Source organism: Patagioenas fasciata, chromosome 2 (assembly GCF_037038585.1).
Source record: "Patagioenas fasciata isolate bPatFas1 chromosome 2, bPatFas1.hap1, whole genome shotgun sequence".
NCBI classification, from domain to species: Eukaryota; Metazoa; Chordata; class Aves; order Columbiformes; family Columbidae; genus Patagioenas; species Patagioenas fasciata.
The window spans coordinates 134,579,911-134,640,444 of record NC_092521.1 but is presented as its reverse complement, the minus strand read 5'-3'; the positions used below and the strand labels follow the sequence as shown (position 1 = coordinate 134,640,444).

The window sequence follows — 60,534 nt, the reverse complement described above, 5'->3', positions numbered from 1 at the left end:
GCTGATACAAAAGCACCACAAAACACACCTGTTAGTGGGAGGGGAACACTGGCACTCTTAACCTTGAAAGAAGGCACGTGAACCAGAGTAATGCAATATAAAAGGTAAACAATGGTCTGGTTCAAAATACTGCAGGTATTCTAAATATTTGTGCATGTGAAGGGCCAGTTACAGATGTGATAAAAAGACCTAATACTGAAACTCATCAATATTAAGAAGTCTGCAAACTGTTAAAATGTGTGCAATTAAAAACAATTTATCAGGAATACAATCGATTTACAATACAATAAAATTGATTAGTGTGTAGCCAAGTCACAGTAATACTTATTTCTCGAATAAATTGCCTCCGTCTAACTGTAACATGCCTTTGAGTGGCTAAGTCCAAGTCCTTTCTGTGGTGTGAAGAACTGGAGATTTGCAATGACATCTTACATCTTACTGGGCATTAAGCTCATCCAGATAATAAGCACTAGTCTTGTATTAGCAATCTGCTTCTCCTTTTTCCTCTGTCTCCACAATAAATTCTAGACAACTCTTTCTGATGGTCAGATATGTGCTTCATGAGCATGTTAAGCTGTCCACGTGGACATAACCTTTTGCCACTGTTTTCAACGAAGTCTTGTAAGCAGGGCTGAGAAAAGTCAGAGATCTCTAGTTCCTTGGTTACAAAGAGGCACTTTCTTTGGCAGCACAATACCTTGTGGCAGCTCAGGGCAAGCATTTTTTTCTGACAACGTTCCAGTAATGTAATCATAAAAGCTGCAAACAATTATCTTCTCAGAGAGTTTCTGAAACTTACTGATGAGGGGAGCTAGACGAAGTAGCAAGGACTGTGGCTGTGGTGTAACATTTGGAAGAAAACGAGGCTGTCACTGGTTTGGCAAGTCATTTCCATTTCACTTTTTACAGCTATTTCTTCCCAGTCCTAGATTAGGACAATAATAAATTATGGTCTTATTATTTTCTGCAGAGTAAACTTGTGCTTTTCGTTGATGTTGTTTTGGATTGTTTTTGCAGACTGTGTCTACGAAGAATATTGTTGCAATGTCTTTCAGCTTGGCGAAATTAATATTAGGCAAAGTCTCTGGTTTGCTCTCTGAAAACAGGCTTTCCAGCTGCCATTTGCTACCTGACAACACACAGTGCTTCCTTTTTCAGGTGATTGTGAAGTTTCAGAATACTTTACATCATATTCCATACATTAAGAGTAATGTGGATCCTGGAAGTCTGGTGGTAATTACTCCAAGACTTTTCACACCACTTTCTTGGAGGCTCACAGAAATATTATTGCTGTTGCCATTTGCCTTAGAAGTTCAGTAAAGCTCAAGTCATGTAAGAACATAACACTGAACTGCAAAAGGGTGACACAGTTACCTTGACAAAGGGAACGTGATCAGATCCATTGCAAATGCTATTCCTGGAAGTAGGTAACAGATGTAGATTTAGTCTCTGGTTGGTACGAACTCTGAACTAGGCATACCGACAAGTCAAAAAAACCTCAATTCACCAAGAAAGTGGCAAATCACTCTGTGGTGGGCGGCCAGTGACTTTTACACAAGCACTGTACAAGCAGAACCTTGTTTCTTGCATAACAGCAGCTCTTTCAAGGTCACAGCTTGATAAGGCCTATTTGCATTTGCAGAACACCCACACTAATCACATTGGAAAGCCAGAAGTAGAAGAAGGTGCTAAACACTACACTTCAGGCAAGCTCTGCTCATGTGAGCTGGCTCTGTAGTGACTTCTGCCTCTAATTTATGCAGATCACTGCACTGAAAGAGAGAACCGCTGCTCACACACATACACACACACACAACTGCCTCAGACCTGTGGCTCTTCCATTTGCTTACTGCGGTTATCAGGGAGCTGTTCCCTAGCTAGGAAAGACGATTTTTTGCCATGCTAACATTTGAAGCAGCTGTGGAAGTTTGTGTCTGCCTCTCTAGTCATTGTTGATGAGGGAGTCGATACAAAACCAAAGCCATGGCAATTGGGACTAAAGAGGGAAATAACTTACTGCATTAGCAGTAAAACAAATTAAGCCTGGCATCTTATAAATGTATTTTCTATGTCTTGAGTACTAATCCATATATGTAGTCTAACTCTCAACTATTTTTCTTGCGACTCTGCCATCATCATGGCCCCAATCTTTGTCTCTCCTAAATCTTCCCTCTGCCTCAAGCTCCTCTCACAGTCCCTTGATCTGTTCATACAACAGCCAAAGATCTACTTATGTCCCTTGTTGACTGTCTTCAGGCTTCCTGCTGAGCACAAGCGAGCTACAGGCACAATTGCTAGTTAGCCAGATGCTGTCAGAGAGAAATCTCAGCAGAGCTCCACCTGCTGCTCCCTCTTTCTTGCCCCCTACCTGTCACTTGTCAGATCTTCATACCTGTAAGATCTTCATGCCTCTGCGATCTCTGCTCAGCCATCCCTTTTGCTGAAATTGGCCAACATGTTCAAAGCTCTTTGACAATGACTCTATGTCCTTAAGACAGGAAAGTGAAAAACAACCAACCAACCAAAGAAACCTGCTCTTTCTTTCTCTTTCTAAGAAAAATAACCCACTAAGAAGCATGTGCACACTTAGCATCGTTATACACTGGACGGTGAGAACCTGCAGAAGTGAGAACTTGGTGAACTGAAGGTGTGTGGGTCTCCAAATAACAGAAGAACCACCAAAAATCCAGGGGAAAAAACCCTCAGATTCAGCTCTGTATTTCTCCTTAGCCAAGACCAAAGTGTCACTTATGCCCAGAGGTTGGTCTGAGAAGCAAACCATGAGTGGGACGGGATTCCCACTGCCACCCTGAATTCCAGGGGGTGACCGTGACTCTGCTGCAGCAGCACCACGGCTCTGCAGAGAGAGATGTGTGGGGTGACATCCAAAGCATTACTCATGTCCTTCTGTTTGCAGATGAGTGATGATGGCAGTCCCTGGCAGCTCTCCCTGGGCACTGAGCCCAGAAGGCCCATCACGTCAGAGGGAGGAGGCACCGTGCAAGTTCTCAGACTCTTAATTCTGACTCTTCCCTGACCAGCATCCCCTGAGCTGCAGGTGTTGTCTGACAGGCCACAGGCATCTCAACGGTATCAACATTAACAATTCTGAGCAAATTCAGGTCCTCTAGTGTTCCTGTGGTCTACCTCTGCGTGATCAGTGGCAATGCAGGTTGGATCATTCATTGTAGGGAATCTGAGTTAGGTTCCCTACACAAAATAGCCTTGTCCTTCATTCAATAATAAATGAAAAATGAGTCTTGCTTCCCAACACTATCCTAATAATAGCCCTTACACTAACAGCTCGGTAGAGGTCTGCACATATACAGAGGATGAAAGTCCTCTGAATTCCAGTACAGGAGTAATATAAGTGTGGAACTCAGCTGATAACTGTGAAAACCAAGTACTGATCCCAAACCCAGCCATCAGACATACGTCAAGGGCTGGAACAGCACACACAACCTCATTTCTTGGAGAGATCACGAGCCCCACTGCTAGCATCAGGGAGGAAGAAAACGCAATGAAGATGATTCATACTTATATTTCCCATGTAAGTATGTGGGAGTGCTCTTAGCCTTTTACCATAACCTAAATTTAAGTAAAAGCAACAACTTGTTTCCGATTCAATCACAGAAGCATATGACATTTTATATTAGCCTGAGAAATGAGGAAGGACATAGTACGATATAATTTTCTTCTTTGTTGCTCCATATTCTGCAAATTCATGATATTTACATGCTATATTAAGCCATTTGAAGAGCTGCTGTCAGCCAGAAGCAGCAAATAAATGAGTGGAAGAATATATTTGAAGAGTCATAAGGAGAAAATGCCACATCTTATCAGGCTTCTGACTAAAAAATATAGCACAGTTATGATGGGATCTTTCTAAGCTGTCATAATATCTTTTGACTTACAGAAAAACAGAAAAGACGAACAAAATTCTCAAGCAAAGATTGATATGAATAACTGGATTTAATGACCTTACTTCCTTAAACAGCAGCACGCAAGTAGATAAGCTTTTGTTTCAAGACACATTTCTATCCATAGATGCTACACCGGGAAGCTGGGCCACAGAGATCTGCTTTTCTCCTCTTAGTGCAGACGAAATGATAGCTAAAGCAGATTTTAGGTGCCTGGTTCTTTATTGAGCACTGACAATGATCTCCTGGAAGATGCCAAGGGAGCCCAACCAATTTACACAGACCAGGAATCTGCCTGTGAGAAACTATAAACAGAAGCTGTGGTGTAGGAGACTCGTGATACAAAGTTAGTGATGACTGGCAGGATGAGATTACAACTTCCAATGGCACCTTGAATTTGGAACCTGTATCCTGATTTTTCTAAAGACATGTTGGCATTTTTAAAAGCAGTACTCCAGAATTTAACCCAGGAAAAGAAGCAGCTGTGCTCACAAGAAGGGGAAAAAAAATCAAAGGAATTTTTCAATACTCCTCTCTGCTGCTCAATGGCATAAAATTACAAATCATAACATGTCCATCTGAGCCATCATGTATTTCCTGGTCACTCAGATCATTGCAATATGGAGAAAACTCTTCATTTACCTCCCATATGTCTCCAGTAATTCTAGCTGTCACAGGGACCCCCTCATTCTGCACGGTTCCCCTGCTGTAACTCCATGTGAGCTACAGCCAAGAGCGCAACTACAGAAACCTAAGTTTAGCATGTTTGTTTCTGAAGCTGTGCTGCTGCCAGCAGAACTCCACTGAAATAACAGCTTAGAAGGACATAATTCTCCTTATACTATGTATTTTTATAATTTTGTAGCTTATTGCCAAATGTGAGAGTTCAAGCTATTGTAGCTCTAGCAAGCTGATGGAGTTGAGCCAATTTTTACTGCCCAGAATCCTGGCTCTCTTTCCACATTCGTGTCCACCCACTTGTTCTGTATTGTTCCACAAAACCACCTCATGGCTGGGCTATTTATTTTCAAATGTGTTACATTTCTCTCTAATTACAGTGAGAGAGTAGATGGACTTGCTAGTTCTATGTGAAATATACTAATTGTAGCATCATCTAAATGATTTCTGAAAAAAAGATCAGCTCTGAAAAAAGGAACGCAGTGAATGAGGGAGTAAAACACAACCGTATGCAGTAATTTAAAGGCCTGAAGTAGTCCTGATAACTCAGGAATGTGAGTCAAGTGTTTCAGAAAGTTTGAAGATTTGGGAAAATTTGTTTCTGGCACTGCACAGAAAAAAAACCAAAAACCAAACACCTCTCCAGGCTGCTTGCTAATACAGTTCAATGCAATTTGCTTCTTTCTATAGCTTGCAGCATACAAAACTTTGCAAAGAGAGTTAAGAGTTGATGAAAGGGATGAGTCAGTGACGTAGAGAAGGAAAGATTTTAGACACGTGGGGTAGCAGGCATGACACAGCAGTCCTTTGCTGTAGGACACCGCCAAAGTGCACGGAAAGGAGAATTGGGGTTTGTCTGCAAGGGGGCACTTGATAAATTAAGCCAATTCATCCAACTATGGGAAGTCAACATGCATTAAAGCCCCAAATGGATGTCGTCATTTAGGATTAAAGTGACCCTAATGTGACTAAAGTGGTCCTTAATCCTCAGGAATTTAGTCCTTGGTGAAAGAGTGCTCTGAATCAAATCAAAGGCATTTTGTAGGTTGAAATCTTCAACATGCAGGTTCCTCCCTTGTTAAGTTACGCCAACTGACTTGATACTTCTTGACTCACCATGATGTTGCTGGTTTTCCCCAAGAAACACAGCCTTAATTTGAAATAAGAGCTATCAGAGTGACAGGTCGGAACAAATCTTGGGCAAACTGCAGCCAAGCACTGCACTGAGAGCACTGGGGATCGCTTAATGTAATTCAGAGAACAGTTCAAACCAGAGCAACAGCACTAACCAAACTTGCCCTGAGATAAAATTTTCCAGGCAAAAGCCCAGAGGTGGCCGCCCTAGACCAACAGCACACAGGATGCTGTTTCCAAGGCAAACCACCTTTGCTCACATAGGAATCACGTTGTGCTTTAGCTGCGGTAAAAACTTCCAGCCAGGGCTGATTTGCCTTTGTTCAAGAAACTCTGCCATGCACTTTGGGGTGGAAAGTGGGGGGTGGAAGGTAGTTAGGTTTTTCCAAATATAAGCTCAGCTATATGTCCGTAGCTCAGGGTTAGTTATAAAGCAGTTGTGATGGTGCTCTGGGGGAGAAAGCAATACCTGCCATGGCCACTTCCCCATCTCATGATATAAGATACACTATGGTACTTACAGATGAGGAGAATTACACTCCTCCTGAGTTCCCCCTGTAAATCCATCTCTGCAAGGCCTAAGAAGATAAACCCTGAGGAAGGCAGGACGTACTGATCTCCAGGGCATATCCAGCTTTCAGCCTTCTGCACTCAGCTTCAAGACGGGATGTCAGCACTGAATGCGTCAGCTTGTACAGAGCAGCACCCGTCTGCTAGAGCCGGGGCATGGCTTAGGTTAATTTTACACAGCCCCAGCAGCTGTTCCAGGCTAGCTACTTCCCTATGAACAGCCTGCAAATTAAAATGTACATAATTAAAGGTGGAACATGTCAATCCCATCTCATCTCATCTCATCTCAAAAGGACACCTGACACTTGCACACCTGCTTCAGTCTTGTTTTAAAATCTTCCATTGAAGAATATGTAAAACCACTTATTTTCTAATGAGGAAAGCCAAAACTGTTACACTGACAGGAACCATACAGATTGTGTCAGTCTTTGAGTCTTTTGACATGCTTACCTAATCTGGTAACATGCACTTACCCTCACTTTGGGATTGTCTATACTTCTGCTATCAGTTACAGCAAATGCTTTCTGCATTCTGACTTCTCTATGAGCTGAAGTGTCGGGAGACGTTTCCATCTCAGCTTCACTCATGTTGAAGAATTAGACCGCAGGCTCTGCAGATCAGCTCTGCTGGCCTCCTCAAACAGATATGTAGAGAAGAGTCCTAAAAATGCTCTTATATTCCTATACAATGACCTCTAAGGGAAAGGTTCTCCTGTGGCTAGCACTGGGCTGATTTTGGTGGGGAAACACACCAGGTGAATTAGCAGGGCTAGCGCAATCATCTCCCTGTATGACACTAAATATTTAAATGTAGTTTGGAGTGATGAGTCCAGCTACCACTGTCTTCTGAGTCCTGGAAAAGATAGTGAGACAATTCACGCCGAACATTGAAGAACACATTCATTACAGGTAAGGGAATACAACGTCTGCTGATATTCCTAATGCACAGTGCGGCTTATCAGCCACAAATGGCAGATGGTGGGGGATGCTTTGGATAGTGGATCTCTTTCATGTTGTGGGATGTCACTGGACAAACCTAATCATACAGGAATTGAAGATTCCTTCCATCATACCATAGCTTGCTGGTGTGACAATCAGGTCCAGAGTGATGGGAAACGACAGGTAGCAAGCTACATGTGTGTACGTGTCTGTATGTGTAAGTCACATGGAGGGAAAGAAAACAAACTTGATTTTCTCTCTATCAGAAAAATTTGTCTGGTCTGGCAGCAGTGAGACAGGAATCCTTATTGATGCACTTATCTGATCATCCCAGTGGCTGAAGCACATCTGAAGAGAGTCTCTAGAAAAGAACAACAGACAACATGGTCTTTCCCTGGGGAGTTGTTGAGAAATTCACTGTGTTTCTGCAAAGACAAAATGAAGTGGACACAGCGAGGAGACACAGGAGACACAGGTGAGGCTTGTGCTGCTGCAGCATTCCCTGCATCCTTGCAGCTAGGTTAAATCCACAGCCCATGAAATCTGGTGAGCTGGCATTAGCATTCAGCCTCTTTAAGGCACAGCTTTCTAATCCAGGTGTCACGGAGGGGTGCAATCTAACCTGCTCAAGGAGAGGGAGAGTGAGGAGGGTGAAGACAAGAAATGAACATGGGATGTGAGGAAGGAGAATACAGAAAGGACAGGCTGGAGCAAGAACAGTAAGTTTCAAGTATTAGCTAAAGCTAATGATGATGATGATGATATGATGATGTTTCCTTTGAGCCTTTCTTCTTCTTAGCAGAATTAGGATGACAAAAGCACATCTCTTAGGGAAAAGGAAATGAGAGCCCTGTTATGTTACAGAGCATTTCAGCAAAAGGTAGAAGTAGTGTCATGTTTGTAAGGCACTTTCAGCATCAGTACCAAAGTACAAACCCAAAGGGTGCTAGCTAAAATGGCTCATCTCTTTTATTTTTTTTCAGCAATGAAGTCTGATTTCAGATATATTGGAGGAATCACTTTGATTTCTTGTTAAAGCACTGTTTAACAAACATGATTTCAACACTGGTTTTATAAAGAATATTCTTTACAGACTAAATACTTTTTTTTCCTTTAGCTTTTTCTGACTTAAAACCAAAACCAAACAAACAAAATAAACCCAAAACAAATCAAAACCCAACCAGCCAAACCTCACAGAGGAAGAAAAGTTTGACTTTTGATGCTTAAGACACCTTGGAGGGTATAAACCCAAAACAAACCAAAACCCAACCAGCCAAACCTCACAGAGGAAGAAAAGTTTGACTTTTGATGCTTAAGACACCTTGGAGGGTAGTCCATGAACACACCACCCACTCTGCCCTTTTCAAGGGCATTGTGCGCAGAGTGCAGTGCAAAACCGCCCTAAGGAGGGCTGAATCTGGGTCAGAATCTTGCAACAAACAGCTTCAAGAATAAATCACAACCATTTTCATCTCATTACATTTTTGATCGTCCTTTAAGAAGCTAATGTCCAGAACACTTGAAGTAAGTTCTGCAGAGGACATTAGTGAAGGTTAAGAAGAGCTATGTACATTCTGAACGATGAGTTTATGAGACACAGGGATGAAGACATTACTCTCTTTTGAACTGCCCATTATACCCCTGTGTCTAAACAGTAATTGCTGTTGTCTAGAGGAAAGTGATTTATCTTAAGGTAAGTGTTATGGTCTGTGATCAGCAAGCTATTGCTTAGTGCTCAATTAGATTTTCAAGTTTATTTCTGCTCCACAAAACTTGCAGCATCACAGTCATGCAATGCCAAAAAGGGTTTCTTGTCATTTGGCTAAAGGAAAGTGAGTGTTCCGCAGTAAACAGCTTTGTTACTGAGTCCACTGAAAGTACATCCAACACATGGGCCTTGTGCTGTTTGAATTGTTCCTCATACATAGTTAAATACACAGCATTGCTCATTCAGCCTTCTCTTATTTGCCTGTAGTTCTAATAAGCTAAGCATTAACGCTGATTTACAGAACTGCACTCACTCAGTATGAAATTTGGCACAATACTCCTACTCTCTCAGGACAGGCAGAGCCTGGCATAATAACATTATTTCCAGCAATCACAGAGAAACATTATATATTGTCCTACTGCACTAGGCCCAGCTAATCCCACGGGCTTTCTGAACAATATGTGGAGATGCAGTGGATCTTCCACTGACATTTTTCTAATGTACCTTTTACAAGAACTGAGTCTTGACTCAGCTTGATGACAAGAGAATGGAGCAAAATCGATAGCACTGCTCCTCGTGCTGGTTGAAGCATTGGCTGTAATGACTGCAGAGCCTCCCCAGACGTTTCCACCAGCACTTGACCCATGTCACTGTGCTTCAGGCCCCCCCACAGCCGATTCCCTTCGAAAGGAGGGGCAGGATGCTGCTCTTCTCAGGCTGGAGAAAGAAACAATACCCAGATCGATGTTTCTAGTCAGTCGCTGCCACTCACCTTCCTCTCTTCTCATGGAGGAGGTTGGTCAGGAGCCAAAGATGCAAAGGTTCACTTGTGGCTGACCACATCATTTGGAAAGCCATGGGACACCACACGCAGATTGCTAACAGGCAGGTCTGCCTGGTGAATCACCTGGGGAAGCAGTCAGTGCTCTTCCCCTCAGAAACATTGCCCAGGATGTGGTCCCTGGCTGAGACATCTGACCTAGTGCTAAGTGACCAGAGGCATCCAAGCTAGTTTCTCATTGGGAAAACTTGGCTCTTGTGCAATTGCTCTGCTAATGCAGCTCTTATCTCTTGGATAGCAATGCTAACTCAGGAAGAACTAGTCTGGAAATCTTTATATCGTGTTGCATCGTGCAGCACAGGTATACCCAACCATTAGAGTTAAAAGTCAGAGCAAGCCTAGAGCAGAAAAATGGAAGCTCCCATTTCTGCTGGCACCGTGCAGTTTGGAAACATTGCTTCCAAAAGAATTTTTTACTTGGTTGCTGAAACATCCATTTAACCAGATCTTTTCCTAAGCGCAAATTTGAGAGCAAGCTGATCGGAAATGAAAATACTATTGTCAGAAAACTAGTAATGTACCTGCCCTGTGAGGCATGAGAACCTCTTTAAAACACCATCTTCAGTTGAAATTAAACCTCTGCTTCAGATGTTCCTAGACATTTAATTATTACCAGAGGAGAGAAACTTTATATATATTTACATATAAGCAACATTTTGGTTATTACTGACCTGTAGGTCAATATTATTAAAAGGAATACAAACTGAGCTTGGCTGGTAATTTTCCCCACTCCATATTTCTAAAGCAGCTTTAATCAGAAGATGACACTATAGGACTCTCCATTTCAGCAATGAGAGTTGCTTCCAGGAATTGCTGTCATTTTATGACTATGCAAATAAGGCTTAGCTCAATGAGTTATTTAGTGCTACCAGGGATACTCTTTGCTCTGAAATTCCTCCAAAGAAAATGGGATCATGGGTTTTCTCTTTCTTCTGCATGAGAACAAACAAAAGAAATTAGAGGATTCACATCTTTATGAAGAAGTAAGATAGAAAGCTCAAAACCATATGAAAGAGAGCATATTTTCTTGGGCATTTTGGCAAAGTGTGGTTTCAACTGAATAATTTATGGTTTTTTTCCATGTGTGTATATGTCCTCCTGTTATAGGTGTTCTAATTACTAATGAAGTAAATTCATAATTCATAATATGAAGCTTCTCTATAGATTTTGGTTTTTACCTCTTGATTATAGAATGAGACCATAGGCATGTGAAAATGAGCAGCTGAAGGGCTGATCAGAGTGAAAATGATACCCTGTTCCTGGAGCTGCTGCCTGCAGAGGCACAGCGCTTCAGTATTGTAATATTGGTTTTTGCTGTAAAATTGCTTTTATGAATTTTTATGGACTTTTAGCTGTATAAGCGCAAGATCAGTCAGCTTTTCAGAATGAAAAAAAAAAAAAAGAGGCTGGTGTAGACTGTATTCAGAGGACCAGAATCTAGAGAAGGCAACAAGCGATTACTCACTCACTCACTCACAGGGCAGAATGCTGGATGGGCCAAACACTCAATAATTTGGACCAAATAACATCCCGGTTCTGCTCTGATTCTTACTTTCTGCTTCTCCAGCATCATATTTTTATGTCTGGGTGAATTTTCTGTAGTATTTTTCATTTTTCACACTTTGCATGGAAATTCTTCGGTCCTTTGCAATTGCATTTTCTTTGTTCCTTCCTAAAGCCTTCTGCTTTCCTTATGCCTTTGTTTCCCAGTAAACATTACCAGATCTGCCTCCCAACTTCCATTTGATCACCAGTTTTCCATCCCCTAGACTATCTCCAGTCCTTTTTATTCCCTTCTTCCTAAGGAATAGTTGTCTTGAGGACCTTCTTTCCCCCAGGAAGTCTCTTCCCCTTCCCTTCAGCCCATTCCATATTTCCTTACTCCTTTCCAACACTTGAATTTTCATCCTTTTATGTCACTGTGTGTGCATTTCTCCATGTAGGTGTTGGACATGGAACACAGCAGCTGCTCCCACCATCCGTACTTTCTTTCCTCCCCATGGTGTTTTCCAAATGTGAATTATGTAGCTGATTTTTCAGTGACTCAAGGAAACTTTGCTTTATTTTTGGTGACATTCCAGCTTGGTCAGAGGTGCCAAAGCCCCTGTTCAGTAACTGGCAGCAAGGACAGATGCACGCATACAGTGCTGGCAGGTGACAAGAGGGATCAACACCTTGCATTGCACGAGCAGTTCTTTGGTCCCACAGGGTGGTCTGTAAAGACTGAAGAAGAGAATACTATTTCCAAAGTAGAAGCTTTTGTGTATATATGTGGTGTGGTTTAATGGCCATTATTGTTGAAAACATTGGTAGAAAATTAGGTGTGAGCAACAAGGTGAATATTTGATGCACAAACATAATGTATTTCCATTTTCCACTGTTAACTGATGTGGCACCCTTCTCCTTTGCCCATGGACTTGCTTATTTCTTGTCCCCACTCTTTTCACTGTAATGAGCTGAAGAGCATCCTTGATTTTTGCGTAAATTTATTTACTTCCCTGCTTTTTTCTCACATTACGTTAAACTTCATTTTTCATTCCTGTTAGTATGACAGCGACAGCACTCAGCTCTGTTACAGAAGAGGCTATTGGCTCTGTTAGGATGTGGTGACAGCAAAACAGGCTTTGCATGACTTCTCTAACTGTATAGGAGAGAATTCTGCTTTATGCCAGCTGCTCCCAAGCCTGGGCACAGCAAAGGCAGGTCCTGGTGGATTTGCAGCACCTCAGGCATTGCAGCTGCTGAGAGGCTCTCCTGGTTTCCACACCTCCCCTGGGTACTCTGAGCTATGGTGAGGCGTGCTTGGTCTCTGCAGCCACCCAGGACCAGTTATTAACAGGACATGGGAACAGCCTCTCTGCCTTTCCTCTCCTTTCCCAGTCCCTGAAGGAGGAGGGAAAGCTCTTATTACATAGTTATATTCCCTTTCTGTCTGCCAGGTACCTTACCTGTAGGCCTTCTTCTTTGAAGAGACAGACCTGAAAACGTATAATTGTGTCATGACTGGGCAGGTGCATCAAACCAGCTGCCTCTTGTGCTTTTCTGCAGGATTTGAGTTCAGATTCCTGATGCGCCTTGGATTCATGGACCTTTTACCTTTGCACCCTCTGCTTTGAAGATGATGAGATCTACCCACATCTAAATACTCTCCACTTTGACCAATCCTAGGCCCAAATTCCTTCCTCTCCACTCCTGATTTTACACCACTGTACATTTACGTTGTGTCTTACATTTATGCCCAACTTATATCACTTTGAAAGAGCAGAGAATCAAGCCTTACAATTGTAAGCAATAAATCTCAAGACACAATAGCATTCCTACCCACTTCATTTTTTTCCCTCTAAGTAAAAGATAACTGGAAAAGCCTAATTGAAATTGATCTTGATTTTCTGAAACATTGACTTCTGCTATACTAAATCAAAATTATGGCAACCATTCAGGTAACAATCACAAGACTGAAGATAAAACAAAAATTTTCAAAACAGCTGAGAAAAATTACCAGTATTGTTTTGCTGTTGCAGGAAACAACAGCAGTCTTTGAGCTGCAGAGTGGTATATTCTTGTTCAGCTAGGTTTCTTGTAGAAATCCAAGAAATCTGTCCAGCTGTTCCCAGAACAGATAATGTCACAAAAGCTAAATCTCAGTGTGGTACTAGCAGTAACAACAACCTAGGAGAGGACTCACTACTGGCCAGATAGAAATAAGGAATTATCAACAAATCCAGACAGGGCTGCAGAAAGGACTGATGAGAATTATGTAGGTTTTTTGTATAGAAGTGAAGATGGAGGAGAAGGAGAAGGAAGCAATCCAACCCCCAAGTCCAAAAACTGAGTCAGCTCTAAACAAAACTGTAAAATCCATGAAGGAGCAAAATTTAGGACATGTTTCTTTTTCTACTATATAGAAAAGAAGAAAAGTATAAAAGAATATTTTTAGAAATATGCTGGGCAACATGATTAGCTAGGAGACATGCCTGTGTTTTTAATTATATATGAACATTAGAATACACTAACCATTCTGCAAAATTTCTTATTGAAATGAAAAAAAATAAAAAAGTGCAATAACAATTCTTCATATTATTCTAAAGAAGACTGCTGCAATCTCAAATGCTTTTAGATCTGCTGCCCCAAACAAGCTATCAATGCATGTTAGTTGAAATATTCAAAACGTTGTTGTCATTCACTGAAATATGGGCCAAAGTAGAGCTTGCTTTCCTGTAAATGATAACTTTTAATGCTGTTAATGAAATCATGTTTGCTAATGCATTCAATATTTTTCTTGGAGCAAGAACCACAGCTTTCTGGATTTCAGTCTACAATTGTGGTGCCATCCTTTTTGATTTTCATAGTTGCTTCTAAGTTTTAGAGTAGCCATTAAACTTAAGAGCAATGACAGCTTTGGAAAATAGTAATACTGTACACTGGAGATGATTACAAAAGCCTTTATTACTTGAGTGCTTAGAAACAGAGCAGCACTGTAATGTCTAAATCCCACAAAAGCTGATTATTTTCCTCCTGAGCTTCAGACACAGATTGAGAAAATGTGTATGAATAATAGGAAAGAAGCTGCAAAAACAGGATTGCTGAAAATATTGTCCTGGATTAGATATTTTATCTGACACCCTGTTTATCAGTTCTGAAATGTTAGGGACCATTACTTAAAAAAATAAAATCACTCAGTGCACTAAGTCTGTAATTATTATTGTAGTAACTTATACGGTGCAGACTTCAGACTTCTAATCTCTAGTTATCTGTACATGTACTGTGAAGCAGTGAGAGAATATGACACATATTTGAGATAGTAATTAATGAGTAAACAGTAGCGCAATACCAACACAAGACTTTGTTCAGAGAGAACAGAGAAACCACAACTTTTTCAAAAGGAGCCTTGGGGGGAGGTTTGTTATCCATTCACTGTAGACAAGCTCTTTTCAAATAGACTATTTAATGCTGGATGAATGAAGGATGAAGAGTTGATCCATCCAGGACATAAAGCTGGGATTCCAGGTGTAGGATGTCTTTTTAACCAAAGTTGTTGCTTCAGTCGTTAAATTAGCTTTTCTTGCTGTAAGAGATTCAAGGCAAAAGCAGCAAGACATTCACTTCTTTTTAAGTACTGGACTGCCTCCTCTATGTCTTCCATAAAATGGAATTCAAACTAAGAATGCATATATTGGCCTCTGAGCTCTTCTGAGGCAAACAATGAGGCTTAAAAGAAATAATCCAGGAAAGTCCACACCAGGAAGAAACAATCAAAGCTGAAAAACAAAACCCCGAAGTTGAAAACCAATAACTTCCAGGCCTCATATAATATTTGTAGATCCGTGTGACAGGAAAGACACAATGGCTCTACAGAGAGATTTGGACTGGATGAGTCGTTGGGCTGAGGCCAATTGTATGAGGTTCAGTAAGGCCAAGTGCTGGGTCCTGCACTTGGGTCACAACAACCCCAGGCAGCGCTGCAGGCTTGGGGAAGAGTGGCTGGAAAGTGCCTGGTAAAGAGGGTTCTGGGAGTGTTGACTGACAGCCGGCTGAACAGGAGCCAGCAGTGTGACCAGGTGGCCAAGGAAGCCAAGAGCATCCTGGCTTCTATCAGGAATAGTGTGTCCAGCAGGACTGAAGGAGTGATTGTGCCACTGTACTTGACACTGGTGAGGCCCCACCTTGAATCCTGTGTTCAGTTTTGGGCCCCTCACTACAAGAACGACATTGAGGTGCTGGAGAGAGTTCAGAGGAGGGCGATGAAGCTGGTGAGGGGCCTGGAGCACAAGTTTGATGAGGAGCAGCTGAGGGAACTGAGGTTATCTAGCCTGGAGAAAAGGAGGCTGAGACCTTATCGCTGTCTACAACTACCTGAAAGGAGGTTGTAAGCATGGAGGATGTTGGTCTCTTCTCCCAATTGGTGAGTGATGGGACGAGAGGAAATGGCCTCAAGTTGCACCAGGGGAGGTTTAGATTGGATATTAGGAAAATGTTATTCACAGAAAGGGTTGTGAAGCACTGAAACAGACTGCTCAGGGAAGTGGTTGAGTCACCATCCCTGGAGGTTTCTTAAAGATGTGTAGATGTGGTGTTTAGGGACATGGTTTAGTGGTGGACTTGGCAGTGCTACATTAACAGTTGGACTTGATGATCTTAAAGGCCCTTTCCAACCTAAATAATTCTCTGATTCTATGATTGTATATATACACAAGACCCTACTGAGTGCTTTAATATAGTGGTGTACACCAAACTTTCCCAGCCAATACAATGCCTAGAAGAGGTTTGTCGTTTTGGTCATGGTGATAGGGAACTAAAACCAAGAGCAGTATGGAAAGTAAATCTTCTTCAATTAAGTTTGGATGTAGGAGACGAACCTTACACAGACACGTGTGAATCATATGGCCACAGTAATTTCTAGTTGACACCTGTAACTTTTTAATACCTTGAATTTCTTGTGACTGACAAAAATAAACAGTTAAGTTCACAACTCTGGCACACTTTGTACACATTATGTGAACTTACAGGCACTTGCATTTTCTATGATTAAATACATATTGGTAGGTTCACAGCTTCCATTAAAGCATAAGAGAAAAAGCCTGGTATTTTTGAACTAAGCAAAGTCTGTTTAATACTTACAAATTGCTTGTAGCACTATGTGATTGATATAAAGCTCAGTAAGGCAGAAAAATTCCACCTACTTGCAAATTTTAAACAAGTGCATATTTGCCCACAGTTAGAAAGTTTGAAGCATATAATTTTACACCTGTAAGTGGATACCACTCCTGAGAGTAGTGAAAACTCCCCTCCTGTTCATCAAGTAAACCCCCACGCACTGCTTATAAACTTGAAACAGATCCAGAGACAGGCACAAGAATGTACAGACCGAGACTGGTTCCACCTACTGAAGTACACATTTATTTGAAAGGATGAGCTTAGGTAACAAAAAGCCAGGACTTCCTTCAAAAGGTGGTTTTACAAAAGGCAGAAAGTCTCCTCCTCTGTGGCTAGGAAGAAAGAGGACCCAGGAGCAAGTCACAGGAAAACCAAGTCCCCCAAATATGAAGTGCACACACATATGGAAAACAGCTCTGTACAATGGTCAGAATTCACCGACTCTTCTTTCTTCTTCCACTCTCCATGTGTGTGAGAGACAGATAAGGGCCTCAGCTAAATAAAAATAAAAGAAAAATGAACAAACTATTGTGTTCATGCAGGAACTACTTTAAAAATAGCTTAAAACAAGCATCTGCTAGCTAAATCTTTCAGCAATCGCTATAGCCATGTATTTCACTCTCTGGAGAAAAGTAGCTGTAATAGCTGAAGAAAGCAAAGAAAGCATGATGGGTCACCAGAAGGTCAAACATTTCAGAATTTCATTAATATTTTCTTGTTCAAATATGAAACTCTCGAGTTCACGATTCTCATCATGCTACTATAAAGCTTTTGTTTAGACTTACGTGCCTGTGCTACTGGAAGTTAAGAAAACTGCCTTTGAAACCTCTTGATGTTGAGTGCTGTCCTGAAATGTACACTTGATATTTACCACTATTTTCAGTGAGGTTACAAGCTCTCAAATTACGTTAGGTCCATAAATGAAGAGAAAGTGGGTATAAGATGTGCACCAATAAAATGAAAATCTGCAGATAAAAAGTCTTCTTAACCCAACGATTACCCAATATTTGAAGTCCCTCAGAGTCACGTTCAAGCAGTCAGAGAAATAGGAAAAAAAAAAGTCCTTGTAATTATACAATTATATTCTCCTCCCTTGATGAAGGGACTGGCTAGGCCGTTCAGAGACTCTCTAAATTAAAACTTATTGTAAAACAAATGAAGGAACAAACAAACAACTCAGAAAAACCCTGCGCTCCTACCCCCTAAACTTAGAGCACTTTACAGAAAATGAAGAGCCCAACTCTTTTGGTAAAACAAACAAGGGTGATTGGATTGCCCAAGAAAGACCTGGAGAAATCAAAAGACTACCTAAGGTTAGAAAGAAAGGATGTTTGGAAATTGTAACACAGTAGACAGAAAATCACACCCACCTGGAAGATCAAGAAGTCAAACATGGCCAAGACCTGGTGGAGTTCCCTGCAGGACAAGAGGGGAGGTGAGGGATAGCAGAGACACTCATGGTAATGGACAGTGAGAAGATCAAGATTAAAGATAACCCTGTGTGGCAAAGCATCTGTCAGCACATCAACCCAAATTGGAGACTCTCCCAGACTGAACCCCCATATCACAGTGCACAAACTAGTGACATTTTCTGTCTCTTCCTGCATCCTCTTTTTTAACCCCAGTAGGAGTGGGCATAGACTTGATGTCTATGATGAAAAGGCTTCCCAGAACCATAGCAAAACCACCCCAGCTGCCAGGCACTGATCTGTCATAGGTGTACAATTCATGATGATGCTGTCTCCAGGCCATGGTGTGAAACCCTTGGAGGAGAGTATCCCAGCTCACTGCAGGAGGTGGAAGAAGCTGTCGCTCTGACATTTCTCTCTCCTGCTTTCCTGGTGGTAGCATCAGTGCAACACACAGTGCTGATTTTATTGATATGAGAAAAATAAAAACAACTGCTTCACTGAACAAATGGTTTTCTTAAAATCTTCAAGTAATGAAAAAAAAAAAAAGGTTATTGGAAACCATTTTCTGAGAGAAAAACATAAATTTTGCTTAACCTGATCAGTCCAGAGCATCAGACTGGACTATCTAGAAACTGAAAGCTGGTGTTAAAGAGCCAGACAGGCAAAGAGAGAGACAGATGGCACTGTAGTAGATGCGGATTCACGGGGCTTTGGTCTCTTTATCTTCACTTGTTGATTACTTTCTTGATGACTTGACTTTCAAGGGAACTCTGGGTTGTCACAGAGCAGCTCAGAGAACTAGCACCCTTAAATTAAAAAAAAATAGACTGCAATGTAAATGTAATTTAGACCATGCTTCCCACCAATATTTTTATGTATTCTGGTTAAGGAAAAAAGCTGGTTTTGAGGCTAACTCTCTCCTGTGCTACAGCATTTCTTGTTGCCCTTTTATCTGTATTATGTTCGCTGTAGCTACTGAAGATCACTGACCTGTACTTGTCAGGTAAGATATGAAGCTGGGGCAAAATTTAAAGCTAGGCCATCAACTGTAGTGTAACTCAAGTATGTTGTGTGAGCGGGGACATTAGGCTCTAGAGTTACAGAAGGATCAAAGCTGCAAAACATCATTTGATATGTGCCCTGAGTAAACATCACACCATTACTCAGCTGGCTGATTTGCTAATGTGGAATATATATCACTAAAATCTCTGGAAGCGAAGCACGGACTGCTGGAGCCAGGTCGCCTCAATCAGACAACTTCACAGACCTGGAGCAAAATTAAAGGCATCCAGCCAGAGGGATATTCACTGAACACACACAGAGTTGCCCAACCTTCAGCTGAAGGTAGGTAAGTTAGGGTTTTATTGCTTCTGGGTTTCCACTGCTATTCCTTTTCCACTGCAATAATTGGCATCTACTCAATAGGTTAAAGCACAGGCACAGTCTTTCTAACTGCTGAACATGTAATGAGAATATGTAATATTTCACCCTGTACTAACCTTGTTTCATTTCCACTTTGTTTCCCCTTTCTTTGCTTCATTTGTGTCATCTTGATGTCTGTCTTGTGACCCTGTTCCTTTGTAGAAGACTCCTCTATGCTCTTGATAGATTTTCTGATGTGGAAGTATCTTTCAACTGCAAAGCCCTCCCTTTGAATTGCTTCTTTCTGTGGGGAGCTTTTTCTGATGTGTCATTGCATGCTGGTGTAGAAAGAGTTGTCATCTTTCTGAGAATTCAGAGTGGTGCCAAACACATGGAAAAGCTAATTTTTTTATGTCTGATCACCCTGCTCCTAACAGAATTAGGCACTTGCAACATACACATAAACCATAGATTGACATGAAGAAAGGCAACATGGTCCTTTGAAGAACTGCAAAAGCTCCATGTTCAAGCACATGCCAGAAAATCTATCCTGATAGTTAAATTAACATTGCTACCCTCATGAGAAATATCCCATCTAAGTAAAATTTTGACTCAATGTTATGTGTTAGTTTTCCTGCGATCTTAAATTGTAACAATGCTAGTATTTGGTTAGACTTGTATTATAAAACTTCTCATGGTTTTCAGAGTAATTTGACACTATCAACAAACACCATCCATAAAACGGTATTAAAACCAGAATTAAAGTGCATTTTTACTAACCAAGGTCATGATGTTCCTACCTTCTAATGGAGAAACTATCTTATGATCTGTATATCCATTTCAAGCATAATACTTCAACTGATCATTTCAACAGAGCTCCACAGTAGGAACAAAGCCAGAGCAGGCATGAGAGATTGCCACTTTTGATTAAGATTCTTTGAGTGGTCAGAAAGAAACATTTTGTGTTCTAACTGAATCTTTTAACATTTGAATATGTTGAAATTTAATACAGGCTGTTTCAAACTCGGGAAAAGCCTGATGAAATATGAAACATGAATCAGTTTAAGAATTCAGAAGACCCTAAACTTATTGCAGACATACCAGTGCATTCAGCTGTACTAATCACCTCAAGTACTCTTTGCTGAGCACTTACACTAAAACTGCTTTTTCTACAAATGAACTTGGTCTTTCAAACTGTTCAAGATTTTTTCAAAATTTCCTTCAAGTGCATAGTGTCAGTTCTTCTGCAGCTTTTTAGTACATTAGCTCCCCCTGCTGTTCATTTGGTGTAGCAAAGAAACTCACCAAATCGTTCCAGCTACAGAAGTTTCTCAGCGCTTATCATGATTGCTTTTTTAAAGGATGTGTTTGAGGCTCACAAGAAAAGACTGTTTCTCAGGTATCCCTGTGAAGGACACAATTATTGTTTAATACATAGGAATATCTGGGTCCAAAAGAGTGGTGCATTTTGTGAAAGGCAGTTAAAAAAATAAATCCTTTCCAAAGAATTAAAAAAAATAAATGAAAAAAGGACTTTCAAATAAAGTCATTACCTGGAAACTTTAGAAACCAGACCACTACAAAGTTAAGAGACATGTAAATTAAAGACTACATTTGAATAGTAAAGTGCAAGAAGCTGCCAGCAGTTCAACCAATACAAAAGAAATTTAAATTGTAACAGTAACAGGTAAAACGAAGAAGAGAAAGACCAGATGGGTAAGCTAACCGATGACAGTTTGTACATGAGAATCAGAATTATAATCATCGCTATGGCAAAAATATATAGAGTTGAAAATGTGGTACCTTTGCTTTAAAAATAGCACTGGGAAGAACTCCAGATCTAATATGAATAGCAGTTAAACGGACAGAATAGTTGGGAATAAAAATACAAGGTCCCAAAGAAACTAGGTGAGAGATGTAGATACCTGATTTCCACTCCTCTGTTCTCCAAGCAATGAATCAGCAGCAGGAGAAATGCTTTCAGGGAAATGCTGGTTACAGTCAGCGTAGGCACAATCCTGCAATGAAACCTGGGTGAGAGCACCAGGTTCTTGAGGCTGCATGTAGGCGATACCAGTGATACATTAAAAGTTCCCTGTTATGTATGTGGTATATTTTTCCTATTCATCTGGAAGCACTACGTATCAGGGAATATCCACACCATCCTGCTGCAGCTCCCAGTAAAAAAATCCTGAGACACATTGCAGGTAAAAGCCACATACAACTCTTACCTGCTTTAGTCAGTTTTATTAAAAATTCAGAATTAAAAAGATCAATAAAGACAATATCACATAGATGGAGAACCATCAGACATCTTAAAAGGAAATTGTCACCAGACAGTCACAACTGAATGGGGACATCAGCAGTGAATTTCTGCAGGGTATTGTAAAGATGAGAACACTACTTGATGTCAACAGCTTTTGAATGCTTATGATGAAACGACTGGTAGTGTGGTAAGACAGGGACAGCATAGTGCTGCAAACAAAAGTATGTTTTAACACCTGGAGAATGAGGAAGGGGAAGATGCATCTTGAAAGCAGGTGATTCTGATAGGAATGAGGCAGGGACTCACATTTCCTGAGCAAACACTGGCCTGCAGGAGGAAGCTGCAGCGAACAGGCTTAATGAGATGTTAAACCAGCAGACTAATGACCTCTGAACTCCACTGCCAGGTTTATTTTTATCCAAGACTGCTTCAAATTATATGTATAAACAACCTGGAAAGAACACACCTTCTCCCTTGCTCCAAGGTATGTGTTTTGAACACTATGCTATAGTTAGCTCCTCTTTGCTCATTCTCTCTCTGGCTCTCCTCTTGTGTGATGACAGCTCCAACAGAGGCAGAGTACATCTCCCCAGCACACATGCTCAGTTTGGTGGTTAATGCAGCTGTCCAGAAATTCAGGGATGTGACTCTGTATCCTGTCACCAAAGCAAACATGTCATCCACATCTCTCACCTCCTGTGAGACCTCTAACCAGACAATTATTCAAAAGGTGAACATTACTTTTATGTATTTCAGCTCAAAAGAACGATCCTGGAAAAAAAAACATGCAAGTACTTACAGGCAAGCTCTGAACTGTGAGCAGATGGTGAGAACTACCTGGAGTCCTGACTCAGCCATTGCAGCTCTGGAAAGGACTTCACGCCCTTCCCCAGGGTTAATGTTTCCTACTGCTACCTCTGGGCTGCTCCCCTCCCAGAACAACCTGGTTTTCAGGATGTCAATTTGGAACAGTTGAAGCCATCCTATATGCAGTGACACAGAGACTTCTGTTGTCTTTGGCCCTGGAAGTATTTTAGTGTGTATTTTAGATACAGGCAAATGACAAGGATTGCTACAGAGGTAAATGCATGCGCTTTAATGGCCTTGAGAGACTACAGTATCTAGAATAGCTCTTAACTACTTCCTATTTTATTTCTGTTCTCCCCAAAAGTGAAGCATAATGTATCACATTTGTTTTGGATCACAGATGCTGTATTTTATATCTAAAAAAGGAAAGTATTCTATAATCCCACAAAAGGCTAGATCAAAATGAGCATATTTCTAATTGAAGCCATTATCTACAATTGCACAGACAGCTACGAATCGAACTTACCCAAATTTAGCTGTTTATAGAGGAATTACACTTATATTGTTAGATTCCCAATAAGAGCTTCTGTAGCACTACATTGCACTGGAATTAATAAAGAAGTTACATAATTTTAAAAGTATCCTGTCTGTTTCATTTTGGTTTTGAAAAGTCATACTATGAAAAGCCATATTTCTGAATTTTCCTTTTTTGCAGTAATTTTTGCCATACATAATCGTTATGCATTTGCATAACTACATGTGAAAATATTGCAAGATCAGTTTGAAAGGCATGCCTGAACAAATCCGTAGACTTATAGCCAGGAACCATTTATATAGGATGGTGCAATGTTTGGCAATGGTGCCTTGATTCCCTAATTTGGAACTGAAAAGGAACTACTGAAATACCAAATGTCTGGATTGATATCACTATCAGAAAGAAAAACACTAGACTTGCTACTTCATGTAACAAGAGGCAAACCCCACGCCTCCTACCCTATACAACCAGAAATCAAAGAACTAAGGCTTGATTCCACAGCCAGCCTGGATGCCTCGCTGCCACCCTCCAAAAAACTCACCCAGGTATTTCCATTAATACTTATCTCAACAAGTGATAATCTAACCTTCTATTTCAATATTCTTGCTTCGCTGATCCACTAGTAGAAATACTTTTGTTCAGTAGTAAATGGCTACAGCAAATCTCACAAGCTGCTGCTGTCTAGGGATGCACAGAGAAAAATGGAATTTCAAAGGTCAGAAAGGTTGTTTCTCTAAAATGTAAACAAGGATGCATCCTCAGTCTAGAATTAGAGTTCAGTTTTCTCCATCTTCAGTGGTATGTATGAGCTGCACTTGTCTTTGTACTAAGGCCTCTGAAGTACAGACAGACAGAACAAGGCAAGCTAAATTGTGCCCTCTACTTACTTGGGACAAAGGGTCACTCTGCTTCCTCCTACAGAAGTTTTTCTGATGATGTTAACTTACTTTTGTAAATTGTTGCCTGTGCAGAATTAAATGCCACTTTACTGCAAAATCCTCTTCTTTACAGTCCATTTCTTCTCCAGCTCAACTAGGGAAGAATAGCAGCTTGGAGATCACAAAGCCTTTTTTTCACCTCATAAAGGTGCTGAGAGAACCGAGAGTGTCACGGCTGCCTCCATGTAATCCACTGTAATCACTTCAGCAGACTGCAGAACTGGGTTAGGTCGCATTCTTTATCTATAACAGCTCTATCAGGATTTTGACACAGTGAAAACAAAGTTCTGCATAGCCAAAAAGGCGCTATGATGAACATCACTTGTGAGAACTGGAACAGAAACATACTACAATTCGAAAGCATCTCTGAACAAGTTTCTAGTAGAGAAGCTGCTGTTGGTTAAGTCTGCCTTCCTGTTAGCAAGGAATGGTGCTTGCACATTTAGTTTGATCTAAAAAAAAATAAAATCACAACACATGGTTTCAACCACTGCGACAACTTGTTAGTAATCTTATTTCTTGTCATTCATTAACTCTGAGTGACAGCCCTTCACAACTCAGTGATTAAGTACGCTATTGTACTCAACTTAAGACTTGAGCTCAGCCAATCCTACAGCACAGCTACAGTTTTCAAGCTACATTGAGTTTACTCCCATCCCACTTAGGAAACACAACAAGAGCACTGTTAAAGAGCTTAGCTTTGCTAGTTCTAATCCAAAATACTTGCTAACTTTGCCACACTTCTAAGTACTTCTCGCACCAACTCCACTAGCATTTACTTCCTTTCACACTGAGCTTTTTGCTTGTCTTGTTTCTTAATGATGTAAAGCTGGACTCCTAATTTTTCTCTACATTCCCACTGTTTTTAACTTTATTTTAAAGACGTACAGCAAACAAGACATTTAATTCTTTTAATTTACAGTATTGATTGCTCTGAGTTATGCCTTACTGTTGGTACACAGTAAATACATTCATCTGAACAATTCATGTAGTATGAAAAAAATGCAGATAAAACATTAAAAACACTGCTTTACACTGTGCGTAACAGAACCTTCAGAAGTAATTACATTGACTACAGCCAGGCACAAAGGAAGACTGTTTCCTTTTAGCATTTGTTCCTGTACCCCTTAATCTGAAATTGCCCATAATAGTAGATTTTAGGTGAATGCTTCTGCTGAATTAAGAACATTTAATAACTCTCAGCTTAGTCCTTCTGTTCTATCCATTACACTTAGAATGGCTTTTTTTTTTTTTTTTTTTGTTTTAAAGATTTACTGAGCAAAGGGTTTCAATATTTCAGAACTGAAGATGTTTCTGAAGGGGAGTTATAGTCTACTGGTGCATGAAGCTCTCAGTCTGGATAAGTTAGGTAACATGTTTCCCTTAGAAAAGAAAAGTGGCCAGGCAGAACCACCATTTCACAAATGCTTATTAAGTCAGATGAAATGCATTCTTTTTGCAAGCTTTAGACAGATTACTATATACCACAACATTTAGCACTGATTAAACCTCAAAAAAATATCTTTTTTTTTTTTTTCAGTAAAATTTTTAAAGTCGTGTGACAGAAGATACACAGTGGAAGATGCCAAAAACCACTCTGCTTTTTAATCTGAAAGAGCTGGGGTGTCAAAGCTATTACGCTGTTGACAATTGCTCATTTGATCATTTATATATATAAATATATATATATGTCTTAAACAATGAAGAGGCAGGAAATGTTTATTTTTGTTTAATGTTATCAAGAATGACTGAACATTATAGTCACTTAAATCAACCCAATTACATAGTTTCCATTAAGTTAGTGGCTGCCAAACAAGTGTGTACTCCAGTGACCCACCGTGGGCAAAGTTATCTGGCAGGTGTAACAGATTTTAAGGTTAGATACAGTACATGTAAAAATAGAAAGTTTAAAAACCAATCTCATGACAGACACTTCCATTGCCATCTCATTTGTGAAATAAATAAGGCAGCAGATAACTTTTACTTTGCAGTGGCCTGTTTGAGGTATGCTATTAAGTCTGCTCTCTCAGCCTTCTTCTTAATACCCGCAAAAATCATCTTTGTTCCTGGGATATACTTCTTTGGATTTTCCAAATACTCCATCAGGGTATCCTCACCCCAAGTGATACCTAGCGAGAAGAAAAAAAATATAGTTTGTGACTTTAAAGTAACAAGCATACTTATATTCTTGTCCTTCACATTATTTTACTCTTCAGCAGGTTTCAGTACTTCTAGAACTATCACCAACAACTGATTATTTTATGTCTCTAGTAACTCAGAACAGCTTTAAATTTACCTTTATTCTTATTAGCATCCGTGTAAGAGAATCCCTCAGCCTGTCCCGTCTTGCGTCCAAATAAGCCATGCAGGTTGGGTCCAGTCTTGTGCTTGCCTCCCTTTTCAACTGTATGGCACTGGGAACATTTCTGGACAAAGATCTTCTTCCCTTTCTCAATATCTCCCATTTTCAGCACTAGACCAAGAACACACACAGAGGTCAGTATGGCAATTTCAAGGTCACCTAGTCCTGTTGATTTACAAAACTGCATATATGGCCTATCAGTAATTCTCCAGCATGCTTTCTATCCACAAGGTATAGCTCCAGGGTTTAAAGATTAAGATAAAATCATTAGGCTACATTAAAAGGTATCAAGGTGATAAACATGCTTGAAGAGTAGGGGGAACCTTCCCTCAGCCGAAGTAATTGCCCTGCGGTGTTTAAACAGTACAGAGATAATTTTCAAAGGGTAAATTGAACATGACTTCCGTATACAGCTTGTGTTACTATAATAGTAAAGTTTCCTATTCACGAGCAGCCCTGTGTCAAGAGACAGGCCTTTTTACATGTGTTTCGTTGTCAGCAGGAAAATCGCCCCTGCACACACCGCGGGCGGGCGGCACCGGGCTCCCCGCTCTCCTCCTGCCCCGGCCGGGACGCGTCCCGAGCACCCGCCGGCAGCAACGCGATTTGCGAGCGGTTTGGGGAGAGCACCTAAGGGCAGCCGCACCGCCCGGCTCCAGGCCCGCGGGGCCTGACCTTGGAGCGAGCAGCCGCTCTCGCCGCGGACGACCCTGCCGGCAAGAGGCGCCACCGCGGCACGGCCCCAGAGCGGCGGCTCAGCCCGACCGCCAGCGGTCACCGGCAGAGCCCGGGCAGGCTGGGTCCCCCCGCCCCGGCCCCTCCAGCCCCCCCAGCCGCAGCCGCCTGAGGTGGTACCACCAGGCCCCGCCGTGACCTTCCACCGCGCCCCGACCGTCTCCTTAGGCCGCAGCCTCGGGCTCCCCCGCCCCAGCCCACGGAGGTGCGAATCAGAACGGACACCAGCACCGCCTGCCTCACACGCCCGTCCCTCACCGCCTCCCGCTCGGGCTGCCTCACCGACCCCTCCAGGATAACGGCCCCGCCGGGCCACGGTCTCAGGCCCAGGCCGAGTCGGGCCCGGGGCCAGGCCGCGCACGCGGCTGCCCCACCAGTTGCTGCCCGCACCTGCCTGGCCGGCCGCTCCGCTGACACTGCGCCCTCAGCTGCGACCGCAACCCCGCTGACTCCCGCACCGACCGGCGTCTGAGCCCAAGGACACGCTGTACTCCGCCCTATGTAAGCCGGTGTTGACGCAACCAAACCACGCTGGTACTCGGCCCGCCTCTCCTGGTGCGACACCCAATCAAGTGCCGCCGTAGGGACGTCTGATTGGTTTTGGCGCCTGTCCGTCAAGGCAAACGTCACGGCGCTGCGGGCTAGCAGACTACGTTGCGGTTGGCGGGAGCCAGGTTGTTTCCCCCTCCCCGCGGAATGGCGTCAGACGTAACTCGGCTACGTACAGACCGACGGGACCCCCGCGCGGGAGCGGGCTCCGAGCGCATGCGCACAACGGAAGACGAAGCAAGGGTCGCGCGGGCTGGCGGGCGCCTGGCGGCGCGGTGGGCGGGGCCTGGGCCGCGAGGCCCCGCCCCTCCCCCGCGGGGGCTTCTGGCACCTTCCAGGGGCGAAGGAAGCAGCAGTGGGGCGGCTGCTCACCGTCGTGCGTGCCTTTGGGTTCTAAAAGCGATCAGAAAGAGCCGGGAGAACAGAGAGGTGGAGGCGTCCCACGTAGCGAACCCCTCGGGCTGGAAGAGGGCCGGCACGTGAAGCTGAGGGGGAGGGGCTGGGTGCTGCATCTCCTGTGGGATGCTGAAATCCTACGGGTGTGTCGAAGATGAGGGTGTTACCAAAGGGATCGCCACGGGAAAAGAAGGTGGTGGCCCAGATGTCTCCCCAGCAGGCTGGGCAGCATTGTGGTGCTTGATGAAGATGTGTTGATATCCATGCATTGTGGACTTAAGAGTTTAAATAATGAATTTCAGACATGACCGCCATCTCAGTCTCCTTGGCGAGGAGGAAGAAGAGCTCCTAGGAAAGCCACATGTAGTGATGTCCTGTAATCAAAAGGCAGTGATCACAAGAAGTAAACTGTTTGCCTCAACTATAGGCATTAAAACTAAGCATTTCCCTGTCTGACATTTTTATACCATGCTGGAGCTGGTGTAAGTGTGCTCCTTTAATGGCCCTGCAGAGCAGTGCTCATGTGAAGTGCCAACACAAAGCAAGAGGGAATAAGGACATGGTAAAAACACATCAGGGGTTCCTCTAATGGCAGAGTTTTGCAGACAATTCATAAAAATAATTGGCAAATTATCGCTATCTTGTTTGGAGACAGTCCATTGTTTTCCAGCGCTCATGGTGTCTAGAGGATGAGACAGTTTCTAACATTTCATTGCAAGGTATATACAAAATATTTTATTAACATACTCCTAAATGTAAACAATAAACACTGCAATCTTCTTGACAGTACATGTACGACGATAAAACTAACATGCTTATGATAGGCAGCTAAATTGATATACTTCATGGCGAGTGAGGTAATACATGTGCAATGGAACCACTTTAAACTGGCATCTTAACTTCTGTTGTTGACCAACTCAAATCTCAAATCATGTCAGGCACCCAGAATTATGAGGTTAACTGGAAAGATACTATTTTAAAAGCTAATGACATTATCTGTGCGTTTTTTTTTTTTAAATTTTATTTTTATTGCTTTTATTTTACCATGATTGTAAGGACTATGATTTTATTTAGTAAGACTTCTGTGCCTTACATGATTCCAGCAGTCAGATGTATGTAACTTAATATCACAAATCTCGTGATAAGATGCCTGGTCTCTCTTTAAAATAGGGAGGAGCTGAAAGTACCTTTTAAGCTGCTTTAAGAAATTACTATAGTGTAAATACTTACGCTTCTTTAAGCACTTGGTGTGGCATCCATTCAAAGGTTCTCCCTTCACAGAATGCAGATTCACACACCCATGATTCTTACTTTCTGTTGGATTTTGCCTTCTAGATTTGTATGCTCTATACTGAGCATTGCATGTGGAGCTTCACAGTTAACCCTTCTGATGCCCATGGAGGGTCACTGTAGCAATGTTAATTGTTCTTCAGGAAGATGTTTTTGAAAACTGCGCCTTAATTCAAGATAGATGAATTGTTTTTTGTTAAACTTTTGAAACAAGGAAATTATGCTCTCAGGGAAAGTACCAAACCTGTGAGGTTTTCAGCACTGAAGATTAGTATACTAAAAATTAGTGTGTGATATGAACTGTTGCCTTCTCTGCTTGACACCTGAGCATGCAGGTGTCTGCTGTGTGACTGCCAGTAGTCATGGTGTAACACCCTTGCACTAAGGTGTAAATGATACAGAGTATTTGTGGGTTGGCACACTATATTGTTAGTGGAAACAGAGATTCTGCCTCATGTAAGAATATATGAGTATGTGTTTCCACTGCTAAGAAGAGGTACCTAGAGTGGAGAGGACTTGACTTACTTGTTTAAGCCCATTTGGGTGTTACTAAGTGTGAATCTGGAGCAACACAGTGGTAAGAACTGGACTGTAAGTAAAGTTGAAGGTGCAAGAAGGCAGGTTGTTCAAGGTGCCCGGTGTTGTACTTCTTGAAATATTCTGTGGTAGGACAGGCTAATAGTGAAATATTACCCTTCTCTGCTAAACATAGCATCTGTTGCATATCTTTGTGTGAATCCCAAACGTGTTGTGCAGCTTCTTCGGGAGGACAGAATATGTTGTGGGACTTCCAGAGGCAATGGTGGAGACAAAGTGAGGGCTCTTCTGGCTTTGTGGGTTTGAATTGCTGGAGTAAACTAAAATGGCTCAGGGCACATTTTCAATGTATTGCTACTTTACTGCATGTATTAACATTCATTAGATTGCCAGCCTTGGTGTGGTTTGCCTAGAAGGTTCATATTTTAGTCTTTCAGTTATTCACTGTAGTTACACCTGAAATACTTTAGTCTTTTTATTACCTCAGACCATTATGCACTGGAGGAATAGTTATTTTGCAATCAGAATTATTGCTATGTAATTCTATCCTGAAGGCAGGAAAAATGAACCAAATGTGTGAAGTGCAATACTAAAGGAAGCACAGCAAAAGAACCAGCCAGTTCTCCTCAGGACGTACGATGCAGATTAAAGAAGCAAGCTTGCCCTGTGGGTTTAGACTGGAACTCAGGAGAATGTATTTTGTTTTTCTCAGTTCTGTGATAAACTTCTTGCTTGGCCTTTGACAAATACCTTGCAACCCATTTATTGTGTTGAAATCATCACGGACTAGGTCCTTGGGTACCTTGGCCTCTCCATCCTCTTACTGTGGGGAAGCAGCCCAGGCCTGAGCTGCTGCTGGTTACCAGCTGTGCCAGCAGTGGCGAGTCCGTGATTTGTGCTGCAGTCACGGTGGTGTCAGCTGGTTTTAAGAAAGAGCTTGAGTTATAACCTGAGTCATAAATCTTACCTCACCACAAACCAGTGCTGACTAATTTGCACTGTTATGATTTCTGAACTGCACTGAAGTTGTTCACAAGACCTGCCTTTTTTTTTTTTTCTCTCTCTCGCTCTCTCATTTCCCCCTTGAAATTATTCAAGAGAAAGGTGTATCTCTCCATAGCTTTTTCAAAACATGGTTTATCACCATGAAGGACTAATTCTGGGCTGGGCTTGAAAAATTCTTGGTGCTAGGATTCTGCAGAGCAAAATATTCTGGAGTGGCAAACATAAGCTTTGAGGGTTACTTTTCAACACTGTTATGATGTGAGTCCTCTAATGTAGAATATACTGAGGGCTTATGTTTGTTATGTCTTCTACAGGGCATTTGGGTGGAAGCAGTTGCTGCATGTCACTACATATTAGGCTCTTTCCAAAGACAAGGCTGAACTTGTGAATAGCATATACTTTTGTGTAACATTTTTAGCAAGCAAGTCTTGGCTTTATTTTAAGCGCTGCTAATAGTAGTTTCCTGTGGCTGTGTATTCATGCTTTGTGCAGTTGTCTCAGACATTTGTGATTTTTTTTTTTAATGGTGTTATATTGATTTGACTATCTGGATTGCATTCAATGCACATTTTGCATTAGTGAAAAGATAAAAGCTATTCTCAAATTAAAAACAACTGCTGCTATATTGTCACATCCCTGTGTTACAAAGATTAAGTATTTGGGAGTGGGACATAGAAATCTTTTCTGCACCACTGGGGTGCAGAGTGACAGTTGACGGATTTGATCTTAGCAGATGAAGGCAGAGTTTAGAGTTCTTTCTGTATCTGCTTCACAGTCCTTCCCAGGGTGCACCTCATCTCTTCAGGGCTCCCCAGACTTCTTCTGAACTCCCATCAACTCCCTGGGGCTCTACTGGGTTCCTCAGGACTCCACAGTCCTCCCCAGGGATCGCTCCGCTATCATCAAGTACCACAAATCCTCAGGAGATGCTAAAACAGAACTATCCACTGAACTAGATTCTAGAACCACCCCCTAGCTCAGAACCCAACCCCACTCCAGAACCATGTGCTGACCTAGAACCTGCACTAGAACCCCCCTAAATGATATTCCTTTTATTTATTTATTCTGTAATGCTTTAATAGTTACTTTACTACTAAGTGAATTAACTAGCACACATGATTTTTTTAAAATATGAACTAGGATTTTTCTGTACAGGTATGACTTCTGATTAGTGCTCCAGTATTCTGATATTTTAAATTTTATTATGTAAATTGGGGGTAATTACTCTCTGCAGAGTTTTAAGTAATAGGATAGATTACAGGCACTATTTACTCCCAAGGACTTTTCAGCTTACTCTTATTTAAGTTTTTATTCTAACTCTTTTACAGTAAATAAGTAGTTAAAATAATAAAAACCAAGGACCTTGGAATTTCCAGGAAAAAACACCGGCGCACCTTGATGTGACCGGAGATTGTTGAGTGCTGACTCTGCTGAAAACCTGTCCAATAAATTCTGTGCTACTGCTGAGGTGATGCAGTGGAAGTGACCGCAAGCTGTGGGGAGGACAGACTCATTCCAGCAGGTACGATCTGTAACGCTGAAACACCAGGCAGCACGTCTTTATTTCGAAGGAGGAACATGCACACCCACGGCACAAAGAATTGAACTCTACACTAGACGCAGGGCTGTCCTGAGCAGCTGCACAGAAACATTGTCTCTGTGTTTTGGAGTTCTGGTGGAAAAAGAGGGAGCTCTGCACGTTGCAGCGGACCCTCAGCTTCCTAACCTGCACACGAGAATAACCCCTCACCCATCACGTGACACCAGAAACTAGGGAGGCTCCGAAACACTAGCAAGAAAAAAAAAAAAGGAAAAAAATGACTAGGAAAGGAAGGAAAAACTAGGGGGGGAAGGGGAAAAAAGTTTTTTAAAATGGAAAAAAGATAATAACAAAAAGAAAGAAAGACAAAAAAAGCCCCTGAAAAGCTAGGAAGTCCCTCACAAGAATTTACAATGCCACACACAAACCAGTTACACTCACCTGCTTCACATTCCCCCGGTGTCCCTCCCTCACCTAGAGTCCAACTACAGCCTGCCACTCAAAAAATTAGACCAAACGGGTTCAAAGTTGCTCTTTGTCAACTTAAAACAGACACAGATGTCCAGCTGAGAACACGGACTCACTGCCTTGCTCTGCTGTGTTGAGACACTGGACTGCCCTGCTTGAGCATTTGTTGTAGCAGCTGCTTGTAGACTGACAGATGTCTGGTTATCTTTCAACTCACAAAGAGTATAATGAGGCCTTGGACCTCTGTGTAAGATGGCCAGCAGTGTGGGGTACAGTTTTTCTGTAATCAATTCATGGTTTGAAGCAAAGTAACTCAACAGGGGCATCTCGTTTGCATGAGTATAGAGGAGCAGTGAATACAAAACACAAGTGCATGGTCAGGCAATTTGCCATGAAGTGTGGAACAGCAGTTTGACTTCCAAATCCAAGAGTTGTCCTAGGACAGGACTGCCTCAACTTCTGTTTTATTATCAGGAAACTAATTCTGAATCATTATAAACCAGTTCACATAGTGAAAGTAGGCTAAAAAGATAGGTGATTCGAGACATCAAATGGAAAAAGAAAAAGTTTGGATTCAAGGTCAGAGTTAATTAACTTCCAAGGATGTTCCCAACTGAAAGATTCAGGACCTGGCAATTTGTCAGAAGTTCAACTTTTCTTAAAAATATGACTTTGTTGGTTTGGTAAAAGAGCTTTAACTTTTAGCTCTCAGGAACTGAAAGACAAATAAGAGAGTATCCTTTTATTAATTTCATTATGTTTTTAACTTTAAAGCTAGTCTTATGCCATTGTGGAATCTGCCACAGTTTACTGGAAAGCTTAAAATAATAAAAGTGTAATAAATGTCCTTGAGCATTTTCTGAGAGACTGATTCCATAGGACAAGAAAGCATGCTATGAGAACAGTAATTTCTACTGGCCTCAATTTCTGTTTTTAGATGACAAATAATTGGTGAAAGCTACCATATTTTCAATTAAAAAAAAATCTTCTGAATGAATCAAACTGGAAGAATTTCAGCCATATCCTGTTTGAACGGGATGACAATTGCCTACACTGATAATACCTTTTGTTTGTGTATCTGTGGGAGCTAAAGATTACTGTCGTTTCATTTATGTGATCAGTTGGGACATTATCTTCTGAATAATCTGAGCTATAGGGTAAGAAGTAATTCTGCAGTAGCTTAAATGAAGATATTGTCAAATTAGTCTCCAAAGCATCAACTTAGCCCTGAGAAAAGCTCCAAATTAAGACTCCTTTTGTAGGCAGATTATATGGTTGGGTCTCCCTACGTAGTGATGAAATGCTAATCTAATGTAATCTACTAAAGCCTACACAGTTCTTGTATTTAAGGCACAGGCCAGACAGGAGGAGCTTTCATGAAATAAGAGCACTAGCATGGGCCCACGATTCAGTTGAGTCTTAGAAAACAAACAAACAAACAAACACCCCCTCCCCCCCAACTTTGCTCACTTTAGGATTTTCAAAGGAGAACCCATTGATAGTGTAAGTAGAAATAAGGCCATAAATTGGCAAACTGAGCTCTGTTCTCCCATAGAAATAAAACTAATGTGCTATGGCAGGCTGAAAGTTTTAAATATATACCCAGTTCTCTGCAAAGCCACGAGGGCTCTGTGTGGCAGCAGGAGGAGCTGCTGAGGGTGAAGCCTGAGCAAATCACAAGACAAGGTCTTGATAATTCATAAACCTACAGGGCTACAGTCTTCTTCATAGAGAGCAAATCACCGCTGCAGGTGGCAGCACCCAGGGGGCGTTTCTGTCAGAGGAGAGGTGGGATTCCTCCCTACACAGATCTTGTGCGAGTTTTGCTGTGTCAGGTTTTCAAGACTTTTGTAACCAAGTAATTGCCTGGTTGTCCCTATTTTAGAATCAGGTTTTAATATCCACCTTCATTGTCTGCTTGTTTTTACATCTGTGTTTACAATGTGTGAAGTGTTATATCAGAGGAGATTAGTGGTTTAGCGCTGTTTCTGACAATGATCAGTGCTGTATGCTTTTGTGGACACTAAAAACTGCCCAGGATCAGCTTATTCTAAAGCATGAAGTCTCAGACCACTGAGAACACTCAATCTATATGACTTGTATTGCAGATATTTCTCTTGTGCTCCTAGGATATGTCTCTAAGCCATTTTTAAAAAATATGATATTCATCTCTTTGCCATCTTCATATGCCAAGCAGAAAACTGAACAAGTAAATTAGAGTCTATTTTATGAGTTTTTGGGTTTTTTTAATCTGATGAATGTGACCCAACAAAAAGTCCTGGAGCTTTTTCATTCAGGTGCTTACAGATACATGACACAAATGATTGATGAAACTTTTGTGCTGTAAATGTGTTATGTACTCATTGCTAAGTTGTAACTTACAATTGTGGTTTGTTTGTTTCTTTATTTGTTTGTTTGTGGGTTTTCTTTGTTTGTTTATGTGGGGTTTGTTTGCTTTGGTTGTTTTTTATGCCCAGAAAGAACAAGTTCAATTTTCACAAATCTTTCTTGGGGTGTAAACTGTTATAGTTTTTAATTATTGTTGCTATTTTCCAGACTTTTATGCTTTTTGTTACTTATGAAGTGTGCTGAACAAAACTAAATGCAAGATACACAAGGATTTGGAAATAACACAGCTGGAAGCATGGTTCTGTTTGAGCCGTATGTTCAGTGTATGATCCTGAACTCTGGTGATTCGGTTGAAGGGAGAGGGGAATGTATCTGTCCTCTCAATGGGTCAGCTTAGAAGACTGCAATGAAGAAGCTCTCAATGAAAAATACAGTAGCATTTTGCTCCCTCTTCCGGTCCTCTCTGGGAAACAACTGAATATTCCCTTATTTAATTAAGCAGTTAAAAAACCCCAATGAATGTCCATGTGCTGTTTCTGTTTGTCTAATCTCCACTTGGTTGCAGCTTCGTAAGAGATTCATTGAACCAATTTTAGCTATGTTCCTGAATTATGGGTAGGAGCAATATTAATCTGTCAGAATACAGAAAATGACAGTTTAAGCTTATTCTATGCAATCTTTTTGCAAAGACAGTTGCTAATCCATGAGATAGCTTTCCACTAAAGTTTCCTTTGCTGCTTTCTTTTCAAAAGGTTTAAAAAATGATGTAAGCTGTTTAAATATATTGCATTTGGGGACTTTTTTGTTTGGTTTTTGTTCACACTTTTCGGGAGTCCTGAACAACTAAGCACAACACAGCAGCAGAGCTGTCCCTATATCTTTCTTTTAACTATTTTTATAGCCACGAAGTTAATGCCCGCTATTAATCCATATCTACTATATTGACCACTTGCAGCCATCTAGGGCTAACCCCTAATAAGAGATTATGTGTTTTCTCCAGCTTACCTGCTTCATTCTAAAGCTCCTTCAAAGACCTGCAGTGAATGCTACATCCCATTCTCCTTCTGCCAGTCTTCACTGCAGTTTAAGTACAGTCTCTATGGCCTTTTCTGTTCTCTTAAACATTCCTGTCTTAGACAATGAGTAAAAAGGGAGAGAGGAGAGTCCAAAGTACAAGCCACAATAGGTCTGACATAGGAATGTAGGCTTGGAGAGGCCATGGTCAACTGGAGGCTTTGGGAATTTGCTGTGCACAAAGAGACTCTGCAGCTCCCAGGCATCATGTTTGTCCCTCTGTGTGTGTGACAGTGCTGGCACTATTGGAATTTGACTCCCTGCAGAGCAGCAAAGGGTCTTTTTGACCTGGCAACTTGGTGCCTGTGAGGGCCTGCAAAGGGCCTTGTTGGGTCACCAGCTGCAATCCCCAGCTGTTGCTGGCCACCATGCCATAACTCCTGTTATAAACTGGTCAGGTCCATTCTAAAATAGCATCTTTTCTGGTTCTCTCCTCATCTATTGAAGAGCTAATCCTGAACCTCCCTGCTGTGAGCATTAAAAATCATTTTGTGATGCCCAGCCTAAGTTTATTCGCAGTCAGACTGTAACTCTCATTTGTGAATCCATTTGGCCCTTAATGAACCAGCTATTTCCCTAACTGGTGTTTATTCCACTAATATGTTTCTCAAGAAGTCTCGTTTTCACAGCCTTTAGACAAAGACAAGCTGTTCTAGTCTCTCAAATAGGCTGCACATGTCCCTGGGCTGCCCTCACTGGTCTTCTCTTTACTGTTTGAATTTGTTTGGGTTCTTTATGAAAGGAAAGACAGTTTGTATTAAGACACTTTTATTTGTTACTCTGTTTTTAAAGGACCAAAATGTCAGTTAAAGAAATAAAAAGCATTGAAACCGTAGAATGTGTGTCTTCTTCCCCCAGTAATGTTATCTGTGAGGTCTTTTGTATCTTCTCTGATGGAATCGTGAAGACGTTTGTGCGCTGCTGTCTTAGAGAAGGAATGCTGCAGCTCCAGCAGTGCTGCCTGGCGCTGAGGAGCCTCCCAGCTGGGGAGGCATTCAGGCAGTGCTGTCTCTCTTGGCCCATTCTCTGGTCTCCGTGCAGACTGACATGCAGATTCTGGAAGGGATTTGAGTTCAGGCCTTCCTGGCGTCTGAACACTGCAGGAATGCTGTTCTTGCAGAATTGATTCATGGGGACGTCGACCTTGAAGCAGACGTGCAGTGCGCCCTTCAAGAGGTCTCGTTTGTGAGAGACTAGACAGAAATGTTTCTTCCTATATGGAGGAAGGAGCAGGGTTTACACTGTCATCTAAGTCTCTTATTTTAGCAGGGACTACAACTAGTGAAATGGTCAGTTGGGATTTCCCAGGCAAAGGGAAGCAGCCCAGATATTTGTTACTGCCTTGACACCTAGTGAGCTTAGAGCTGGTCTTTATGTTTGGGAAAGGAAAATATTCTGCTCTACCCCAATGCATAAGATAAAAATGTCTTGTGGTCTCTTCTTTCTTCTATAAGCATCTGTCTTCCATTTATGATCTCTTAAGCAATATGATGGTATAAATAGTGATTTGCATTGCTGTGTTTTTAAATTCTTTTAGGAACTGTTGCAAGTGGGACTGAGGATGCTCACTGGGATGTGGCCTTTTAGCTCCCTCAACCACAGTTTGACTCACTGCTTGAATACTTTTACCCTGTGTTAATCATTTGTACTGTTGAGGATTCAGATACTGGTACAAAGCCACATTGTATAGGAACTATTCAAACATAAAGTATATTTGAGTCCTGTAGCCAAAGAATGGACTTCAGCAGCTACTGTGCTGGACATTCTGAGTGTTTGATGTTTAATGTGTGTATGTTTTAAGTGAAATAATGGTGTTCAGATAAATCAGCATGGCCCAGGGTATGCCTCTGCCAATCATGCTTTGGAAGCCAGAAGGCAATAAAACTGCTCAGTTTGAATTAATTCAAGCTGGTGGTTTGGATTTTCATTTCCAGAGGCCAGCTGTTGAAACTGTTCTTTGTAGTGTTGATCATCATGAAGTGAAATATTTATTTCTTCATCACACTGGAGAAAAAGGTGGGCAGCTTTTCCATTTCAGATGCAGGGATTAAATTATCAGTAGCTTGCAAATGCCATTTCAAAGTGGATTTCCTTACCTGGACTTATTTTATTTTATTTTATTTTATTTTATTTTATTTTATTTTATTTTATTTTATTTTATTTTATTTTATTTTATTTTATTCCAATAGGAAAAAGAGCAGGACAATTTGGGGACTTTTTATCCAGGGCTGTTTTTGGACTATATGAAAATGACAGCATCTTACTTAGTCACCCTACTTCTTGTATGCTTGTGCAGTTTGAACTTGGAAGTGCTGTAAAGCCAGCAGTGCTGTGGCAGGGTGAGTAGGAATCTATTCCTTCTCTTTTACCTGCAGAATTCCTTAGTCAGTTAAAATAAATTAGATGTGTGTACGTACTCTGCATAACAATGTGGAGGCATCAATGAGTGGCTTAAGCCATCACAGGTAATGTTGCATTAGCAAAAAGCAGCTCAACTTGCTTTGCTGTGCTTATATACCACATTATGCTTTGTTTGGAATAGTAGCATTTCATACAAGTAGTATCTTTTAACTTTTTTACAGGCCACACAGAATATAAAAATTGCTGGAGACAGTAAACATGGAGTTTTCCAGTATCGTTTTATACATTCTTTAGAGTAAATCTTTGAATTAAAATAGCATCCGATAATGTCACTGATGCACCCTTAAGGAAGAAAGGCAAATCACGTAAATGGAGGAGGATGAGTCATGGAAACTGTGCTGAACTCTTAAACTGGTATAGTCAGTAAGGAGGAAAGAGCCTGCAATGGTACTAGACCACTTATCAAATACACAACGTGCAGTGAAGACAGTGAGTTGGTGAGTTCAGTGGTGTTGTCCTGATTAACACCAGCTGAACATCTATGCAGTGTTGTAGTCTCTGCACTGTTCACATGAGAGCTGCCAATTAGTTTTATGGAGACTGTTACTCATACTTCTCAAGGCAAAAGGTTGTTTGAATTGCTCTCATGTGTCAGTGGTAACTTTAAATGATAAGATAAAAATAAGCAGATAACTTTCCTGTCTGCAAACCCTGAACAAGTCATTAATCCATTACAGAAGTTCTGTCAACCAGCTGCGTCAGGACTGGTTTAGTATACAGAACTTTTGCCTCTGTTTTAGAGCGAGCCTTGCCCTCTGCTTAAGTATTATCAAAGGGAAGGCTTAATTATGCCTGATGAGTCCAATAATATTCTTGCAAATATTACCTGTGGTGGAAGCATGAGATGCTTAGTAAATGCAGTACTTACTAGTTCCACGTCGTCACCTACTTCTCCAGTTAATCTGCCAACTTCTTTCAAGTAGTAGTTATCCAGGATAAGGGGATTCATAGGACCTCTTCCTTAATGGAGACGTATTTTATTGTCACACATTGTTATTGGTTAGGAAAATTAGAATTAATGCACAGCACCCCTAAAAAAACTCAGATAATTTACAGTTTGTGTCGCTATTGTTACTAAATCACAAAACCTGAATTTCTTTGAGAACTTCAGGAGCTAACACTTCGTGGTCTTTCATTGTTATCCCAAGTGAATTAATTTAACAAAAAATGCTTACCTGTGAAGTCCCGGCGGTATGTTGTGATCCCCAGAGCCCTTTCAGTGTTCCGTAGCATATTGGTGGTTCTTGCAGAAAAGTTATGTTCTAGCTCATTAACAGTGGAGTTGGGGGCCACTGTCTTTGGTGGTTTTGGGTAGTATATTTGACCCTTTTCTTTAGCAAACTTAGGAAGCTGAAGGATGAGAAGAAATAAGTAAGGCATAAACCAGATATGTGTGCTGGATGGAAAAGACTATTTTAAAGGTTTGAAATAACGGGTGTTGCGTCACCCTCCCCTCCCCTGAGTATCTGTTTGGTAAGTGCTAATAAAAGGAAAAACGTGATGGAAAATTGTCTTCAGTATAGCATTACTACTCAAGTGGAAGATATAACAGGTACATAATTTTGCTGAACTCAATTCAAATAACTTGGAATCAAGTTCTCCATGGTAGCCGCACCTAGGCAGAACATAACATGTTATATAAACTTTATATTGTAGTTACGTTTATAGACTGCCTTAAAATGGACTGCCGCTTTTGTTCCCTTGCCACCTCTGTAAGATTGTGTGTCTACAGAGGCTGCATCTTTCTTTTTTCACTGCTATTTTTTTCTTACTTATGACTTTTATTTGCCATCAAACTTTGGGTTACATCACTTGGGGAAGAGAACTAGTGTTTAAGCAAACTAAAGAATAGTAGAAACATGACCATTCATGAACAGATTCACTCTTCTGTTTTATGGACCAGCCCAGTCTCCCTCCTTACACTGCGGAAGGCAAGGCTGGAGTCAAAGACTGTCCACAAAGAGAATGTTTTCTTGGAGGCATGGAAATAGAGTCACTGGCCTGTCAGTGTTTTGTCAGGACTTGCAGAGAGGTAGGAGGAGCAAAGATTCACTGCTGCCCAGACCATTTCTCTGAAGGGCTGCAGAGCATAATCTGGGCTTCTGAATGAAGCCCCACCCTCCCACCCCCCCAAACATGTGGTCAACAGCTGTTATTGCTGCTGTTTCTTCTGATTCTTATCTCCAGAGCTGCTTGGCTAGGTTCAGTGAGAACTAGTTAGTACGTAACGGACTCCAGTCACAGGACAGTCTGCTGATTCTTATCTCCAGAGCTGCTTGGCTAGGTTCAGTGAGAGCTAGTTAGTACGTAACGGACTCCGGTCACAGGACAGTCTGCTGTATTCTGATCTTGTTTATACAGGGTGCTTCAAGAAGATAGACCCAATTTGAAATCCCTATTGCTTTCAAATTGGGTCCATCTTTTAGAAACATCCTGTATATTGCGGAGGTGGCTGAAAACTCTTTCTAAAGCTTTTCACTCTGTATGCATGATGCCTAATTCATGGCCTGCCAGTGCTTGGGACAGCACAGGAGCTCTCTGTGTGAAAATGTCTCCCATGAAAGAGATACAGAGAAGTTTAATGAAAAAAGGCATTTTGCTCTTTTTTGTATGAACTACATACTTGGAAGTATCCGTGCTGTCCTGGCCAGCGCACAGCCTTCTTCTGGGAGTCAGAAGGGATACTGACAACTTCATGCCTATATGGATTACCTATAGGGGAAATATATAACATGTTCTAATAATGACAGATGGATCTTCATTTTAAGCTCGAGATGTATGCACACTATGAAGACATCTGTGCTGGTGAAAGAGGTTCTTTCTGTGAGCTGCTGCTAATGTCTCTTCTGCCTTTGGAGATCGACCTCGTGGATCTGCAGGCAGAACTCAGTTTCACTCTTTTGGTACAAGATCAGCAGGGTTCTGCCTCAGTTTCCCTATTTACCTGACAACGATGCTGTCAGCACTAACTGCATAACATCTACTCTGAGTTTTGTAAAGGTGAGATGTAGAAAAGGCACAGAGCTTTTAAATACAACTTTCCACTGGCAAAAGTCACCTGAGTGTGATCTGGGTTATTTGTACTTACCCAGAGACTTCTCCTTCAGTCACTGAGAACTGGAGTGTCCTGATCTCAGAAGAAGACAAAACGTATGAAGGGAACAGCAAATTAAGTTAGAGTATTTTCTGAGTGCCTGTGGTAGCTACAGCCTTAGCCAGTAATTCTGAACATGCAAAGCTTTGCTGGAAATAGGTCTTGGCCTCTAATGATCTTCCTGTTGTATAAAAATAGGCTTTGTAAGCCCATCTCCACATGATTGGTGTTTCTTAAATTGACCAATGACTACTCCTAGCATTGCGTATTCTGTGGAAAGATTTTGGGTTTGGATGGAGAAATACTCCACTAAAAATGGTTAGTGTACCCAACTATATACATAACTGTTACAGCACTGTGCCGATGACTGGGAATGGCAGCTAATTAGTGCAAATTGACCTGCCACTTAACACTATCAGCTTTTCCTATGCTGAAAAGCTTCTTATCCATGCAGGTATATGCTCTTCTGTTTCACACAGTTATTGCCAACCCCTTCCCAGCAGGTGCTGCTGTGGTACACAGAGGTGCTGGCTTTCTCCTGTCCCAAATCCCCCGTAACCCTACGTGGTCAGTGGCTGCCAAGGACTCCCCATTCCTTCATGCAGTTCATCTTTAAAGTCTTCCAAAACAAAGTACCTGTCAAAATCCCAGTGTATGAGAATGCCTCCAGGGAAAAGCAGAATTAGAGGAAAAAGTTCATGCCCTTTTCCTCCGATATATTATGTAAAACACTCTCAGGGTAAAATACTGCTGGGGTTAAAACCAAACACCCCATGAAGGTTTATGTGGTGTTCTGTAAATAATGAATCAGCTCAGTCTTCATAAGGAAGAAGAAGAATAGTTGCTTTTTCTCCCTGGACCTTGTTCTACCATCTGTGTAGTGAGAAGATACTTTAAATCATTCAGCCATTATTTCAGGGATACCTCTGTTGTCCTCAGCAAAGATATGGCAGGCATGACTTTGGCTCCAAAATTGTTAGTTTTTCACACCACTTATGAATTTTTTTGCCTTTGTCTTGTGCTCTATTGGACTATGAAGAATTATTTTTTCAGACAGAAGGCATCAGATAGACTAAATGATCCATCTTGCTTTTGTGGGAATTAACAGCTATGTTTAGAGCTCTGTTGGCTTCTGAGGCTACAAGGTGTTCATGTGAATTTATTCATAATTCTTAGTGCTGAGGTATCCTCCATTGAGACTGAAACTATCAGAACATAGAGCTGTAGTTTAAGCCAAGACACTTAGCTTGACCACCTATATATTCAGAGTCTAGTTCTGTGAAGCTTCAGTAGAAAAGAGTCATGACTTCAGTAGTGTTTCTAAGTAAGTTTCAAGAAAAATGGTAAACCAATAGTGTGGTCTTACCTCTGGTCTTGCCCAGGATGACCACATCAAAAGGCTTGGTAGGGATATTGGGATGGAAAGGCTGATGACTGCTTGCATAGACCCCAGTGTCTCGATCCTCAGGTGATCTGAAGTTTGGGAACATGGCATACCTAGAGATGTGTGTCTGGAAGGGATGAGAGCTGGGAAACGGCAGGCACAGTGGTCTTGGGTTTGTTTGAGTTGGCAGGAAGAAGGACAGAAAAAAAGGAAAATTTTCTGACTGTGTTTCATAGAGTTTTAGCATTCAGTATGACACTTTGCAAGAAGTGAGAGAGATGTGAAAATCAGAAAGGCAATATCTTAGTTCTTTAATTCCCTCTTGCTTGCACTCTGCAAAGAGCTCATGATGATTCCCTTGCAGCTTTTTTACATAATCAGTCATATGAATTCACATTTACTTTTATGTGGCTTAAGGGGAGGAAAGTGTGGACTTCTGATTCTTGCACAGCTCCAATTAATAGTAACGGAGTTTGTGCTTTTGAAATCAATATTTACCTCTAAAAATACATTTGTTTCTGTGAGGAAGGAGGATAAAGCTAAACTGGAGAGTTTAGAGGATACTGAGAACCAGGATTTCATGGAGTCTCCATGTTCTATGGCTGTTCATTTCAGCTTTTGTTTTTTCATTATAGAATAATTAAAAAACTTATTAAAATCAGTGGAATCCTGAAATCTTCTGAGGAAGATGAAAGCAGTGGTTTATTCTACAGTCTGTTTAAAAAAGATGGACTAAATTTCAGAGATATCTGAACTTTACCACAACTGCATAGAACAACTTACTGAGAGCAAATGCCTTTCTCCAATTGCTGTATAGACCAAAGTCACAACCTTGTTATACAGGAGCCAAATTAATTCAATTCCTGTGGCCATGCATGATGGCATAAAAAGATGTCTTACCAAGCTGGGCTTTTCTAAGGCTTCTGTCTCATAAATCTGCTTTATACATATTCTAGATCCCTTAGCTGTGCTTGGTAGATGTTCCCAAACACTTTAAGTCACGTGAGGTAAAGAGGCCATGAACAACACAGCCCAGAAAACCAAATTAGCCCATAGGCAAGTCAGCAAGATCAGTATTTGTTAGGAGAGTGGATGTGCTGGACAAACACTGCTAACCTCCTAAACCTCTCATTACATGCTTCATTCGAGAGAGTTTTTTACCTATTAGTGTTGCTGCTGCTTATTACCAAGGAACTTGCCCTGTGCAGTTACAGCTGTAAGAGGAACAACTCACTTTTTATTTCATTAAGGAAAAATAAAATATAGCGTAGGTGAAATGTACTTACTTAGCTGAACTGTCTGGTGGTTTACGAAGCCTATATTAGGGAAGAAAAATAATAAATAAGTTACGTGAAGTGATCCATGTTCATTTGCACTGCATTTTATCTGAATCAGTGCAATCAATATACACTAGGGACAAATCTGTATGTAAGCAGTGCAGGCAATATTACTGATACTGCTCATTACATGACTGTGTTGCCAAGTGCAAAGACTGAGGAGACACCAGGAACAAGTCATGTACAGACTGGCTTTTTAAAAGGAGTGAGGGAAAAATCTCTCCTCTTATACTTTTGTGTAATAAGCTCTATATTAATTAACAATGGTATGTGCTATTAGTAAAAATTAATCTTTTTATCAGTAATACAAACCAGAAAACATATCCTGTTTCTGCTTGCAGAGAAAATACTTATTCATTCCATGCTTATAAATTATTTATAGTTTACCATGGAGACTTATTTTGTGCTTCAAGTAAATTTTAAAAATGGGATCAGAAGAAAACACTAACTTTAAAGGGCAAGAATTTAGTCACTGAGGCTAGCTAAGAGTCTCTCGGCAATTGCACCAAGTCAGATGAATGTCTAAGGCTAAAAAATTGATTAATTTATGTAATGGTTCTTTGTGGTATAATGAAAAAAAATTAAAATGTCTGAAAGACAATGAGTGGTTCACCTGGAGCTCTGAAATCTGATGTATTTTGTGAGGAAGGCTTAGTTACCAGGTCTTGCTTGAAAGGGTCTTTACTGTGTATGGGTAGGAGAGGTTGTCTAATGATAGTCTTTTTTTAAGCTTTATTATTTGTACAGTGATCGCACAAAGTTTCTCGATTCTACAAGCCGTACACCAAAATCTCCATATTGCCCAAACCGCTTGTTTTTCTCAATGAAGAGAGGGATGTCCCAGATTCATTCCCAAGCAGGAGATGCCGATAATTTCTCAGAGGTCCTCCCCTTGCTCGGTTCGAGGACAGAGCTGTGAGGGATGTTAATGGGCCCCATGCGGACTCCATAATTTCAGACTGAGCAGTTCCTCCCACAGCTGGGATTGCTCAGCAGCCTGGTTGGTGACACAGCCGTGACAGGGGAGCTGCACCCACGCTCTGGTCACGTCACCTGTGACTCAGGCGCTGCAACTTGGCCACTCCATCATTGAAATAATCTTCGTAAAATAGGTGTTGCGCAGTTGCAAAGATGAAATATCCCCCTTGCTCAGAGCATTTAAATACAGTCCTGTGTTTCTTTCTTTCCAGATTAGCATGGGTGTTTTGAAGATAAACTTCAAGTGCCTGATCATTTTTTTTTGCGTGTTCTGATACAACATGCAGTCATGCATTTCATTGCAAAATCTGTGCTGTGATGCCATGGGACTCAAGGGCGGTCAACATGAGGTGTGATATCTCACAAGTTACCCTGATAGCATAACTCATGCCTCAATTGAGCTGAACAAAAGATCTGCTTTTAATGTATGATGCTACAAAGATAACAGGACTTTCTCAAAGTGTTGGATTCTGGCAACCATTTGTGTATTGTTACCTTTATAATGACCTGGGACTCTGATGGAAACCTTGTGTCTGCCTTGAAAATGGAGAGCTTTTACATAAATAACCATGCTTACAGAACAGCAATCTTTAAAAGTTTATTCCACAGATACTTCTCATTGGTTTTCCATTTCTACAGTTAGAACTGGTGCTGTATGTCTACTGGTGCTGTATGTCTACTGGTGCTGTAGATGTGAAGGAAAATAGTTCTTAGTGTTTATTACAATTGTAACACAATGTGGATTGAAAATAAACACTAAGAAGTATTTTCAGTTTCCATTTCCATTCACATTGTGTTACAGCAAGAGCTCTACTTTTCTATAATCCATCCATTCTGGGTGGATTCAGGTGTTACAATGTGAACTGTTACATTCTTCATTGCATTAATTGGACATGTTTCTGACACAAATGTGCAAAAATAAGGCCAGTCTGTCTGCTTTGTGCTCTGGCGTGGCAGAACTAAAGTACTTTTGTAGAGTACTTTTCGTGGTAACATCTAAACTTAAGGTAGCAATAAACTAAGGATGAATATGCATTTTCATGACTCTACTATGATTTAGAGAAGTTTTGTGAGCTCAGGTTGTAACAGCCAGCAAAGCTTTGCATTTTCAAAGGTAGACAGTTGTTTAGAGTGTTCCTTAGATTTTCAAAACTCAAACTGGGTTAATCAAGCCTGAATCCACCCAGAATGGATGGATTATAGAAAAGTAGAGCTCTTGCTGTAAGAGAAGAAAAGAATAGCAGCTTTTCCAAATTTAGCACTGAGATGCTTTCGCCAGAGTTCTAGTAGATTTTTGCTGGAGTCTACCAGTATCACACAAGAAACAGTTGCTCAGTGTTATGTTGTCTGCCCCTTTATGTTTGGTCCACAGAGGATATGAAGTCTATCAGTCTGTTGAAAAGAAGTCAGACTCAAGCTGGAGGGACTTATGCTCCCGGTTTGGAAAGGCCCAGAACAAATCTAGGTAGTGGTCCAGATAGACATCATCCCATTTCCATAACAAGGAGTGCACTGTGACCACTTGTCAAACACTTTTGGATAAAAGAAGCATAAACCAAGTTTCATGTGTGAGAGAGTATCCATATGGAAACACTGGCTTCATCTGTGGTAGCTCTGCAGCTCCCTGCCTGACATAGTGCCAAGCACTGGGTGCAGAGACACTTTTTCAGTGATGGTAATAAAAGAACCTGTATGACCTTCAGGAGGAGCTCCCGCTTCCCACTATTTTTCTACTCCCTGGCACATGGTAGGAGCCTCTGAAGAGCTGTTTCTTCTCTCACATGTGGCATTGGCCTGAGGGTGATGCAGCGTGGGGAGCCTCATGACTTTCAGCTTCTTTTCTAGACGTGGCCAGAGAACTTTTTGTTGCTCTTTCTTGTTAATTTACCACCAACTCAGTAAATTATGAAGAGAATAAGATGTATCACTCCTGCCAGTTTTAACAGGAAAGAAATTATGATTGGAGAATAGACTGTTTCATGGTAGCAAATTCACGTTCTCTGCAGCCCTTTATTCTTTCAAAGGGAGACAATCACTTCTCTTGCCTAACCTCAAAACCTGCTTGGTCAGGAACTGGGGGACAGCCAGAGGAATGGAAGTGGGCTGTGGCATGATAAACGGTGAAAGCAGATAAAAACACCCATGGAAAACAAACAAACAAACAAACAAGCCAGTTTTGATTCATTCAGTGATGTCACTGAACTCACCAGAAACCTCATTGGTGTTACTTGTCTTTGGAAAGATGGCTGCAAATGCTCCAACCTGATGTAGTGCATGTGTGTATGTATAACTAGGGTTGCTGGCAGTGGCCGAAGAGTGTTTTTCAAGGCCCTTCAGGATTTTTGCAGTCTTGTTTGGTGTGAACTTGAGGACTCATTATACCTCTAGATGGGAAGAGGCAGCTACTTCTCTCCAGTACATTTGACTGGGAGGGCATATGTATGTGTCCCACTGCTAATGCACTTACAAATGCACATCTGCAGAAATCCAGTGGTTCATTTTAGTGAAAAACTGCACAAGGATATGAAGTGTGCTTACTTAAGACAAAGGCATAGTTGTTCCATGAAAGTGTACAGAGTTATTGCAAATGCCTGGTAATTCATTTCCCACAAAAGACAGTAATGGCTCAAAGAAGCCCTCACAGGCTATAAGGTAAATAAACTGAGTGTTAATGGCTCCCAGGTAGGCCTGCAGAGCACCACTTGGAGAGTATTTTTCAGGAAAGGTTCCATAAGGCTGTCACTGCTTAATAGCCTCTGACAGCAAGAAGAATATTTGCTCTGAAAGACCTTGGGCAGTGAATGTGGAAGATTTTTTGTGTGTGTGTGTTTCACAGCATGTTGCAGGTTAAGATGTTGGTGCAAAATAATGGAGAAAGTACGTCAATGTGCTGTTGATCAAATATTCAGAGTCCAAGTTTGTGTACTTTTCAGTATGTACAGGGCCAGAGTTTGATCTGCTTTTGTGTAAAACCTCATTCCTCCTTATTTAGCTTGCACAAGGGCATAGAGTCCAAGCAGTCCCTGGTTGCTTCCTTTTAAGGAAGCAAATCCCCAGAAAGGTGCTGTAATCTGTGCCTCAGCCTGTGCACGTGGATGATCTATTCTGGTGACGAGCTGGGACAAGGAACGCTCTTGCTGCGAAGTGAGTGCGTCCCAGAGCATCCTTCACTAAGAAGCATTTGAGGTTGGCCAGCCTAGGAGTTACTGAAAGCACAACAGGACTCCTACCCCACGCAGAGGGCAGTTTTAAATTTTACTCCACAATCTGTCAGTTTTTCTGCTGTTTCAGGGATATCGCTATAAATGTCACACAACAGGATGCTTACCTGACTAGCCAGTCACGGTGGATCAAATTGTTGCCCAGCATCATTCCATGGCAGTCAATGAAATTTTCTTGAGGATGGATTAGGTAATAAAAGAACCACCCAGCTTGACTGTGCAACATGGGAGTGCCCACTTTACATGAATGTTGGCTTTAAAACAACTTTAAAAAGTGCTCCATTATTTTACGGGCCAGTTCTTGTCACTTAGTGATTAGGAAACTTGCAGGAAGAAACTTGCGGGGAAACTTGCTACTTCCTCGTAGCTTGTAATCAAATTCTGCAGAAGCAGCACAGCCAACGCCTCTAATGTGCATTGCTGGTCAAAGGCCATAAGCTGTCCCAGTAGAAAGGAATTTTGGCTTGTGCACTGTTGTAGGTAACCACACTCCTGCTTGTGCAGCATGCTATAATGGGGCAATAGAGAAGCCTGCAAAGAGCAGTGGATTGCAAAGAGCAGGGTTGCAGGTTTCCTCGTGTAGCTTCTGTGGCCTGTTTGCAATTAGCTCTCCTGCTTTGCTCCAGTGTCTGAGTTTACACAAAGTGGGGAGTGGGTACCTTACATGCAGGGAGGCTAAAGGAAGAGTGGTGGAGTCAAACAATGTGTCTCATGGCCCTATAAAGATAACTGAGAAATCATCACAGAATTATTCTCAGGTTTCTAATATGCTGTAGTTATCAGTGCTAATATGAGGGGTGTAACATGTTCTTTCCTCTGCTTTTGAAGAATTTACATTTACACTTTAAATTATCTTAATCTAAAATCTCAGCAGTTTGGTCAGATTTAAGCGTTTTGCTGGTGCCATCAAGTGGCAAAATGTTGGATTGCAAAACTCCAGTAGCATCCAAATTCACTCAATCTGACATGTCTTGAAGAGTAGCGGTGAGGAAAATAATCCTTGCCAATCCTCCTCCAAAAATATATACTAGCAAAATGGACTAAAATACATGTGGTGTCATGGTTCCTTTAGTTACTTGAGTGTAATGTGGATTCTAACTAGTAGAAAGACTAATATTTTTTAGTATTGGAAGTTGATAAATATGTGCAGCCTGTAAAGCAAACTGAGAGACTGTTGTTGGGAGATACTAAACTGAAGGGGTACAATGCCATATTCTGAGTTTCCTTCCCAACTGTGTTTGCTCTCCTTTGCTACTAGCTAATCCCTTTTTACAGGACATGGCCCTTCAGATTTCATATCATATCTGCACTTCATATCGTATGTGAATAATATCACCAGAGTGGAATGAATATTCAGTTTGCTGTTATATGCACTAAATTCACAATCTGGTTAATGCACTGTTTAAACTTACAGTTCATCATTCATCCGCATATCACTTTTTTTCAGCTGGGTGACATAGTATTGGTCAGTGGGAAGGCTCCTGTGCAAAGAGAAAGCATAAGTATATAAAGCTTATGTTCTATTTGCTTATAAACATCCCAATAATTGGCTATGGTTTTGTCTTGATTTCTCAGATAAAAATTAATATCAAAACTCCTAGATGCTGCCAGTGTGGAAATCTGTCCTGGGCTTCAAAATTTTAGGTCCTGCAGGGCTGGATTTGGAGAGGTGCTGAGCACCCCTGCCTGAATCTAAAGTTCCTGGGAATGCTGAGCATTTCCCCCTGTGAACGCCTGGCCCTTACAGCCCCTCACCACACACCCCTAACACTCAGTGCTGTGGGAATGCGCTGAATGGGGGCAGGTGCCAACCTTTGATCCTGTAAGGAGTTAAGTTATTCCTACATTTTGGGGATCACGTTCAGCTTATTCTGATGCCAAAGAGCTTCCAGAATCCAGCCAAAATGCGTGGTTCTTTTCACTGAAAAAAATCTGAACAGAAGACAGCACCATACCCATCTTTGAATTTAAAAGCAATCCTGGTTATATGTACAAGTTGGGGGATGAAAGTCTGAATAGCAGTCTTGCAGAAAGAAATCTGGGGTACAGTGTGCCCTGGCAGCCAAAAGGGCCAGCTGTGTCCTGGGGTGCACCAAGCACAGCACAGCTGGTCAAGGGAGGGGACTGTCCCATTCTGAACTGATGGAGCCCCATCTTGAGTACCATGTGCACTTTCGGGCACATCAATATAAGGACATTAAACTACCCAAGTGCGTCCAGAGGAGAATGACCAAGCTGGTGAAAGGTCTCAAGGGCAAGACTTACGAGAAGCAGCTGAGGTCACTTGGCTTGTTCAGCTTGGAGAAGAGAAGGCTGAGGGATGACCTCATTGAATCCTACAGCTTCTTCAAGGGGAACAGTGGAGAGGCAGGTGCTGATCTCCTCTCTCTGGTGATCAGCAATAGGACACAAGGAAATGAGATGAAGCTGCATCAGGGGAAGCTCAGGTCAGACATTAGGAAAAGGTTCTCCACTGGGAGGGTGGTCAGCCACTGGAACAGGCTCCCCAGCAAGTGGCCATGGCACCAAGGCTGTCAGAGTTTAAGGATCATCCAGATAACACTTAGTCAGCAATGAAGAGCAGGGAGTTGGACTTGATCATCCTTATGGGACCCTTCCAACTTGAGATATTCTATGATTCGATAATCATTGTACAAAGAGGCTAGTTTGTGTAATGCAGAGGAGAGCAAGGACAGGAATGCATGTTTCCAGCCTTTGAGTCATGTTTAACCATTGGACAGCCATGCAGATGCCTAGTCTGCATCTTCCATTCCTGTTCTCCAAGGAAGCTTGCAGGGCTGAAGGCTATCTTTGAACTTCTCCAAGTTAACCCTAAACAGCAACATGTTCTCCCCAGGCTGGTAAGGTCCTCTGGCTATTACTTGCTACTGTTTTTTTAATGTTGGCAAGGAAGAGATAGGAAAAAGTAGTATTAAGCAAATAAAAAAGGATGATTCTGCCTTCAAAGGGTTTTTTCTTTTTTCTTTTTTTTTTTTTTTACTAATGCTGTCATGATGAACAAGAAGTTTTGGAACTAGATTCAGTGGAAGTAGCACAAATACCACTATATTCAGTATTCAGAAGAAAAAATCGGTTGTGGTAAGAGGCCAGGAGAAAAAGCTGAGCACTGATTTTTCATGTTTATGCCTATAGGATTTGTTGATGCTGTAAATTAGGCCAGTAGTGACATTTTTAAAATCAGGAAGGGTGTTTGGGACAGCAACCAACAGTAAATAATTATCAAATGACGGGGGGAAAAAAAGAAATTTGGAACTTAAAGTGTTTCAGCAAAACACTGAGATTTGTGGGTACCAGTATATTCCCACATTCATATTTAGAGCGTTGTGAAAAGAGCAGAAGCTTAGATTGCCCACTTTTGGAATGCAGATATTTGCACATCTCAGTCTATGTTGCTATCTAACCAGTTGGTATTCTGTCTGTTGGTATTCATTTTAAAAACACTTCACATAAACATTTTGACTGTGAGGAGTAAATGTCTAACCTACCTTGGCCAAGGGAATACACCACTACCATAATGTTGATGTCTTTTGACGAATGTACAAGGAGACTTGTCCTTTGCCCTGTGGTCTTCTGGCAGCGCAGGCAGTGTAATTCCTTCATGCTCCCTTTCAGCTCCACAGGGAAGCTCGCAGCAGTGAAAGGATTTCCTGAACTCTGTGTATCTGAAAGAAAAAAAAAAAAATGCAAATGTCCTTTAATGGCAGCAACAGTGATGGTTACTTGAAATCTTTTAAATAATGACAACTTGCATTTATTTTCTTGGCTCTGAGTTACTCAGCCTTGTTCTGGGTAATGCTATTATGATGAACTGGCACTAGGAGAACTAAGTACAACGGTGATTGGTAGTTGTTTAATGAAGGCTGAATCAAGTCCATTATGTTTTGATCAGTGAGAGGAAGAAAGAAGAGGATAGATACATGCAGCGTGTACATCTTACAGTGTAATTGTGTCTCAGCTGCCAGCACATAGATACCTGCACTGTCCCTTCAGTACTACCTAAGTGGCATATGGACAGTGGATATATGCAACGGCACAGATGAAAGCTTTAGCATCTAATTCGCACTGATTTCAGAATTTATTATTTGTGCCTCTGAAAACCTCCCCTCTCCATCCCTAGAGAGGAGTGATAGGTGTTGCTGTTTAGTAGCTGTAGTTCACACTGAATGCAAGTTGTGTCAGGCACTTCACATGGATGTGCTAGTGCCTGAGGATATACAGTACATTTCCATACATCTGTGTCATTGGAAATCAAGCAGTTTGGTGTGTTTAGGTGTATGTTCACCTCACATAGTTTTGGTTCACAGTGTGGTAAAGATGGACACTGAACTCTCAGAAAAATGAAAGCTTCCTTTTCTTTTGGGTGGCAGCAGTTTTCCAGGCAGGAGAACACATGCACAGCCAACCATCTTCTAAAGGAGAGAAATTCTGCAAGGAGCAGGGATTTTGGACTCAATGGTCCTTTTGGGTCCCTTCCAACTTGAGATATTTTATGAGAGCCAAAGTGAGTGATTTAAATTTGACTTATTTGTCCAGGATTTTCTGAAAACCTTATCAAGGAAGTAATGAACTGATGTCATATGTGATGGGGATGGTCACCTTTCAAATGTTTTACTGATGTGCTGTCTTCATTCATATGAAACCAGAGAGAGTGATGTTTAGGTGAATGGCTTGGGAACCAGCAGCCATGTCTGTGTTTGTTGTCAGCCCTTGCATCATTAGTTGGCCCTGATTCTTGCTTTAGCTAGACCTCATCTGTACTACCACCTTTTTTTCTGTTATTGGCTGTTTCTTTATGGAAGAGTGAAGCAGTGAATGTGGCTGCAGAGCAGCAGCAGTGCCTTTGTGACTGCAGTGCAGCCACTGTGCTGCTCTCCCAACAGTGGTCAATCATGTAGATGCACCAACTCGCTCCTGATTAACTTGGGTTTCTCTGCCCTGTGCTTCAAAGCGTGGTGCTACTCTAGGTTTCCTGATGGAGCGAAGTGTGTCAGCTGAGGGAATCCTTGTTTAAGCAGAGATGTCATTAAACTTTGCTAGTGTTGATCACTGCTTTGGAAGCAGAGGGAAAGGGTGCTTTCTATTAAGCTATACGGGAAAAAAGTGCCACTCTGCAGTTATTATCTGGATTCAGGCTTACAGTGTTTTTCAGGTGTAAGGTTCCCCTAATTCTGACTTAGTCTTATATTGATTCAAAGGTAGAATAACATCACTGAGCCCACATCTCCTAAAATGTGAGGGAAAGCAGGTTTGTTATTATGTGGCTATGAGCTTTCCACGAGCATTACAATCCTGACCTTTGTTTCGACTATAGGTTTTCAAGGAAGAAAAAATAAATGGCTACAAAAACTTCTCAGGGTACAAACTGTGGCAGAGTCCTAGATACCTAAACAGGTCTTAGGGAAATCTGTGGGAGAGATCATGAGCTACAACACATAGACAGTGCTGCTGTGTTGTGTTTTGTTATCTCGGTTTCTCAGCAGTGTGGTGCCCTCCTACCCTGGAGCTCCTTACGTGCGGCTCAGTGCTACTCTGCTGCTGCCTGATGCTGTTCCTTTATCCATTTTACCAGGGTGCAAAGGCCAATATGTCTTGTATGATGAACCAAAATAAGAATCTGATGTGCCACAGATTAACAGAAAGCCAACTCTCACTGAAAACATTAAGAAATCATTCCTGATGGCTATCTGTAGGTTATTAAGTTGCAGAACAACCACTTTACCTTAGACATAAAGAGAAGCAGTGCACACAAAGGTTTGATTATTCATTCATCTCAAACAGGACTTTGTTAAGATTAAAATGTTTCTAAGTCTCCTTCCCACAATGAAACATTTATAGCTGATATTGATCCAGTGATGCTGAAGATCTCAAGGACTCACAAAAAAGTGTCTCTGACCAGAGAAGATGAAATGAGGGCCAGGCTGAACAACGTTTTAAAGAGTGTATCATGAACAACCCTTAATAGTCAATGATTTAATAGAGACTGTTACCATTTCTAACTTCCATATTTGTAGGTTTGTTCTAAATTCTGACAGCCAACTTCCAGCTTTCTGGCTTTTTTGTTCTGACAGAAAAAAAAACAACGTAGTGCTAACCTTTTGGGATCAGAACATTAGTTTGCTAATGTCTCCTTTATTTTTAAAAAGTTACGTTTTCTCCTTCAAATTTGTTTTGTTGTGGGGAGCTCAAACCAGAGTGTATGAAATCAGTATTTTACAGTCTGAGCTTGTGAGGGGCTCCAGTAACTGATCTCATCAGTGCACAAAGCCGACACATCTGAGGGGATGCATTGTCAACAGCTTCCAGACAGTCTGCGGAAAGAAAGTTCTTAGAGGGACAGGATTAGGACCTGCATCTCTATGGGTTCACATAGAGATAGGGTGTATTCACACTGTCATTTTAATTTGGATCAGGAATGCACTTTTAACATGAATCTCCCAATGGTCTCTATTTTGCAGTGCCTTGTTCTTGGAGTACATGAACTGAGTTCCTTCTGGATGAAATTAATGGGAAGATGTGCTCCAGGAATGCACCAGAAGAGCACTGCAGGCACAATTGGAGCCTCAGTTGCTGGAGTCACGTTAGAGGTAATCCGAAGTAAAGAACACCTGAGATGCTTTTTTTTTTTTTTTTCTGGACCTCAGATTCTCAGCACCAACTGTTTTACTCTGCTTATTTTCTCCTGTAGTCTATAATACTTGCCAACATAGACATAGTCACTGAGCAACACACTGATATTGGAATTCAGTGAATTTTTTTTGGGGGGTGGGAATAGCTGAACTTTTTAAAAATTAACTCTTGCCAAATAAACATATAAATAACGATATACATCATCTTAGTATATCAATGCTGAATCTGACTATCTGATCATAGGGTAAAATCCTTGGAGTACCTTCTTTGTATATATAGAACCTAGCCTTATACAAATACACATATATGCCTCTGGTTATTCAGGGGCACTGTTTATCTGTGCAAATATTGGTAACAAATACTCTACTCCATGATGATAATTTAATAAAATTCATGGACACATTATCTTTAAAAGCTGAGAACAGCTATGTTCTATTTATTTGCCTGTAATTATGTGACTTAGGAAAAAATGCACCATTCTAAAAACATGCATGATATTGTAAAACATGCATGATATTGTAAAACATGCAGCCACCCTCTTTTCAGTTATAAATTGGTGAGTTCATGTGTGTGTTTTACATGGCTTATTGCCTGTTTTACCATGCAGGCTTTTTCCATTCACAGAGGAAAGAAATGTTACAACCTGGCCATGTTTGTTTCTTTTTTGTGTTTCGGAGTTGGGTCTGAAATAGCTGTCATCTGAAAGATGTTTTGCTGGTGTGTTCAGATCCTTTTGCTTTTTGTGTAGTCAACATGAATCTTTCCTGTACATTCACTAAAATTTAGCTAAGGCCTGTCATTCAGTAAACTTTCAAGTCTGTCAATAGTTAAAATGGTTCAGATGGAGATTCACCCAAATTCCTGTAATACGAGGAACAGAACAAAAACTTGCCTCAGGGAAGATACGTAAGTGGGAAGCATCAAGACACACTTTGACAAGTGTGATAATCCAATAATATCAAAATACTCTGACTGATGTTGGAAATGAGATGTTACAAATATTGGAAGAAGTTAGCAGTAGTAGTAAACTGGAAGGCTATCAGTAAGATGAAAAACTAAGAGTTGATTTTCCTAACAAAAGAGAGAAAATCTCACGTGAAAGAATACTGTAGTACTTGAGGCTAACTCTGGAATCTGTTATGGATGTAAAAAAGAGAAATTTAGATCCAAAAAGTTTTGTAAGGGGTACTGAGAATCATGAAGGTTCAGCTTTCCAGAACTTTAAAAACTACAGGAATTCTGCTGTATCCTGTGCCTTAGATAACAGTACAATTAGGGCCTGTAAAATACAGTAAAAATACTTCGATTCGTGAAACTTCCTGATTACACATTGATGGCTATGAAAGCAAAATGCAGGCTTCCCATAATTTTAAATTTAAATTTTAAAGTTTATCTCCATATTTCTAGGTCAACCTGTAATCTAGGGAAAAACAGTTCAAACCAGGAGCAGATCAAAGAATAATATGAGAAATGTTCGTGATCAGTTTGTGAAATACGCTAATTTTTCCAAGTTAGAAGTACAATATACTTGTTATTTTTATTCTTTACAAAAACTGTTTCAACAGATTTTGAAACCTAAAGGCACAGTATGACATATTTTAGCAGTTCTCTTTTCAGCTTCAATCAACATATTTCCCAGGGAACTGACAGTCGTACAAAGCAGAAAATGTTTTGTTTCATTAAAACAAAAAGAAAAAATTGTGTCATGCCAGAAAAAAGTAACTGTTAGAAAATACTTTTGGTAACAGCAAATGCATATCAAATCCTTTTAACGGAATCATTAAACCTTTACAAGTTGTGTTCTTACCTGTCTTGTGAGACAGTTGGACGAGAAGGAATTTGAAGTGGGGTTAGTACCTCATTGGACTCGTAGGTTCTTGATAAGATTTCAGTTCCCTCAGTTTCTCTGTGGTAGTGGGGCTGGTCATGTAGCAGCATCATGGTTTATATTTGTGCTTCTAGGGGAAGATGCAAGCATGAAATACCAAATATCAAAGGTTTTGTTAGTGCATCTGGATGCTAAGGAGAAAATATAGATGAGTTCCACCTAATTCTGGCAAGTGTCAACAGGAAACAATGGTTGCTTTTGCTACTGCTACTGATTATTTGTAACAGGTTACAAAATAAAACAAACAAACAAACGGAAAAAAGGAGGCAGAATAATAAGGTGTGATACTGTTACTTTGTGTTACTGTTGAACATAAGCTAGAAATAAACTTTCAGGTAATGGGAGGAGAAGTTTGGACTTGTCCTCAGAAAGTCTTGCTTGTGAAAGTCACGCTTGGTGAAGCTGGATTCACTGTAAAGTTCCAGTCCCACTCTAAAAAGGATGGAGTTAAATCCCTGATACTTTTAATATATTTTTTTTTCCCTTAATTGCCATGATTTTTGTCTTCTACCTCTGTGCTGAGGGCAAGTGCTGTAGTCCTCTTTTCTTGAGTGAAGTTGTATTTGAGCACTGGTTGGTTAGCTCATTTTGATGAAAGGTGCTGTGTTAGTTCAGCATAAAACATTCTGTTCTCTAGAATGCCATGCAGGCATTTATATCAGAACAAGTTCCCTCTGCTCTGAGCTGCTCTGTTGTGTGAGAAAAAAGTACCAGGACTTGTACTTTCTACCCAGTGAAGCTCTGGTTCACAGCATCAAGGGTCTTCTCTCAAAAACCGCCAGCAACTTCTTAGATGAAGTATTAATATGTGAAGAAGCACTGCTGCTTCTTCCCCTCCACCAAGAGGCAGCACAGCATTCTCTGCATCTGTGCTCTGCTGCTTCTGGGAGAATCCCCAGTTTTCCTGAGAAGCCCATTTGCTCTATGATGAGCCCAGTAGGGTTGTGTAACTTTTAGTAGAAGTTCACAGGTACAATTTTAATTTGCTCTGCTCTCCACAAGCTGTGACAAGGCTCCTTTTGACTAAAAACCAGTGGTTTATCACATGGAGAAGGCTGAGAGGCCTTTATTTTACCTCCTTGCGTTTCGAGTTGTAACTTTAAGGTATTTCTGCATTGCTCTGCACTTAATGGTCTGCTAGCTTTTGGATGTGGATCTTAGAATGGCAAGAGGAGTCTGAGGAGAGTCTCAAGGAGAAAGGAGCAATATGGATTCATCATACACATTCACTATCCTCGCTTTGGCAAAGGTTTGACAAAAAGAGTATTTTGATCTAACCCTCTTCTTCTCAGGCACATGTCAGTGAAATGCAAAACATTTTGCTTCGCCTTATTAAAATAAGGAACTAGTTTAAAAATATTTGAAATATCTTGTTATTCTTCTAGGATGTCTCAGGGTTTGGGCTATGTGTATTGTAAGAAAAGAAGCTGATGTAGCATGGTCAAGTGAAAAAATTTGAATTAATTCTGTCATGCTGGCAGATTTTAGAGTGTTGGGTGGTCTGCTATGGTAGCTACATGACCACTATGGGAATCATACTGATGATTCAGAATCAAGTACTACTGGCTTGCAAAGAGAAAAATGTTCAGAATTACTGATTTGCAATGTGCAAATGGACAAGAAACAGAAGCCAGACTTCCCTTCCGGCAGATCTGTTGTGGTTCTGTACTGTTCTGTGCCGTTCTGAGTCCACACAATTCAGACCCTAGTGGAATTTCCTCTCTATCCAGCTTCATCAACCTTTCTGGGAAATGTATTTCTGGCTGCCAGAATTGCAGCTGTGGCCTGTGACTAGTAGCTTTTTTGTCCCTTCCTGTTGTACTCATAGGGAAGTGCCACCGTTCACAGCTTCTCCTTACAGCTGCGTGACAGCAGCTGCCCACTGAGGCAGGGATCTATACCACCAATTTCACTGCACCAGCCTCCTGGCATTTCAGGCATCATCCATAGCACCAGACCTTGATTTGATTGCATTCAGCTCCAATTCCACAACATATGTAAAGATTTACATGCATCTGCAGTCTGACCCATCATACCATAAAGTCATCGAATCATCAAATGTTCTGAGTTGCAGGAGACCCACAAGGATCATCAAGTCCAACTCCTGTCTGTGCATAGGACAACCCCAGAATTCACACCATGTGTCTGAGGGTGTAGTGATGCAGCAGATTTCAGTCTTGCTAATTAGATTCAGCTGTTTCCTCTTCAGCTTTCAGGTTAGCACACTGTTGGCAACTGCAAGGTGCAAGTACTTGAGTGAACTTTAGAATTGTGGAGCCCTTTCTGAGCTTCATGGACACACCTGCTCTGGTTGAAGTGCTTCTGGGTGCAAGAGTGGGTACCAAAGCCAATTCGACAAGTGTTGGACAAGACTCTTGGACAGGCTGGCAAGAATCCTTGGAGCAGGAGCATGACAACCTGTTGCCGTGAAGGACAGTGTCAAGTAGGAGCTTGCCATGTGTCCAGTTTCCAATTTTGTCTCCAGAGAAAAGAATGGCCACAGGGGCAGCACAAGTCAGCGTGCTGGAGACTTGTGAGAGCTGCACTTTATGAGATGATAGGATCCTGGTCCTATGGGCCTTCAGGTCAAAGAAACCACAAACAAGAAAAAAAAAATACAAGAATAAAAAAACCCAACGAAAACAGGAAACAAAAAAACCCAGTGAGACTGCTATCATCAGCAAGTACCACAAATCCTTGTGAGATGATAAAAGAAGAGTACCACCTGAACTAGGTGCTAGGACCTCCTCACCCCTGAACCCAACTCCACTCCAGAAACATGACCTGGAACCTGCTCTAGAACCATCAAGTGAGCTAGAACCCACTCTAGACACCCCGCCACCTGTCCAGATCCCTCTGTACAGCCTTCCTGCCCTCAAGCAGATCAACAGTCCCACCCAACTTAGTGTCATCTGCAAACTTACTGAGGGTGCAATCAATCCCCAACACCAGCCTCACCAATAGATAGCAGTTCATACCCCCTCATCAGCAGGGTTCTGAACATACACTTCCCATGTCCCTGCAGCTGCACTAGTCCAAAGCCACTGCACAAATCCTAAAACCTGCCTTAAGTTCCAGAAGCTTAGGTGATTACGCAACATTTCCAGGTGGCTGGCTTGAGAACCTCAAGTTCCCAGCCTTTGACACCTACCTTTAGCAGCAGGATCCAAAAAAAGGGCCAAAGCACCCCAAGGAACAACACTCTTTGATCCAAGACATGCAAAAGGACATCCACTGTCTGCCCAGTTCTTTTCCCTGGGTCCAGTTCCTTGGCAGAAGAAGCCAAGGGGGTTGTAGCTCAGTGATGCCACTCAGGCTAGAGGGCTGGCAGTAGATAGGGGAGGATAACAGTAAGAGAAAGGTGATGAAGTCAGCTGGAGCCAGGTGCTGGCAGGACCAAAGTCCCAAGTCCTTATTGATCCAGGGGAAATCACCCGCAAAGGAAATCACTGATTGCCAGGATGATGTCTCTCCAAAGCAGGAAGCACAATCATT

The 60,534-nt window shown here is 41.4% G+C and overlaps 2 protein-coding genes across 2 annotated transcripts; both read right to left on the bottom strand.

The window, feature by feature from the left end:
* Positions 1-25,477: 25,477 nt before the first annotated feature.
* Positions 25,478-27,410, bottom strand: CYCS (cytochrome c, somatic). Its single transcript, XM_065832674.2, has 3 exons — positions 27,251-27,410; positions 26,060-26,236; positions 25,478-25,892 (listed from the first exon to the last, which is right to left on the bottom strand). The coding sequence occupies exons 2-3, from the start codon at positions 26,226-26,228 to the stop codon at positions 25,744-25,746; spliced, it is 318 nt and encodes a 105-aa protein (XP_065688746.1). The 5' UTR covers positions 26,229-26,236; positions 27,251-27,410; the 3' UTR covers positions 25,478-25,743.
* Positions 27,411-36,870: 9,460 nt separating this feature from the next.
* SPMIP4 (sperm microtubule inner protein 4) lies at positions 36,871-57,092 on the bottom strand. Its single transcript, XM_065830484.1, has 9 exons — positions 56,959-57,092; positions 52,010-52,186; positions 49,916-49,984; positions 44,254-44,283; positions 42,950-43,134; positions 41,111-41,201; positions 39,665-39,765; positions 39,358-39,449; positions 36,871-37,281 (listed from the first exon to the last, which is right to left on the bottom strand). Exons 1-9 carry the CDS (start codon positions 57,090-57,092, stop codon positions 36,871-36,873), a joined length of 1,290 nt encoding a protein of 429 aa, XP_065686556.1.
* Positions 57,093-60,534: the final 3,442 nt, after the last annotated feature.

What these genes read in the sequence shown, in the direction of transcription:
- CYCS (XM_065832674.2), bottom strand. Translation starts at nt 26,228, where the DNA reads ATGGGAGATATTGAGAAAGGGAAGAAGATCTTTGTCCAGAAATGTTCC. An exon ending in GGATGCTAATAAGAATAAAG is followed by an intron (nt 25,893 to 26,059) that starts GTAAATTTAAAG and finishes TCTTCTCGCTAG; the next exon opens with GTATCACTTGGGGTGAGGAT.
- SPMIP4 (XM_065830484.1), bottom strand. Translation starts at nt 57,092, where the DNA reads ATGATGCTGCTACATGACCAGCCCCACTACCACAGAGAAACTGAGGGA. An exon ending in CCAACTGTCTCACAAGACAG is followed by an intron (nt 52,187 to 56,958) that starts GTAAGAACACAA and finishes TTTTTCTTTCAG; the next exon opens with ATACACAGAGTTCAGGAAAT. An exon ending in ATACCGCCGGGACTTCACAG is followed by an intron (nt 39,450 to 39,664) that starts GTAAGCATTTTT and finishes GTCTCCATTAAG; the next exon opens with GAAGAGGTCCTATGAATCCC.